At 47.1% G+C, this 72,089-nt stretch overlaps 1 protein-coding gene across 1 annotated transcript; it reads left to right on the top strand.

The window, feature by feature from the left end:
- The first annotated feature begins 17,613 nt into the window (after positions 1 to 17,613).
- LOC119932295 (follicle-stimulating hormone receptor-like) lies at positions 17,614 to 55,286 on the top strand. The gene is made up of 10 exons (XM_038751401.1): positions 17,614 to 17,765; positions 27,159 to 27,230; positions 30,228 to 30,302; positions 37,069 to 37,143; positions 38,787 to 38,858; positions 43,309 to 43,386; positions 47,002 to 47,070; positions 49,519 to 49,593; positions 52,980 to 53,165; positions 54,089 to 55,286. The coding sequence occupies exons 1-10, from the start codon at positions 17,614 to 17,616 to the stop codon at positions 55,284 to 55,286; spliced, it is 2,052 nt and encodes a 683-aa protein (XP_038607329.1).
- Positions 55,287 to 72,089: the final 16,803 nt, after the last annotated feature.

Genomic DNA, 72,089 nt, shown 5'->3' with positions numbered 1-72,089 from the left:
AATATGCTTGATGATTGATGATGATGATCTAGAAGCAACGTGGCTCAGTGGAAAGAGCCCGGGCTTTGGAGTCAGAGGGCGTGGGTTCAAATCCCGGCTCTGCCCCTTGTCAGCTGTGTGACTTTAGGCAAGTTACTTCACTTCTCTGGGCCTCAGGTCCCTCATCTGTCAAATGGGGATTAAGACTGCGAGCCCCCCGTGGGACAATGTGATCACCTTGTAACCTCCCCAGTGCTTTGCACATAGTAAGTGCTTAATAAATGCCATTATTATTATTATTATTATTATTATCTAGAGTCTCGCTTAACGTGATCACCTTGTAACCTCCCCAGCGCTTAGAACAGTGTTTTGCACATAGTAAGTGCTTAATAAATGCCATTATTATTATCATTATTATTATTATAGAGTCTCGCTTAACGTGATCACCTTGTAACCTCCCCAGCGCCTAGAACAGTGTTTTGCACATAGTAAGTGCTTAATAAATGCCATTATTATTATCATTATTATTATTATAGAGTCTCGCTTAACGTGATCACCTTGTAACCTCCCCAGCGCTTAGAACAGTGCTTTGCACATAGTAAGTGCTTAATAAATGCCATTATTATTATCATTATTATTATAGAGTCTCGCTTAACGTGATCACCTTGTAACCTCCCCAGCGCTGAGAACAGCGTTTTGCACATAGTAAGTGCTTAATAAATGCCATTATTATTATCATTATTATTATTATAAAGTCTCGCTTAACGTGATCACCTTGTAACCTCCCCAGAGCTTAGAACAGTGCTTTGCACATAGTAAGTGCTTAATAAATGCCATTATTATTATCATTATCATTGTTATTATTATCTAGAGTCTCGCTTAACGGGAAAAGCTTACGTTTTGATGGATTCCGACCACATCTCAAAATCCCAGCCCTTAGAGTGGGTATAATTTCCTTTACGGTAGCAGTTTCCCTAAGAAAAATGAGAATGATATACCATGGTGAGGATTAAGTAGTATTTCGGGCATTTTTTCAGCTGGGCGGTGACTAGATCCGTCTCCCCGAACTGAGACACTTTGGAACTGCCTCGCAGGTTAATGAGAAAATCCATTCAAAGCTGGATATTTTGCCAACCGTTAACTTTCAAACGCCAATTTGAAACTCCAATAGAAAAGAACGCTCCGTGATGAGATTGAATATAGCGCAATAGTGGCCCATTACTGCTTCTGGCCCAAAGCGGAAATTCCTAACAAATCCATCTATCCTCGAAACACACTCTTGCTGTCTTTGCTAATGGTCATCACAACTGGCTCCCCTTCCAGACTCCAACCTCAGATTTTTCTGGTTGGTGTTTTGTCATGGTATTTGTTAAGCACTTACAATAATAATAATAATAATAATAATAATAATAATAATAATAATGGCATTAAGTGCTTACTATGTGCAAAGCACTGTTCTAAGCGCTGGGAAGATTACAAGGTGATCAGGTTGTCCCGTGGGGGGCTCAGTCTTCATCCCCTGCTGAGAGCTCACCTCCTCCAGGAGGCCTTCCCAGACTGAGCCTCTTCCTTCCTCTCCCCCTCGTCCCCCTCTCCATCCCCCCATCTTACCTCCTTCCCTTCCCCACAGCACCTGTATATATGTATGTACATATTTATTACTCTATTTATTTATTTTCCTTGTACATAGCTATTCTATTTATTTTATTTTGTTAGTATGTTTGGTTTTGTTCTCTGTCTCCCCCTTTTAGACTGTGAGCCCAATGTTGGGTAGGGACTGTCTCTAGATGTTGCCAATTTGTACTTCCCAAGCGCTTAGTACGGTGCTCTGCACATAGTAAGCGCTCAATAAATACGATTGACGATGATGATGATCCCCACTTTACAGATGAGGGAACTGAGGCACAGAGAAGTGAAGTGACTTGCCCAAAGTCACACAGCTGACAAGTGGCGGAGCCGGGAGTTGAACCCAGGGCCTCTGACTCCAAAACCCGGGCTCTTTCCCCCGAGCCACGCTGCTTCTCAATAGCATCGGTATGAATAAATGATTCATTCATTCAGTCAGTCAGTCGTATTTATTGAGCGCTTACTGTGTGCCGAGCACTGTACTAAGCGCTTGGGAAGTATAAGTTGGCTAATCAGGTTGGACCCAATCCATGTCCCACATGGGGCTCACAGTCACACACCGGGCACGATCCCGTCCACTCTTGGGCAAACAACGGGCACAGTCACACAGGGCTAACGTCTGGACGAACACCAGGCCCGATCTTTAGCTTTACCGGATAAGCAGCGGGCACGAAGATGCAACAGTAGAGCCTGGGATCTATCATTTATTTATTACTCTATTTATTTATTTTCTTTGTACATATTTATTCTATTCATTTTACTTTGTTAATACGTTTGGTTTTGTTGTCTGTCTCCCCCTTCTAGACTGTGAGCCCACTGTTGGGTAGGGACTGTCTCTATAGGTTGCCAACTTGTACTTCCCAAGCGCTTAGTACAGTGCTCTGCACACAGTAAGCACTCAATAAATACGATTGATTGATTGATTGATTGCCAACTTGCCTTCCCAAGCGCTTAGTACAGTGCTCTGCACATAGTAAGCACTCAATAAATACGACTGATGATGATGATGATGAACTTGGACTTCCCAAGTGCTTAGTCCAGTGCTCTGCACACAGTAAGCGCTCAATAAATATGATTGAATGAATGAATGAATGAATAATAATGTTGGCATTTGTTAAGCACTTACTATGTGCAAAGCACTGTTCTAAGCGCTGGGGGGATACATAATAATAATAATAATAATAATAATGGCATTTATTAAGCGCTTACTATGTGCAAAGCACTGTTCTAAGCGCTGGTGAGGTTACAAGGTGATCAGGTTGTCCCCCGTGGGGCTCACAGTCAATCCCCATTTTCCAGATGAGGTAACTGAGGCACAGAGAAGTGAAGTGACTTGCCCAAAGTCACACAGCTGACAATTGGCGGAGCCGGAATTTGAACCCATGACCTGTGACTCCAAAGCCCAGGCTCTTTCCTACTGAGCCACACTGCTTCTTGACTGAGCCACGCTGCTTCTTGATCAGGTTGTCCCACATGGGGCTCACAGTCTTCATCCCCATTTTACAGATGAGGGAACTGAGGCTCAGAGAAGTGAAGTGACTGGCCAGCAGACATGTGGTGGAGCAGGGATTCGAACCCATGACCTCTGACTCCAAAGCCCGTGCTCTTTCCACTGAGCCACGCTGCTCGGTGGAATGAATGGGATCTCTCCACGGACGGGCCCTTTCCCAAGCCCACAAGGGGAAGGTAACCGGCTCGTGTCCCGGAACACTTTGTGGCCCATTCCGAACACGGACTGAGCCCGCTCTGGCCTGGAATTGCTTCCAGGGCCGGGAGCCAGGGACCAGGCCAACCAGGATCACTTCTAAAACTCTGGAATTCCCCAGGAGGCTTCATGAAAAACCAACCAACCGAGCGTTGTCCAACTAGGCTTGCAAAAGCTCGTTGTGGGCAAAAAATTGGTCTGTTTATTGTTCTATTGTACTCTCCCAAGCGCTTAGTACAGTGCTTTCCATGCAGTAAGCGCTCAACAAATAATAATAATAATAATGATGGTATTTATTAAGCGCTTACTACGTGCCAAGCACTGTTCTAAGCACTGGGGTGGTTACAAGGTGATCAGTTTGTCCCACGTGGGGCTCACATTAATCCCCATTTTACAGATGAATGAATGAATGAATGAGATGAGGGGACTGAGGCCCAGAGAAGGGAAGTGGCTTGCCCAAAGTCACACAGCTGACAATCGGTGGAGCCGGGATTTGAACCCATGACCTCTGACTCCAAAGCCCGGTCTCTTTCCACAGAGCCACGCTGCTTCTCGTAAATAAATAATAATAATAATAATAATAATAATAATAATGGCATTTATTAAGCGCTTACTATGTGCCAAGCACTGTTCTAAGCGCTGGGGAGGTTACAGGGCGATCAGGTTGCAATAATAAATAATAATGATGGCATTTATTAAGCGCTTACTATGTGCCAAGCACTGTTCTAAGCGCTGGGGAGGTTACAGGGTGATCAGGTTGCAATAATAAATAATAATGATGGCGTTTATTCAGCGCTTACTATGTGCCAAGCACTGTTCTAAGCGCTGGGGAGGCTACAGGGCGATCAGGTTGCAATAATAAATAATAATGATGGCATTTATTAAGCGCTTACTATGTGCCAAGCACTGTTCTAAGCGCTGGGGAGGTTACAGGGTGATCAGGTTGCAATAATAAATAATAATGATGGCGTTTATTCAGCGCTTACTATGTGCCAAGCACTGTTCTAAGCACTGGGGAGGTTACAGGGCGATCAGGTTGCAATAATAAATAATAATGATGGCATTTATTAAGCGCTTACTATATGCAAAGCACTGTTCTAAGCGCTGGGGAGGTTACAGGGCGATCAGGTTGCAATAATAAATAATAATGGTGGCATTTATTAAGCGCTTATTACGTGCCAAGCACTGTTCTAAGCGCTGGGGAGGTTACAGGGCAATCAGGTTGCAGTAATAAATAATAATGATGGCGTTTATTAAGCGCTTACTACGTGCCAAGCACTGTTCTAAGCACTGGGGAGGTTACAGGGTGATCAGGTTGCAGTAATAAATAATAATGATGGCATTTATTAAGCGCTTACTATGTGCAAAGCACTGTTCTAAGCGCTGGGGAGGTTACAGGGCGATCAGGTTGCAATAATAAATAATAATGATGGCGTTTATTAAGCGCTTACTATGTGCCAAGCACTGTTCTAAACGCTGGGGAGGTTACAAGGCGATCATCATCATCAATCGTATTTATTGAGCGCTTACTGTGTGCAGAGCACTGTACTAAGCGCTTGGGAAGTACAAGCTGGCAACACATAGAGACAGTCCCTACCCAACAGTGGGCTCAATCAGGTTGCAATAATAAATAATAATGATGGCATTTATTAAGCGCTTACTATGTGCAAAGCACTGTTCTAAGCACTGGGGAGGTTACAGGGCGATCAGGTTTCCATAATAAATAATAATGAATGGCATTTATTAAGCGCTTACTAAATACGACCGACCCCTCCACCCTTTTAGACTCCCCCCGCTTTTATCATCATCATTATTAATCATATTCATTGAGCGCTTACTATGTGCAGAGCACTGTACTAAGCGCTTGGGAAGTACAAATTGGCAACATATAGAGACAGTCCCTACCCAACAGTGGGATCACAGTCTAAAAGGGGGAGACGGAGAACAAAATCAAACATACTAACAAAATAAAATAAATAGAATAGATATGTACAAATAAAATAAATAAATAAATAGAGTAATAAATCTGTACAAACATATATCCATATATCCAGGTGCTGTGGGGAAGGGAAGGAGGTAAGATGGGGGGGGGATGGAGAGGGGGACGAGGGGGAGAGGAAGGACTCTCCTCGGGTAGGGACTGTCTCTATATGTTGCCAATTTGTACTTCCCAAGCGCTTAGTACAGTGCTCTGCACAGAGTAAGCGCTCAATAAATATGATTGATGATGATGTTGTTGAATTATTGAATGAAAACGGGTCCTGCCGTGGAATGAGAGGCCAGCTGGAATGGCAGGGTGGCTTCTAATCATGCATGTCAAAGTGCCGGAAGGTCTTGGCTATGTATTATCAAAGATAAACTGGGCACCACTGCCACATACTAACACCCCACTAAAACACACACACACACACACACACACACACACACACACACACAAACACACACACACACCAAAGACACCCCCAGATACCAGTAGGCCCCCAAAATCGGTCCTGTGGCCAACTGAGAGGCTAGAAAGAGAGGCAAAAGGCCTCTTGCCACGTTTGTTGAAGCGCCGTAAGGTCTTGGCTTAAGTTTTATAATAATAATAATAATAATGTTGGCATTTGTTAAGCGCTTACTATGTGCCAAGCACTGTTCTAAGCGCTTGGGGGGGATACAAAGTGATCAGGTTGTCCCACGTGGGGCTCACAGTCTTAACCCCCATTTTCCAGATGAGGGAACTGAGGCTCAGAGAAGTGAAGTGACTTGCCAGCAGACATGTGGTGGAGCAGGGATTCGAACCCATGACCTCTGACTCCAAAGCCCGTGCTCTTTCCACTGAGCCACGCTGCTTTTCGTTTTATCAGTTTTATCAACCCCAAAAACACACAAACACGCGCCAACAACCAGCCCCAGACGTCGGTTGCCTCACAAAACCGATCCCTAGGCGCACAGGGGTTGTCGGCTGGCTTTGGAGGGTTGGCGGTGTTTAGTACATGGCAACCCTGAGAAGCAGCGTGGCTCAGGGGAAAGAGCCCGGGCTTTGGAGTCCGAGGTCGTGGGTTCGAATTCCGACTCCACCACATGTCTGCTGTGTGATCTTGGGCAAGTCACGTCACTTCTCTGGGCCTCAGTTGCCTCATCTGCCAAATGGGGGTGAAGACTGTGAGCCCCACGTGGGGCAACCTGATCACCCTGTATCATCATCATCAATCGTATTTATTGAGCGCTTACTGTGTGCAGAGCACTGAACTAAGCGCTTGGGAAGACCAAGTTGGCAACATATAGAGACAGTCCCTACCCAACATCATCATCATCAATCGTATTTATTGAGCGCTTACTGTGTGCAGAGCACTGTACTAAGTGCTTGGGAAGTACAAGTTGGCAACATCTAGAGACAGTCCCTACCCAACAGTGGGCTCACAGTCTAAAAGGGGGAGACAGAGAACAAAACCAAACACACTAACAAAATAAAATAAATAGAATAGATATGTACAAGTAAAATAAATAAATAAATAAATCGAGTAATAAATATGTACAAACGTATATACACAGTCTAAAAGGGGGAGACAGAGAACAAAACCAAACATACTAACAAAATAAAATAAATAGAATAGATATGGACAAGTAAAATAAATAAATAGAGTAATAAATATATATTATTTATTATTATTATTAAATAAATAGAGTAATAAATATATATTACTTATTATTATTATAAATAAATAAATAGATAGAGAAGCAGCGTGGCTCAGTGGAAAGAGCCCGGGTTTTGGAGTCAGAGGTCACAGGTTCAAATCCCGGCTCTGCCAACTGTCAGCTGTGTGACTTTGGGCAAGTCACTTCACTTCTCTGGGCCTCAGTTACCTCATCTGTAAAATGGGGATGAAGACTGTGAGCCCCCGAGGGACAACCTGATCGCCTTGTAACTTCCCCAGCGCTTAGAACTGTGTTTTGCACATAGTAAGCACTTAATAAAGGCCATCAAAAAAAAATATGTACAAACATATATACACAGTCTAAAAGGGGGAGACAGAGAACAAAACCAAACATACTAACAAGATAAAATAAATAGAATAGATATGGACAAGTAAAATAAATAAATAGAGTAATAAATATGTAGAAACATATACACAGTCTAAAAGGGGGAGACAGAGAACAAAACCAAACATACTAACAAAATAAAATAAATAGAATAGATATGGACAAGTAAAATAAATAAATAAATAGAGTAATAAATATGTACAAACATATATGCACAGTCTAAAAGGGGGAGACAGAGAACAAAACCAAACATACCAACAAAATAAAATAAATAGAATAGATATGGGCAAGTAAAATAAATAAATAAATAAATAGAGTAATAAATATGCACAAACATATATACACAGTCTAAAAGGGGGAGACAGAGAACAAAACCAAACATACTAACAAAATAAAATAAATAGAATAGATATGTGCAAGTAAAATAAATAAATAAATAGAGTAATAAATATGTACAAACATATATGCACAGTCTAAATGGGGGAGACAGAGAACAAAACCAAACATACCAACAAAATAAAATAAATAGAATAGATATGGGCAAGTAAAATAAATAAATAAATAAATAAATAGAGTAATAAATATGCACAAACACATATACACAGTCTAAAAGGGGGAGACAGAGAGCAAAACCAAACATACCAACAAAATAAAATAAATAGAATAGATATGGACAAGGGGGAGACAGAGAACAAAACCAAGCATACCAACAAAATAAAATAAATAGAATAGATATGGACAAGTTAAATAAATAAATAAATAAATATGTACAAACATATATACACAGTCTAAAAGGGGGAGACAGAGAACAAAACCAAACATACCAACAAAATGAAATAAATAGAATAGATATGGACAAGTAAAATAAATAAATAAATAAATAGAGTAATAAATATGTACAAACATATATACACAGTGTAAAAGGGGGAGACAGAGAACAAAACCAAACATACCAACAAAATGAAATAAATAGAATAGATATGGACAAGTAAAATAAATAAATAAATAAATATGTACAAACATATATGCACAGTCTAAAAGGGGGAGACAGAGAACAAAACCAAACATACCAACAAAATAAAATAAATAGAATAGATATGGACAAGTAAAATAAATAAATAAATAGAGTAATAAATATGTACAAATATATATATATATATACAGGTGCTGTGGGGAAGGGATCATCCTCAGCACTTAGAACAGTGCTTTGCACATAGTAAGCGCTTAACAAATGCCAAAAATAAAATAAAATAAAATAAAACCCCTGCCCGTTTTGGTCTCCGACACAACTTGGCCCGAGAGGAATTTGCTGATGATTGTCGACGACGGGATGAATTATGGATGATGTTGGTAAACAAAACACCGCCTTGATGAATGACGAGCCGGCTCCGCTATGACATGACTGCTAAGTCATTCAAAGCGCTGATTAAACCCATTACAGGAAAATAATCACCATCCATTACTTTTAATGTCGCCCACTGACAACCTAGTTAAGGCAACCGACGGTGTCAGCAGAGTGATTTGTCGGCCCGCCTGTCCGGTGACAATAAATCACCCCGATAAATCAATGAACAGTGGCAATAAAACAATATATTTTCATTTTTCTTGACATTCAATTACAGACAGTGTGTATACCGACTTATTCTTAAACACTAACGGGGCTGCGGCAAGGTATCATCTGTCTCCCCCTTTTAGACTGTGAGCCCACTGTTGGGTAGGGACTGTCTCTCTATGTTGCCAATTTGGACTTCCCAAGCGCTTAGTACAGTGCTCTGCACACAGTAAGTGCTCAATAAATACGATTGATGATGATAATGATGTTGGGTAGGGACTGTCTCTATATGTTGCCAATTTGGACTTCCCAAGCGCTTAGTCCAGTGCTCTGCACACAGTAAGTGCTCAATGAATACGATCGATGTCATCATCAATCATCATCAATAGTAAGCGCTCAATAAATATGATTGATGTCATCATCAATCGTATTTATTGAGCGCTTACTGTGTGCAGAGCACTGGACTAAGCGCTTGGGAAGTCCAAGTTGGCAACATAGAGAGACAGTCCCTACCCAACGGCGGGCTCACAGTCTAAAAGGGGGAGACAGACAACAAAACCAAACATACTAACAAAATAAAATAAATAGAATAGATATGGACAAGTAAAATAAATAAATAGAGGTATCATTTTTGCCGGAGACCTAAACTGTGCTGTTTTGGCCCCTCAATCTGGAGAGGGATGGTGGGAGAAAGGTGGGAGGAAGGAGGAGGAAGAGAGAGGGGAGGAGAAAGGAAAAAATCAGTGTATTTTAGCAGCAAGAGGCCGGGCTTTGGTGTCAGAGGACGTGGGTTCCAATCCCGGCTCCGCCACTTGCCTGCTGTGTGACCTCGGGCAAGCCGCTTAGCTTCTCTGGGCCTCAGTGACCTCAGCTGTAAAATAGGGATAAAGATTTTGAGTCCCATGAGGGACAACCTGATTACCTTGTATCTATCCAGGGGGACAACCTGATTACCTTTTCATTCATTCAATCGTATTTATTGAGCCCTTACTGTGTGCAGAGCACTAGACTAAGCGCTTGGGAAGTACAAGTCGGCAACATTACCTTGTATCTACCCCAGTGCTTAGAACAGTGCTTGGTACATAGTGAGCTTTTAACAGATACCACCACTATCATTATTATTATTCATTCATTCAATCATATTTATTGAGCGCTTACTGTGTGCAGAGCACTGGACTAAGCGCTTGGGAAGTACAAGTCGGCAACATTACCTTGTCTCTACCCCGGCGCTTAGAACAGTTCTTGGTACATAGTTAGCTTTTAACAGATACCACCATTATTATTATTATTATTATTATTCATTCATTCAATCGTATTTATTGAGCGCTTACTGTGTGCAGAGCACTGGACTAAGCGCTTGGGAAGTACAAATCAGCAACATTACCTTGTATATACCCCGGTGCTTAGAACAGTGTACTAAGCGCTTGGGAAGTACAAGTCGGCAACATTACCTTGTCTCTACCCTGGCTCTTAGAACAGTGCTTGGCACATAGTGAGCTTTTAACAGATACCACCATTATCATTATTATTATTCATTCATTCAATCGTATTTATTCAGCGCTTACTGTGTGCAGAGCACTGTACTAAGTGCTTAGGAAGTACAAATTGGCAACACTGCATTGTATCTACCCCGGCGCTTAGAACAGTGCTTGGTACATAGTGAGCTTTTAACAGATACCACCATTATTATTATTATTATTCATTCATTCAATCGTATTTATTGAGTGCTTACTGTGTGCAGAGCACTGTACTAAGCGCTTGGGAAATACAAATCGGCAACATTACCTTGTATCTACCCTGGCGCTTAGAACAGTGCTGGATACATAGTGAGCTTTTAACAGATACCACCGTTATTATTATTATTATTCATTCATTCAATCATATTTATTGAGCGCTTACTGTGTGCAGAGCACTGTACTAAGCGCTTGGGAAGTACAAGTCGGCAACATTACCTTATATCTACCCCGGTGCTTAGAACAGTGCTTGGTACATAGTGGTAAGCGGTAAGTGGTAAGTGGTAAGGATTGAATCCCCATTTGACAGATGAGGAAAATAAATCAAGGCTCAGACAAGCGAAATGACTTGTCCAAGGTCACCCAGCGCGCTGGGGCTCACAGTCTAAAACATGAGAGCAGAGAGGTTGGGATCTTATCCTCATTTTTTAGATGAGGAAACTGAGGCCCAGAGAGGTCTACAGTCTGGCCCAAGGTCACACAGGAAGAAGGCTGGGCCTCACAGTCGAGAACGAGGACAGGTCGGGATTTTATCCCCATATACATATGTTGTATATATGTATATACGTTTGTACATATTTATTACTCTATTTATTTTACTTGTACATATCTATTCTATTTATTTTATTTTGTTGGTATTTTGTTGGTTTTGTTCTCTGTCTCCCCCTTTTAGACTGCGAGCCCACCGTTGGGTAGGGACTGTCTCTACATGTTGCCAATTTGTACTTCCCAAGCGCTTAGTACAGTGCACATAGTAAGCACTCAATAAATACGATTGATGATGATGATGATGATTTTCCAGATGAGGAAACTGAGGACCAGAGAGGTCTAGTGACTTTCCCATGGTCACACAGCAGGCCAGGAGCCGAGCTAGGACTGGAACTCGGGCCGGGGATGACTTCCCCGCAAGAGGAAGTCTGAAATCTTCGGGCCTCCTTAAAGTCTGAGTCCGGGGCTCATCGCTCATTCCTGTATATATGTTTTTACGTATTTATTACTCTATTTATTTATTTTACTTGTACATATTCTATTTATTTTATTTTATTTTGTTAATATGTTCTGTTCTCTGTCTCCCCCTTCTAGACTGGGAGCCCGCTCTTGGGTAGGGACCGTCTCTATCATCATCATCATCAATCGTATTTATTGAGCACTTACTATGTGCAGAGCACTGTACTAAGCGCTTGGGAAGTACAAATTGGCAACATCTAGAGACAGTCCCTACCCAACAGTGGGCTCACAGTCTAAAAGGGGGAGACGGAGAACAAAACCAAACATACTCACAAAATAAAATAGAATAGATATGTAGAAATAAATTAAATAAATAAATAAATAGAGTAAAAAAAATGTACAAACATATATACATATATACAGTATATATATGTCTATATGTAGCCAACTTGGACTTCCCAAGCGCTTCGTCCGGTGCTCCGCACACAGTAGGCGCTCAATAACTACGATTGATTGATTGATTGATTGGACTTCCCCAGCGCTTAGTCCAGTGCTCCGCACACAGTAAGCGCTCAATAAATACGATTGATTGATTGATTGATTCATTGGACTTCATTCTCCCCCTCGTCCCCCTCTCCATCCCCCCGTCTTACCTCCTTCCCTTCCCCACAGCACCTGTATATATGTATATATGGTTGTACATATTTATTACTCTATTTATTTATTTATTTATTTATTTTACTTGTACATTTCTATCCTACTTATTTTATTTTGTTGGTATGTTTGGTTCTGTTCTCTGTCTCCCCCTTTTAGACTGTGAGCCCACTGTTGGGTAGGAACTGTCTCTATGTGATGCCAATTTGTACTTCCCAAGCGCTTAGTACAGTGCTCTGCACATAGTAAGCGCTCAATAAATACGATTGAATGATTGATTGATTGATTGATTGATTGATTAGACTTCCCCAGCGCTTAGTCCAGTGCTCCGCACACAGTAAGCGCTCAATAAATACGATTGATGGAATGAATGAACGAATGAATTCATGATGGGACGCTCCGGCACTGTGCTTAGCACTGGGCTAAATGCTGGAGTGCGATTCCACCGCCTCAGGCGGGAGTCCCGTGTCTGTGTGCGTGTGCCCGCGCACACGTGTGTGTCGGCCCACGCGAGTGGGCCACAGGGATGTGGGCACACGTGTCCGCCCGTGATTCAGCCTTGACCAAGGAGGAGGCCCAGGGTCATCCTTGAAGAAAACCACTAGTGTTCCCGCCTCTCCTGGATTCACAGAATTGGCTCTCCAAGGCTAGTTTATGTTTCAGAGTCACAGCCCCGAGGGAGAATAATAATAATAATAATAATAATAATAATAATAATAATAATAATAATGGTATTTGTTAAGCGCTTACTATATGCAAAGCACTGTTTTAAGCACTGGGGGGATACAAGGTGATCAGATTGTCCCATGTGGGGCTCACAGTCTTAATCCCCATTTTACAGATGAGGTAGCTGAGGCACAGAGAAGTGAAGTGACTTGCCCCAAGTCACACAGCTGACAATTGCTGGGGCCGGGATTTGAACCCGTGACCTCTGACTCCAAAGCCCGGGCTCTTTCCATTGAGCCATGCTGCTTCTCTAATAATAATAATAAATAATGGCATTTGATAAGCTCTTACTATGTGCAAAGCACTGTTCTAAGCGCCGGGGAGGTTGCAGGGCGATCAGGTTGAAGCAGCGTGGCTCAGTGGAAAGAGCCCGGGCTTTGGAGTCCGAGGTCATGGGTTCGAATCCCGGCTCTACCACCTCATTGTCATCATCAATCGTACTTATTGAGCGCTTACTATGTGCAGAGCACTGGACTAAGCGCTTGGGAAGTACAAATTGGCAACATATAGAGGCAGTCCCTACCCAACAGTGGGCTCACAGTCTAAAAGTCTAAAAGACCACATGGCTGCTGTGTGACCTTGGGCAAGTCACTTGACTTCTCCGAGCCTCAGTGACCTCATCTGTAAAATGGGGATTAAGACTGTGAGCCCCCCTGTGGGACAACCTGATCACCATGTATCCCCCCAGCGCTTAGAACAGTGCTTTGCACTTAGTAAGCGCTTAACAAATGCCAACATTATTATTATTATTATTATTATTATTATTGTTCCACATGGGGCTCACAGTCCCCATTTTACAGATGGGGTAACTGAGGCCCAGAGCAATCACACAGCTGACAATTGGCAGCGCCGGGATTTGAATGCATGACCTCTGACTCCCAAGCCTTTCTTTCTTTATTTATTTTACTTATACATATCTCTTCTATTTATTTTATTTTGTTAGTATGTTTGGTTTTGTTCTCCATCTCCCCCTTTTAGACTGTGAGCCCACTGTTGGGTAGGGACTGTCTCTCTATGTTGCCAATTTGTACTTCCCAAGCGCTTAGTACAGTGCTCTGCACATAGTAAGCGCTCAATAAATACGATTGATGATGAAGCCTGGGCTCTTTCCATTGAGCCACGCTGCTTCTCTACGTCGCCTATAGAGCCTGCCGGCAATCCAAGCTTAGAACAGTGCTTGGCACATAGTAAGCGCTTAACAAATACCATCATTATCATAATTATTATTTGCTGAGCGCCTACTGGGTGCGGGACACTGTACTGAGCGCTTTGAAGCAGCACCACTGAAGCCGCGTGGCTTAGCGGATTGAGCTCGGGTCTGGGAATCGGAACGACCTGGATTTTAATCCCCGCTCCCGTCACTTGTCTGCTATGTGTGACCTTGGGTAAGTCACTTGACTTCTCTGGGCCTCAGTTCTCTCATCTGGAAAAAGGGCGTTTAGAGAGGAAGCCCCATGTCGGACAGGTAACGTATTCCACCCGGATAACTTGTATTTGCCTCAGTGCTTAGAATAATAATAATTATAATTATAATAATGGTATTTATTAAGCGCTGACTATGTGCTGGGGAGGTTACAAGGTGATCAGGTTGTCCCACGGGGGGCTCACAGTTTTAATCCCCATTTTACAGATGAGGTCACTGAGGCATAGAGATGCCTGGCACATAGCAAGCGCTTAACTAGTACCATAATTATTATTATTATTATTACACTATAGAAATGCTTTTAATCCCCATTTTACAGATGAGGTAACTAAGGCACAGAGATGCCTGGCACATAGCAAGCGCTTAACTAGTACCATAATTATTATTATTACTATTACACTATAGAAATGCTTTTAATGCCCATTTTACAGATAACTGAGGCACAGAGATGCCTGGCACAAAGCAAGCGTTTAACTAGTACCATAATTATTATTATTATTATCACACTATAGAAATGCTTTTAATCCCCATTTTACAGATGAGATAACTGAGGCACAGAGATGCCTGGCACATAGCAAGCGCTTAACTAGTACCATAATTATTATTATTATTATTACACTATAGAAATGCTTTTAATCCCCATTTTACAGACGAGATAACTGAGGCACAGAGATGTCTGGAACATAGCAAGCGCTTAACTAGTACCCTAATTACTATTATTGTTATTACACTATAGAAATGCATCAGAGTTGGTTGACTCATAATTCATTATTATATATTTTATTATAACACAATAATAATAATTGAATATTATTAATTTATTGAGCTCTCACTGTGTTCAAAGCACTGTACTAGGTTCTTGGAAGGGTTCAAAAATAACATCAGACGCATTCCCTGCCCACAAGGAGCCAACAGTCTAGATGAGGAGACAGACACGAATAGAAATAAATTGATTAGAGATATGGACATAAGTGCCATGGGACAGAATAGAGGGGACAAATAATAATAATAATAATAATAATAATAATAATAATAATAATAATAATAATGGCATTTATTAAGCGCTTACTATGTGCAAAGCACTGTTCACAGGCAAGGGCGACACAGAAGAGAGTGGGAGAGGAGAAAATGAGGAGCTAATCAGGGCACTGAGACCAGGCCGGGAGTCCCCAGACTGGGCCTCGAATAATAATAATAATAATAATAATAATAATAATAATAATAATGGCATTTATTTACTATGTGCAAAGCACTGTTCTAAGCGCCAGGGAGGTTACAAGGTGATCAGGCTGTCCCACGGGGGGCTCACAGTCTTAATCCCCACTTTGTAGTTGAGGGAACTGAGGCCCAGAGAAGTGAAGTGACTTGCCCAAAGTCACACAGCTGACAATTGGCAGAGCCGGGATTTGAACCCATGACCTCCGACTCCAAAGCCCGAGCTCTTTCCACTGAGCCACGCTGCTTCTCAATAGCATCGATATGAATAAATAATTATAATTATAATAATGATGGCATTTATTAAGCGCTTAACTATGTGCAAAGCACTGTTCTAAGCACTGGGGAGGTTACAAGGTGATCAGGTTGTCCCACGGGGGGGCTCACAGTCTTAATCCCCACTTTGCAGATGAGGGAACTGAGGCCCAGAGAAGTGAAGTGACTTGCCCAAAGTCACACAGCTGACAATTGGCGGAGCAGGGACTTGAACCCATGATCTCTGACTCCAAAGCCCGGCCTCTTTCCACTGAGCCACGCTGCTTCTCAATAGCATCGTTACGAATAAATAATAATAATTATAATAATAATAATGGTATTTATTAAGCACTTAACTATGTGCAAAGCACTGTTCTAAGCGCTGGGGAGGTTACAAGGTAATCAGGTTGTCCCACGGAGGGCTCACAGTCTTAATCCCCACTTTGCAGATGAGTTAACTGAGGCCCAGAGAAGTGAAGTGACTTGCCCAAAGTCACCCAGCTGACAGTTGGCGGAGCCGGGATTCGAACCCATGACCTCTGACTCCAAAGCCCGGGCTCTTTCCACTGAGCCGCGCCGCTTCTCATAATGGCACTTAAGTGCTTACTATGTGCAAAGCACCGTTCTAAGCGCTGGGGAGGATACAAAGCGATCAGGTGGTCCCATGTGGACATGTGGACATGTGGTGGAGCCGGGATTCGAACCCATGACCTCTGACTCCAAAGCCCGGGCTCTTTCCACTGAGCCGCGCCGCTTCTCATAATGGCATTTGTTAAGCGCTTACTATGTGCAAAGCACCGTTCTAAGCGCTGGGGAGGATACAAAGTGATCAGGTTGTCCCACGTGGACATGTGGTGGAGCCGGGATTCGAACCCATGACCTCTGACTCCAAAGCCCGGGCTCTTTCCACTGAGCCACGCTGCTTCAATAATGATCATTTAGGTCCTTCTGACACCCAGGCCCGGGCTCTGAGCACTAAACCATCATCATCATCATCATCAATTGTATTTATTGAGCGCTTACTGTGTGCAGAGCACTATACTAAGCGCTTGGGAAGTACAAATTGGCAACATATAGAGACAGTCCCTACCCAACAGTGGGCTCACAGTCTAAAAGCCTAAAAGTACCATCATCATCATCATCAATCCTATTTATTGAGCGCTTACTATGTGCAGAGCACTGTACTAAGCGCTTGGGAAGTACAAATTGGCAACATATAGAGACAGTCCCTACCCAACAGTGGGCTCACAGTCTAAAAGTCTAAAAGTCCCATCATCATCATCATCAATCGTATTTATTGAGCGCTTACTGTGTGCAGAGCACTGTACTAAGCGCTTGGGAAGTACAAATTGGCAACATATAGGGACAGTCCCTACCCAACAGTGGGCTCACAGATAATGATGATAATTTAATTTGATGATAATTTAGGTCCTTCTGACACCCAGGCCTGGGCTCTGAGCACTAAACCAAGCCGCTTCTCCGCCGCGGTCGGTCGGGGGCCCGGAGGGAAGCGGATCTGGGGGTCTCCCCCATCCCATACTGGTGGGAGCCACCCGGGGGGGTGTTGTTGTGGCGGCAACGATGAGCCTTGTGCTGGGGAGGGGCCGTCTCGGGGAATCGCGCCAACTATGCCAGGCATTCCCGCGTCTCCCTAGGCCGCGGCCTCGGATTCCCGGGGTCCCCCGCCTTTCCCGCCGGGGCACGTGACCCTCCGGGACGGGTCGGCTCTTAAGGCCGTCGAGGATTGTGCCCAGAGGGACAAGGCCCGGATATGGCTCTGCTTCTGCTCTCCTGCCTGGCCGTCCTGGGAACTGGGGCCTGCTACCACCACCGGCTCTGCCGCCGCTCCGGTGGCGTCTTCCTGTGCCAGGGCAGCCCGGTGACCCAGGTGCCCGCCGACATCCCCGGAGACGCCAACCAGCTGTGAGTCCGCAACGGGACGGGAAGCCGGGGGTCCCTTGGCCTTCGGGGGGGAAGGGGACGGCGGGGAGGGAGGCTTCCGAAGACCACCCGTTCACGTTGGTGGGTACGGACCGTCTCCGTGGAAGCAGCGGGGCTCAGTGGAGAAGAGCTCGGGTTCTGGAGTCGGAGGTCATGGGTTCAAATCCCGGCTCTGCCACTCGTCAGCTGGGTGACTTTGGGCCAGTCACTTCACTTCTCCCGCTTCTAGACCGTGAGCCCGCTGTTGGGTAGGGACCGTCTCTATATGTTGCCAACTTGGACTTCCCTCCAGCGCTCTGCACACAGTAAGCGCTCAATAAATACGATTCATTGATTTATTGATTCTCTGGGCCTCGGTGACCTCATCTGTAAAACAGGGGGATGAAGACTGTGAACCCTCTGTGGGACAACCTGATCACCTGGTAACCTCCCCAGCACTTAGAACAGTGCTTTGCATAGAGTAAGCGCATAACAAATACCATTATTATTATTATATGTTGCCGACTTGTACTTCCCAAGCGCTCAGTACAGTGCTCTGCACACAGTAAGCGCTCAATAAATACGATTCATTGATTGATTGATTCTCTGGGCCTCGGTGACCTCATCTGTAGAACGGGCGGATGAAGACTGTGAACCTTCTGTGGGACAACCCGATCACCTGGTAACCTCCCCAGCGCTTAGAACAGTGCTTTGCATAGAGTAAGTGCATAACAAATACCATTATTATTATTATATGTTGCCAACTTGTACTTCCCAAGCGCTTAGTACAGTGCTCTGCACACAGTAAGTGCTCAATAAATACGATTGATTGATTGATTCTCTGGGCCTCAGTGACCTCATCTGTAAAACGGGGGGATGAAGACTGTGAACCCTCTGTGGGACAACCTGATCACCTGGTAACCTCCCCAGCGCTTAGAACGTGCTTTGCACAGAGTAAGCGCATAACAAATACCATTATTATTATTATATGTTGCCAACTTGTACTTCCCAAGCGCTTAGTACAGTGCTCTGCACACAGTAAGCGCTCAATAAATACGATTGATTGATTGATTGAGTCTCTGGGGCTCAGTGACCTCATCTGTAAAACGGGGGGATGAAGACTGTGAACCCTCTGTGGGACAACCTGATCACCTGGTAACCTCCCCAGCGCTTAGAACAGTGCTTTGCATAGAGTAAGCGCATAACAAATACCATTATCATTATTATATGTTGCCGACTTATACTTCTCAAGCGCTCAGTACAGTGCTCTGCACACAGTAAGCGCTCAATAAATACGATTGAATGAATGAATGAATGAATGAATGAGAAGCAACGTGGCCTCGCAGACAAAGCTCAGGCCTGGGATTCAGAAGGACCTGAGTGCTTGGCACATAGTAAGCGCCTACCCAGTACCACAATTATTATTATCCTAATCCTGTCGACCTGCTGTGTGGCCTTGGGTAAGTCACTTCACTTTTCTACCTTCACACCCTCATCTGTAAAACGCTTATCTGTTCCACACGCAGTAAGCGCTTAATAAATACGATTGAACAAACAAAAATGGAGATTGAGACAGGGAGCCCTACGCGGGATAGGGACCGTGTCCAACCCGATCAGCTTAACGATTAGTACGATGCCTGGAACATACTGAGCGCTTAAGAAATACCATTTAAAAAAAAATAAAGCGCCCAGCGGGTTGGGTGGGGCGTCACTGGGGGATGGGGACCCTCTCAAGGCCCAAGCGAAGAAAAACAAAGCAACTCTACCTCGACACCAAACTAAAGTCCATGTTTTCAACGTTGCCAAAGCATTAATTTCACTTTTTTTTAATGGCGTTTATTAAGCGCTTACTATGTGCACAGCACTGTTCTTCTACATCATGGGACCACAAACACTTAAAGGCATCCAAGGGTGGACCCGGCCTGCCATAACAAGAATCGAACAATTAAAAAGTCAGTCAGCCCGTCGATCGTATTTATTGAGCGCTTACTGGGCGCGCAGCACCGTGCTAAGAGCTGGGGAGAGGACAACACAATAGTGTATCATAAAATAATAATAATAATGGCATTTGTTAAGTGCTTACTATGTGCAAAGCACTGTTCTAAGCACTGGGGAGGTTACAAGGTGATCAGGTGGTCCCACGGGGGGCTCGCAGTCTTCAGCCCCATTTTCCAGATGAGGGAACTGAGGCCCAGAGAAGCAAAGCGACTTGTCCAAAGTCACACAGCTGACCTGTATATATGTTTGTACATATTTATTAATCTATTTATTTATTTATTTTACTTGTCCATATCTATTCTATTTATTTTATTTTGTTAGTGTGTTTGGTTTTGTTCTCTGTCTCCCCCTTTTAGACTGTGAGCCCACTGTTGGGTAGGGACTGTCTCTATAGGTTGCCAACTTGGACTTCCCAAGCGCTTAGTCCATTGCTCTGCACACAGTAAGCGCTTAATAAATACGATTGAAGGAATGAATGAATGAATAAATGCCATTATTATTATTATTAAGTGCTTAGGAATACCGTAAAAAAACCCTCGAATGTCCGGAAAAAGGCCGAGAAAAGTGTGTGGGGGTGGATGTACATATGCTCAGGCCTCCCTCTTCCCTTCTCTTCCTTCCCCCTGGCACCTCTTCAGCGCTTAGAACAGTGCTTTGCACATCGTAAGCGCTTAATAGATACGATTGAATGAATGAATAAATGCCATTATTATTATTATTATTATTAAGTGCTTAGGAATACCGTAAAAAAAAACCTCGAATGTCCGGAAAAAGGCCGAGAAAAGTGTGTGGGGGTGGATGTATATATGCTCAGGCCTCCCTCTTCCCTTCTCTTCCTTCCCCCTGGCACCTCTCCAGCGCTTAGAACAGTTCTTTGCACATAGTAAGCGCTTAATAAATACGATTGAATGAATGAATGAATGAATAAACGCCATTATTATTATTATTATTATTAAGTGCTTAGGAATACCGTAAAAAAAACCTCGAATGTCCAGAAAAAGGCCGAGAAAAGTGGGGGTGGGTGGATGTATATATGCTCAGCCCTCCCTCTTCCCTTCTCTTCCTTCCCCCGGCACCTCTCCAGAGCTTAGAACAGTTCTTTGCACATAGTAAGCACTTAATAAATACGATTGAACGAATGAATGAATGAATGAATAAATGCCATTATTATTATTATTATTAAGTGCTTAGGAATACCGTAAAAAAAAAACCTCGAATGTCCGGAAAAAGGCCGAGAAAAGTGTGTGGGGGTGGATGTATATATGCTCAGGCCTCCCTCTTCCCTTCTCTTCCTTCCCCCTGGCACCTCTCCAGCGCTTAGAACAGTTCTTTGCACATAGTAAGCGCTTAATAAATACGATTGAATGAATGAATGAATAAATAAATGCCATTATTATTATTGTTATTATTAAGTGCTTAGGAATACCGTAAAAAAACCTCGAATGTCCGGAAAAAGGCCAAGAAAAATGTGTGTGGGTGGATGTACATATGCTCAGGCCTCCCTCTTCCCTTCTCTCCCTTCCCCCTGGCACCTCTCCAGCGCTTAGAACAGTGCTTTGCACATAGTAAGCGCTTAATAGATACAATTGAATGAATGAATGAATGAATAAATGCCATTATTATTATTATTATTATTAAGTGCTTAGGAATACCGTAAAAAACCCTCGAATGTCCGGAAAAAGGCCGAGAAAAGTGTGTGTGGGTGGATGTACATATGCTCAGGCCTTCCTCTTCCCTTCTCTCCCTTCCCCCTGGCACCTCTCCAGCACTTGGAACAGTGCTTTGCACATAGTAAGCGCTTAATAAATACGATTGAATGAATGAATAAATGCCATTATTATTATTATTAAGTGCTTAGGAATACCATAAAAAAACCCTCGAATGTCCGGAAAAAGGCCGAGAAAAGTATGTGGGGGTGGATGTACATATGCTCAGGCCTCCCTCTTCCCTTCTCTTCCTTCCCCCTGGCACCTCTCCAGCTCTTAGAACAGTGCTTTGCACATAGTAAGCGCTTAATAAATACGATTGAATGAATGAATGAATGAATAAATGCCATTATTATTATTATTATTATTATTAAGTGCTTAGGAATACCGTAAAAAACCCTCGAATGTCCGGAAAAAGACCGAGAAAAGTGTGTGTGGGTGGATGTACATATGCTCAGGCCTCCCTCTTCCCTTCTCTTCCCTCCCCCTGGCACCTCTCCAGCGCTTAGAACAGTGCTTTGCACATAGTAAGCGCTCAATAAGTACGATTGAATGAATGAATAAATGCCATTATTATTATTAAGTGCTTAGGAATACCGTAAAAAAAACCTCGAATGTCCGGAAAAAGGCCGAGAAAAGTGTGTGGGGGTGGATGTATATATGCTCAGGCCTCCCTCTTCCCTTCTCTCCCTTCCCCCTGGCACCTCTCCAGCGCTTAGAACAGTTCTTTGCACATAGTAAGCGCTTAATAAATACGATTGAATGAATGAATGAATAAATAAATGCCATTATTATTATTATTATTAAGTGCTTAGGAATACCGTAAAAAAAAAACCTCGAATGTCAGGAAAAAGGCCGAGAAAAGTGGGGGTGGGTGGATGTATATATGCTCAGGCCTCCCTCTTCCCTTCTCTTCCTTCCCCCGGTACCTCTCCAGAGCTTAGAACAGTTCTTTGCACATAGTAAGCGCTTAAGAAATACGATTGAATGAATGAATGAATGAATAAATGCCATTATTATTATTATTATTATTAAGTGCTTAGGAATACCGTAAAAAAACCTCGAATGTCCGGAAAAAGGCCGAGAAAAGCGTGTGTGAGTGGATGTACATATGCTCAGGCCTCCCTCTTCCCTTCTCTTCCTTCCCCCTGGCACCTCTCCAGCGCTTAGAACAGTGCTTTGCACATAGTAAGCGCTTAATAGATGCGATTGAATGAATGAATGAATAAATAAATGCCATTATTATTATTGTTATTATTAAGTGCTTAGGAATACCGTAAAAAACCCTCGAATGTCTGGAAAAAGGCCGAGAAAAGTGTGAGTGGGTGGATGTACATATGCTCAGGCCTCCCTCTTCCCTTCTCTCCCTTCCCCCTGGCACCTCTCCAGAGCTTAGAACAGTTCTTTGCACATAGTAAGCGCTTAATAAATACGACTGAATGAATGAATGAATGAATAAACACCATTATTATTATTATTATTATTAAGTGCTTAGGAATACCGTAAAAAAACCTCGAATGTCCAGAAAAAGGCCGAGAAAAGTGTGTGGGGGTGGATGTACATATGCTCAGGCCTCCCTCTTCCCTTCTCTTCCTTCCCCCTGGCACCTCTCCAGCGCTTAGAACAGTGCTTTGCACATAGTAAGCGCTTAATAGATACGATTGAATGAATGAATGAATGAATAAATGCCATTATTATTATTAAGTGCTTAGGAATACCGTAAAAAAACCTCGAATGTCCAGAAAAAGGCCGAGAATAGTAGGGGTGGGTGGATGTATATATGCTCAGGCCTCCCTCTTCCCTTCTCTTCCTTCCCCCTGGCACCTCTCCAACGCTTAGAACAGTGCTTTGCACATAGTAAGCGCTTAATAAATACCATTATTATTATTATTATTATTATCACTCCATCCCCGCCAAGCCGGCGGTGAAGGCAGCACAGAGCCTGTAACATCTCAAGGTCACCGGGGATATTTCGTGGGAGGATTGACGCTCCGGCCGATTCCCACGGCTCCCTCACACCACCGCCCAACCCCTTCCCCGCCGGGCCTCCCCGCCGCCCCCACAGGGGCAGTGACTTATCCAAGGTCACACAGCAGACCGAGGGCAGAGCCGGAATTAGAACCCGGCATAAGGCCCTGTTAGTACCCCAGAAGCAACTGTGCACCCTGAGGGTTTTAGACTGTGAGCCCACTGTTGGGTAGGGACTGTCTCTATATGTTGCCAATTTGTACTTCCCAAGCGCTTAGTACAGTGCTCTGCACACAGTAAGCGCTCAATAAATACGATTGATGATGATGATCACGTACCAGAAAGGGCCCGATGAAAGGTTAGACGTAAGCCCCCCGAGGGCAGGGAATGGGTACCTTAAGTGTGAAGCGTTTAGCACAGTGCGCTGCACAAAGTAAGCGCTCAATAAATACGATCGGATGAATGAATCACTCAGCGGTGTTCACTGAGCTCTAACCATGTGCAGAGCACTGAGAAGCAGCGTGGCTCAGTGGAAAGAGCCCGGGCTTTGGAGTCAGGGGTCATGGGTTCGAATCCCAGCCCCGCCTCTTGTCAGCTGTGTGGCTTTGGGCAAGTCGCTTCATTCATTCATTCAATCATATTTATTGAGCGCTTACTGTATGCAGAGCACTGTACTAAGCGCTTGGGAAGTCCAAGTTGGCAACATATAGAGGCGGTCCCTACCCAACAACAGGCTCACAGTCTAGTGAGAAGCAGCGTGGCTCAGTGGAAAGAGCGCGGGCTTGGGAGTCAGAGGTCATGGGTTCGAATCCCACCTCCCCCACATGTCTGCTGTGTGACCTTGGGCAAGTCACTTCACTTCTCTGGGCCTCAGTTCCCTCATCTGGAAAATGGGGATGAAGACTGTGAGCCCCATGTGGGACAATCTCATCTCCTTGTATTCCCCCCAGCGCTTAGAACAGTGCTTTGCACATAGTAAGCGCTTAACAAATACCAACATTATTATTATTAGTAGGCTTCACTTCTCCGGGCCTCAGTTACGACATCTGTGAAATGGGGATGAAGACGGTGAGCCCCCTGTGGGACAACCTGATCACTTTGCCCCAATGTTTAGAACAGTGCTTTGCACATAGTAAGCGCTTAACATCTATTCTATTTATTTTATTACATATCTATTCTATTTATTTTATTACATATCTATTCTATTTATTTTATTACATATCTATTCTATTTATTTTATTTTGTTAGTATGTTTGGTTTTGTTCTCTGTCTCCCTCTTTAAGACTGTGAGCCCGCTGTTGGGTAGGGACCGCTTCTATATGGTGCCAACTTGTACTTCCCAAGCGCTCAGTCCAGTGCTCTGCACAAGGTAAGCGCTCAGTAAATACGATTGATTGATTGATTGATTAATAAATGCCATTATTATTATTATTATTAAACACTTGGGAAAGCACTTTAAAGTAAGTAGACAGGATTCCTGCCCTCGTGGAGTTGACAATCTCGCTCTCTCCCCAGTGCTTAGCACAGGGTGTCACACACGGTGGACATTCAGTCAGTCCCACTGAGGGTCAGATTGAAGTACGGTGCCCAACTCGGTCAGCCCTTCCACAGGCTGGCTCAGTTTCCCCTCTGGACCGCAAGCTCCCCGTGGGCAGGGAATCTGTCTAGCAACTCTGCTGTATTGGCCTCTCTCAAGCGCTTAGCACAGTGCTCTGCACACAGTAAGCGCTCAATAAAGCAGCCTGGCTCAGTGGAAAGAGCCCGGGCTTTGGAGTCGGAGGTCACGGGTTCTAATCCCGGCTCCGCCACTTGTCAGCTGGGTGACTTTGGGCAGGTCACTTCACTTCTCCATGCCTCAGTTCCCTCATCTGGAAAATGGGGCTGAAGACTGGGAGCCCCTCGTGGGACAACCTGATCACCTTGTAACCTCCCCAGCGCTTAGAACAGTGCTTTGCACAGAGTAAGCGCTTAATAAATGCCATCATCATCATCATCATCATCATCATCATCATGAGGGAACTGAGGCAGGGAATTTGTCTAGCAACTCTGTTGTATTGGCCTCTCTCAAGCGCTTAGCACAGTGCTCGGCACACAGTAAGCGCTCGATAAAGCAGCCTGGCTCAGTGGAAAGAGCCCGGGCTTTGGAGTCGGAGGTCACGGGTTCTAATCCTGGCTCCGCCACATGTCAGCGGTGTGACTTTGGGCAAGTCACTTCACTTCTCCGGGCCTCTGTTCCCTCATCTGTAAAATGGGGATGAATACTGTGAGCCCTACATGGGACAACCTGATCACCTTATATCCCCCCAGCACTTAGAACAGTGCTACGCACATAGTAAGTGCTTAACGAACACCATAAAAAAATAAAAATAAAATAAACACCACTGACAGATTGACCGTTTGATTTCCTGGGTTTTTTTTAATGGTGCTTGTAATAATAATGGCATTTATTGTGTGCTTAACGAATACCATAAAAAAAATAAAATAAACACTACTGACTGACCGTTTGATTTCCTGGGTTTTTTTTAATGCTGCTTGTAATAATAATGGCATTTATTAAGCACTTACTATGTGCAAAGCACTGTTCTAGGCACTGGGGAGGTTACAAGGTGATCAGATTGTCCCACAGGGGGCTCGCAGTCTTAATCCCCATTTTACAGATGAGGTAACTGAGGCCCGGAGAAGTGAAGTGACTTGCCCAGAGTCACCCAGCTGACAAGTGGCGGAGCCGGGATTTGAACCCATGACCTCCGACTCCAAAGCCCGGGCTCTTTCCACTGAGCCACGCTGCTTCCCTATGAAGCGCTTACCATGTGCCAGGCACTGTACTAAGCGCTGGGGTAGATTCAAGCTAGCCCGCGACCGGCTGCGATGGTGGAATAGACTGTGAGCCTGTTGTTGGGTAGGGACCGTCTCTATATGCACATAGTAAGCGCTTAATAAATGCCATTATTATTATTATCTTTTAGACTGTGAACCCACTGTTGGGTAGGGACTGTCTCTATATGTTGCCAACTTGTACTTCCCAAGTGCTTAGTACAGTGCTCTGCACACAGTAAGTGCTCAATAAATACGATTGATTGATTAAGCGCTTACTATGTGCCAAGCACTGTTCTAAGCGCTGGGGAGGTTACAAGGTGATCAGGTGGTCCCACGAGGGGCTCACAGTCTTCATCCCCATTTTCCAGATGAGGGAACTGAGGCCCAGGGACGTGACTTAATAATAATGACGATGGCATTTATGAAGGGCTTACGCTGTGCCAAGCACTGTCCTAAGCGCTGGGGAGGTTACAAGGCAATCAGGTGGTCCCACGGGGGGCTCACAGTCCTCATCCCCATTTTCCAGATGAGGGAACTGAGGCCCAGAGACGTGACTTAAGAGAAGTGAAGTGACTTGCCTGACAATCGCCGGGATTTGAACCCGTGACCTCTGAAGCCAAAGCCCGGGTTCTTTCCACTGAGCCACGCTGCTTCTTCTTTCCCAGGGGATGCCGGCCCTGAATCAATCAATCAATCGTATTTATTGAGCGATTACTGTGTGCAGAGCACTGTACTGAGCGCTTGGGAAGTCCAAGTTGGCAACATATAGAGACGGTCCCTACCCAACAGTGGGCTCACGGTCTAAAAGAATGAACTAGACGCCGGTGGGGTGGGGGGAAGGGGGTTGGGAGGGGATAACTCTGCCCAATTTTCCATCCCCCTGCCTCTGTTTCCTCTGTGATTTCAGGAGATTTGTGCTCACCAAGCTGAGGGTTATTCAGAGAGGCGCCTTCTCGGGACTGAACTCCCTGGTGAAAATGTAGGTATTCATCCCCACCCCGCGGGGCATTTGGTTTGGGACCGCTTAGTGCTTAGTCCATCATCATCATCGTCATCAATCGTATTTATTGAGCGCTTACTATGTGCAGAGCACTGTACTAAGCGCTTGGGAAGTACAAGCTGGCAACACATAGAGACAGTCCCTACCCAACAGCGGGCTCACAGTCTAAAAGGAGGAGACAGAGAACAAAACCAAACGTACTAACAAAATCATCATCATCATCATCAATCGTATTTATTGAGCGCTTACTATGTGCAGAGCACTGTACTAAGCACTTGGGAAGTACGGATTGGCAACATATGGAGACGGTCCCTACCCAACAGTGGGCTCACAGTCTAAAAGGGGGAGACAGAGAACAAAACCAAACCTACTAACAAAATAAAATCAATAGAATAGATATGGACAAGTAAAATAAATAAATAAATAGAGTAATAAATATGTACAAACATATATACATATATACAGTGCTCGGCACACAGTAAGCGCTCAATAAGTACGATTGAATGAATGAGTGACCGACCCCTGGTCAAGACACAGCAGTGACCTGGTCACTTTGGGGGTCTGTTGACCGCCAACACGAGGTGGTCCATGTATTCGTCCATGCTATTTATTTTTAGAGGCATTTGTTTAAATATAAATATATATATATATATATATATATATATGTGCATATGTTGCCAACTTGTACTTCCCAAGCGCTTAGTCCAGTGCTCTGCACACAGTAAGCGCTCAATAAATACGATTGAATGAATGAGTGACTGACCCCTGGTCAAGACACAGCAGTGACCTGGTCACTTTGGGGGTCTGTTGACCGCCAACGCGAGGTGGTCCATGTATTCATCCATGCTATTTATTTTTAAAGGCATTTGTTTAAACATATATATATGTTGCCAACTTGTACTTCCCAAGCGCTTAGTCCAGTGCTCGGCACACAGCAAGCGCTCAATAAATAGGATTGAATGAATGAATGAATGAATAAACGCTTATTTGGGCCAGGCAATGATTTATTTTAATGATCTTTGTTAAGTGCTTACTACGAGCCAGGCCCCCTTCTAGACTGTGAGCCCACTGTTGGGTAGGTACCGTCTCTATATGTTGCCAACTTGTACTTGCCAAGCGCTTAGTACAGTGCTCTGCACACAGTAAGCGCTCAATAAATACGATTGAATGAATGAATGAATAAATACGATTGATTGATTGATTGATAACAGATTCTAGACTGTGAGCCCACTGTTGGGTAGCGACCATCTCTATATGTTGCCAACTTGTACTTCCCAAGCGCTTAGTACAGTGCTTTGCACACAGTAAGCGCTCAATAAATACAATTGAATGAATGAATGAATACAATTGATTGATTGACTGATTGATTGATATCAGATTCTAGACTGTGAGCCCACTGTCGGGTAGGGACCATCTCTAGATGTTGCCAACTTGTACTTCCCAAGCGCTTAGTACAGTGCTTGGCACACAGTAAGCGCTCAATAAATACGATTGAATGACTAACAATCATAATAATGACAGTGATAAGGATAATAGTCACGGTAATAATAATGAAAATGGTAATTACGGCATCTGCTAATCGCTTACTATGTGCCAGGCACTGGTCTAAGCGCTGGGGTGGAGACGAGCAAATCGGGTTGGGCACAATCCCTGTCCCCCATGGGGCTCACGGTCTTCGTCCCCATTTTACAGATGAGGAAAATGAGGCACGGAGGAAGTGAAGTGATTTGCCCAAGGCACACAGCAGACAAGTGGCGGAGCCGGGATTAGAGCCTGGGCCCTTCTGAACCCCAGGCCCGTGCTCTGTACTGAGCACCTCTGGGGGCAGTTGTGGGCAGGGAAGGTGTCTCCTCTCTCCCCCTTTTAGACTGTGAGCCCACTGTTGGGTAGGGACTGTCTCTATATATTGCCAACTTGTACTTCCCAAGCGCTTAGTACAGTGCTCTGCACACAGTAAGCGCTCAATAAATACGATTGATTGATTGATTGATTATATTGTTATTTTGTACTCTCCCAAGTGCTCAGACGGGCCCTGCATGCAGTAAGCGCTCAATAAATACCACTGACTGTACTGGGCGCCCCGTTACAGTGCACCGTACTGGGCTCCCCCTGGGTACAGTGTTCTGTACTGAGCACCTCCTGGGCACTGTGCGCTGTGCTGAGCACCCCTGGGTGAAGTGCACCGTACTGCAGCGTGGCTCAGTGGAAAGAGCCTGGACTTTGGAGTCAGAGGTCATGGGTTCAAATCCCGGCTCTGCCAATTGTCAGCTGTGTGACTTTGGGCGAATCGCTTGACTTCTCTGGGCCTCTGTTACCTCATCTGTAAAAAATGGGGATTAAGACTGTGAGCCCCTGTGGGACAACCTGATCACCTTGTAACTTCCCCAGCATTTAGAACAGTGCTTTGTATATAGTAAGCGCTTAATAAATGCCATTATTATTATTATTATTATTATTACTGGGCATCTGAGGAAGGACTAGAGACGCTTAAGACGCAGTCCCTGCCCACAGGGAGCTGCCACTGGTGGAGATCTGCCCTTCCCGCCGCCTGAGTTCTTGGGGTGGCTCCCCTTCTCCCCTTCCCCAGCCTCTTGGCTCTTTTCTCCTGTCTCCTCAGGTTGTGGATTCCAATCCCGCCTCCGCCAGGCGTCTGCTGTGTGACCTTGGGCAAGTCACTTGGCTCTTCTGGCTCTTTTAATAATAATAATAATTATGGCATTTATTAAGCGCTTACTATGTGCCAAGCACTGTTCTAAGCACTGGGGAGGTTACAAGGTGATCAGGTTGTCCCACGGGGGGCTCGCAGTCATCATCCCCATTTTCCAGATGAGGTCACTGAGGCCCAGAGAAGTGACTTGCCCAAAGCCGCCCAGCTGACAAGTGGCGGAGCCGGGATTTGAACCCGTGACCTGTGACTCCAAAGCCCGGGCCCTTTCCACTAAGCCCCGCTGCTTCTCTTTTCTCCCGTCTCCTCAGAGAGATCTCTCAGAACGACGCCCTGGAGACCATCGAAGCCAACGTCTTCTCCAACCTGCCCAGGCTGATGGAGATGTGAGTGACCGGACGGGACCCCCCTGCCCCCCACCCCGAGAAAGTGGGCCGGGGGTCTTAACACCTTCTCCCAGGCCCGGAAGGTGTAGACACGTCGCCCCAATCCTCCAGGCATCGGGAGGGGGCTGTATACACCTCCCCCGGTCCTCCCAATGTGGGGAGGTGTAGACACATCTCCCCTTTTCCCTTTTTGTGGAGATACCTAATAATCAATCAATCAATCAATCAATCAATCGTATTTATTGAGCGCTTACTGTGTGCAGAGCACTGGACTAAGCGCTTGGGAAGTCCAAGTTGGCAACATCTAGAGACAGTCCCTACCCAACAGTGGGCTCACAGTCTTGAAGGGGGAGACAGAGAACAAAACCAAACATATTAACAAAATAAAATAAATAGAATAGATATGTACAAGTAAAATAAATAAATAGAGTAATAAATATGTACAAACATATATACATATATACAGGTGAATAATAATGGAATTTATTAAGCGCTTACTATGTGCAAAGCACTGTTCTAAGCGCTGGGGAGGTTACAAGATGTTCAGGTTGTCCCACGGGGGGCTCACAGTCTTCATCCCCATTTTCCAGACGAGAGAACTGAGGCACAGAGAAGTGAAGTGACTTGCCCAAAGTCACCCAGCTGACAATTGGCGGAGCCGGGATTTGAACCCATGACCTCTGACTCCAAAGCCCGGGCTCTTTCCACTGAGCCACTCTGGCGTTGTAGTGATGGTAATAGTGATGGCATCTGTACTAAGATGCACACAGTAAGCGCTCAATAAATACGATTGAATGAATAACAATCATAATAACAGCGATAAGAATAATAGTCACGGTAATAATAATGAGAATGATCATTGCGGCATCTGTTAATCGCTCACTATGTGCCAGGAATTACAAGTTGGCAACATATAGAGACGGTCCCTACCCAACAGCGGGCTCGTAGTCTAGAATCTGTTATCAATCAATCAATCAATCAAATGTATTTATTCATTCATTCATTCAATCGTATTTATTGAGCGCTTACCGTGTGCCGAGCACTGTACTAAGCGCTTGGGAAGTACAAGCTGGCAGCATATAGAGACGGTCCTTACCCAATAGTGGGTTCACAGTCTAGAAGGGGGAGACAGAGAACAAAACCAAACATACTAACAAAAGAAAATAAATAGAATAGATAGGTACAAGTAAAATAAATAAATAAACGCTTACTATGTGTAGAGCACTCTGTTCTAAGCGCCGGGGAGGATACAAGGGGATCAGGTTGTCCCACTTGGGCCTCACGGTCTTCATCCCCGTTTTACCGATGAGGGAACTGAGGCCCAGAGAAGTGAAGGGACTCGCCCAGAGTCACACAGCTGACAAGTGCAGCGTGGCGCAGTGGAAAGAGCCCGGGCTCTGGAGTCAGAGGTCGCGGGTTCAAATCTCGTCTCCGCCAGTTGTCAGCTGTGTGACTTTGGGCGAGTCACTTCACTTCTCTGGGCCTCAGTGACCTCATCTGGAAAATGGGGGTGAAGACTGTGAGCCCTCCGTGGGACCACCTGATCACCTTGTAACCTCCCCGGCGCTTAGAACAGTGCTTTGCACATAGTAAGCGCTTAATAAATGCTATCATTATTATTATTATTATTATAAGTAGCGGAGGCTGGATTTAAACCCACGACCTCCCCCTCTCCATCCCCCATCTTACCTCCTTCCCTGCCCCACAGCACCTATATATGTGTATATATGTTTGTACATATTTATTACTCTATTTATTTTACTTGTACAAATCTATTCTATTTATTTTCTTTTGTTAGTATGTTTGGTTTTGTTCTCTGTCTCCCCCTTTCAGACTGTGAGCCCACTGTTGGTTAGGGACCGTCTCTCTATGTTGCCAACTTGGACTTCCCAAGCGCTTAGTACGGGGCTCTGCACACAGTAAGCGCTCAATACATACGATTGATTGATTGATTGATTGATTGACCTCTGACTCCCAAGCCCGGGCTCTTTCCACTGAGCCACGCTGCTTCTCTAGAACGCTGCTTGGCACATAGTAAGGCGCTTAACAAATACCATTATTAATAAATGCCATTATCATGGCTATTATTATCACGCCTTCCATACTCTAGATACATTTCCCCCATTCTCCCGACATGGGGGTGGGAAAGTGCGATCGAGATGTTGAGCCCCACGTGGGACAGGGATTGTGTCCAACCCAATTTGCTTGTATCCACCCCAGCGCTTAGTATATGGCCTGGCACATAGTAAGCGCTTAACAAATACCACATTTATTATTACCAGATATGTTCTCCCGGATCTCCCAGCCTGGAAGATGCGGGGAAGATACGGTCCCCTGGTTCTCCCCACATAGGGGGGCGTCTAGACAAGTTCTCTCAGTTCTCCCAGCATGAGAGATACTTTCCCTTGGCTCTCCTGGCCTGGAGGAGGACTGTAAGCTCGCTGTGGGCAGGGAATGTCACTATTTATTCATTCATTCAATCATATTAAGCGCTTACTCTGTGCAGATCACTGTACTAAGTGCTTGGGAAAGTACAAGACAGCAATAAACAGTGACTTTCCCTGCCCACAATGAGCTCACAGTCGAGAGGGAAGAAAAAAAAATAGCAGTACATGTTATCAATCAATCAATCAGTCGTATTTATTGAGCGCTTACTGTGTGCAGAGCACTGTACTAAGCGCTTGGGAAGTACAAGTTGGCAACATATAGAGACAGTCCCTACCCAACAGTGGGCCCACAGTCTAAAAGGGGGAGACAGAGAACAAAATCATACTAACAAAATTAAATAAATAGAATAGATATGTACAAGTAAAATAAATAAAAATATAGAGTAATAAATATGTACAAACATATATACATATATACAGGTGCTTTGGGGAAGGGAAGGAGGTAAGCACTTACTATGTGCCAAGAACGGTTCTATTCCGCGTCGAGCGCTGTTTATTGTTGTATTGTACTTTCCCAAGGTGCTTAGTACAGTACTCTGCGCACAGTAAGTGCTCAGTAAATACGACAATGAATTATTGAATGAAAAGAGGTGTAGACATGTTCTCTCAGTTCTTCCAGTATGGGAGGTGTAATAATAATAGTAATAATAACAGCATTTAATAATGATGGCATTTGTTAAGCGCTTACGATGCGCCAAGCACTGTTCTAAGGTAACCAGGTTGTCCCACGTGGGGCTCACAATCTTAATCCCCATTTTACAGACGAGTTAACTGAGGCTCAGAGAGGTTAAGTAGCTTGCCCAAGATCACACAGCAGACAAGTGGCGGAGCCGGGATTAGAACCCACGTCCTCTGACTCCCAAAATGGTGCTCTTTCCACTAAGCCACGCTGCTTCTCATGCATTTAATACATGTAATACATTTAATACTGTACTTAGTACAGTGCTGAGCGCTTAGTACAGTGCTCTGCACACAGTAAGCGCTCAATAAATACGATTGATGAATTAATAGTAATAATAATGGCATTTGTTAAGCGCTTACTATGTGCAGAGCACTGTTCTAAGCGCTGAGGGGAGATACAGGGTGATCAAGTTGTCCCACGTGGGGCTCACAGTCTTAATCCCCATTTTACAGATGACATAACTGAGGCTCAGAGAAGTTAAGTGACTTGCCCAAGGTCACACAGCAGACATGTGGCGGCGCCGGGACTTGAACTCATGACCTCTGACTCCAAAGCCCGTGCTCTTTCCACTGAGCCACGCTGCATTTGTTAAGCGTTTGCTATATGCTAGGCACTGTACTAAGCGCTGGGGTGGATACGAGCAAATCAGGTAGGACACAGTCCCTGTCCCACATGGGGCTCACAGTCACAATCCCCATCTGACAGAAGCAGCGTGGCTCCGTGGAAAAGAGCCCGGGCTTTGGAGTCAGAGATCATGGGTTCAAATCCAGGCTCTGCCAATTGTCAGCTGTGGGACCTTGGGCAAGTCACTTCACTTCTCTGGGCCTCAGTTCCCTCATCCGTAAAATGGGGATTAAGACCGTGAGCCCCCCGTGGGACAACCTGATCACCTTGTAACCTCCCCAGCGCTTAGAACAGTGCTTTGCACATAGTAAGCGCTCAATAAATGCCATCATCATCATCATCATGAGGGAACTGAGGCCCAGAGAAGTGAAGTGACTTGCCCCAAGTCACACAGCAGACAAGCGGTGGAGCTGGGATTAAAACCTATGACTTTCTGACTCCCAGCCCCGGCTTCAATCAATCAATCAATCAATCAATCGTATTTATTGAGCACTTACTGTGTGCAGAGCACTGTACTAAGCGCTTGGGAAGCACAAGTTGGCAACATATAGAGACGGTCCCTACCCAACAGCGGGCTCACAATCCATCACACCATGCTGCTTCTCCCATTTCTCCCAGTTCTCCCAGTACGGGAGGTGTGTTGGCCTCTCCTTCCCCTTCCACCCCCTCCAGCCCCCACTGGGGAAAGAGCCCGGGCTTTGGAGTCAGAGGTCGTGGGTTCGAATCCCAGCTCCACCACTTGTCAGCTGCGTGACTTTGGTCAAGTCACTTCACTTCTCTGGGCCTCAGTTCCCTCATCGGGAAAATGGGGATGAAGACTGTGAGCCCCCCGTGGGACAATCTGATCACCTTGTATCCCCCCAACGCTTAGAACAGTGCTTTGCACATAGTAAGCGCTTAACAAATACCATTTTTTAAAAAATGGGGGCAACTGGTCCTTCCATCCCAGATCCATCCCCTTTTAGACTGTGAGCCCCCTGTTGGGTAGGGACTGTCTCTATATGTTGCCAATTTGTACTTCCCAAGCGCTTAGTACAGTGCTCTGCACATAGTAAGCGCTCAATAAATACGATTGATGATGATGATGATGATCCACAGCTGGGGAAAGGGGCTCAGGGCTTCTCCTCTGGAGTCCCATCAGGGACCCTCCCCTTCCCTCCTCTTCCCCTTCCTCCCACCCTCGGATTGTCCCCCCTAACAGGTTGCCCCCTGGGTGGGTCGGTGGCCAATCGTATTATTCAATCGTATTTATTGAGCGCTTACTGTGTGCAGAGCACTGTACTAAACGCTTGGGAAGTACACGTTTTAGACTGTGAACCCACTGTTGGGTAGGGACTGTCTCTACATGTTGCCAATTTGTACTTCCCAAGCGCTTAGTACAGTGCTCTGCACATAGTAAGCGCTCAATAGATACGATTGATGATGATGAAGTTGGCAACCTAGAGAGACGGTCCCTACCCAACGGGAACAAGAAATAATAATAATAACGGTGGTATTTGTTAAGCACTTACAATTATGCTTGTACGTATTCATTCATTCATTCGTATTTATTGAGCGCTTACTGTGTGCAGAGCACTGTACTAAGCGCTTGGGAGAGTACAATATAACAAACGGACACAACCCGGCCCACAACGAGCTCACGGTCTAGAGGGAGAGACAGACGTTAATATAAATTAGACTGTGAGCCCACTGTTGGGTAGGGACTGTCTCCAGATGTTGCCAATCTGTACTTCCCAAGTGCTTAGTACAGTGCTCTGCACATAGTAAGCGCTCAATAAATACGATTGATGATGATGATAAATACATAAATAAATTACAGATCTATACAGGTGCATACCTCTGTGCTGTGGGGATGGGAGGGAGGGTGAATTCATCCATTCATTCACTCATTCATTCATTCAATCGTATTTACTGAGCGCCCACCGTGTGCAGAGCACTGTACTAAGCGCTTCGGAGAGTACAATATAACAAACGGACACAACCCGGCCCACAACGAGCTCACGGTCTTGAGGGGGAGACAGACGTTAATATAAATTAGACTGTGAGCCCACTGTTGGGTAGGGACTGTCTCTATATGTTGCCAATTTGTACTTCCCAAGCACTTAGTACAGTGCTCTGCACATAGTAAGCGCTCAATAAATACGATTGATGATGATGATAAATACATAAATAAATTACAGATCTATACAGGTACATACCTCTGTGCTGTGGGGATGGGAGGGAGGGTGAATTCATCCATTCATTCACTCATTCATTCATTCAATCGTATTTACTGAGCGCCCACCGTGTGCAGAGCACTGTACTAAGCGCTTGGGAGAGTACAATATAATAACAAACGGACACAACCCTGCCCACAACAAGCTCACGGTCTAGAGGGGGAGACAGACGTTAATATAAATACATAAAAAATTACAGATCTATACAGATACGGACCTATTAGGGAAGCAGCGTGGCTCAGTGGAAAGAGCTCGGGCTCTGGAGTCGGAGGTCATGGGTTCAAATTTTATTTGTACATATTTATTCTATTTGTTAAGCGCTTACAAATATGTCTGTACGTATTTATTACTCTATTTTACTTGTACGTATTTATTCTATTTATTTTATTTTGTGTCAAGCACCATTCTAATCACTGGGGTGACTACAAGTGAATCAGGTTGTCCCACGTGGGGCTCACGGTCTTAATCCCCATTTTCCAGAGGAGGGAACTGAGGCCCAGGGAAGCGAAGTGACTTGCCCCAGGTCACACAGCAGACGCGTGGCGGGATTCGAATCCACATCCTCTGACTCCGAAGCCCCAGGTCTTCCCGCCAGGCCACGTTGCTTCTCTAAGAAATCACACCTCCTCCAACCTCCCCAACTCTTGACAGCGAGCCCGCTTTTGGGTAGGGACCGTCTCTAGATGCTGCCGACTTGGACTTCCCAAGCGCTCAGTACAGTGCACACAGTAAGCGCTCAATAAATAGGATTGAATGAATGAACGAATGAACTCTGGGCCATTTTCCCTCCCTTGCAGAAGAATAGAGAAAGCCAACAAACTCGTCCGCATCGACCCGAAGGCCTTCCAGACTCTCCCGAGCCTCCGCTACCTGTGAGTGACATTTCCAGACCCTTTGGGGGTTGGGAGGAAGGGGGTGGAGGGGCAGAGGAGGGCTGAGTGCAAGGTCCTGAACTAATAATAATAATAATAATAATGATAATAATAATAATAATACCCGGGGTCAGGGGTCAGGCATTTGTACAGATTCTAGTCACTTCACTTCTCTGCGCCTGTTACCTCATCTGTAAAATGGGGATTAAAACTTGGAGGGATTAATCCCTTCAAGGCCCTACTGAGAGCTCACCTCCTCCAGGAGGCCTTCCCAGACTGAGCCCCTTCCTTCCTCTCCCCCTCGTCCCCCTCTCCATCCCCCCCATCTTACCTCCTTCCCTTCCCCACAGCACCTGCATATATGTATATATGTTTGTACAGATTTATTACTCTATTAATTTATTTATTTATTTTACTTGTCCATATCTATTCTATTTATTTCCTTTTGTTAGTATGTTTGGTTTTGTTCTCTGTCTCCCCCGTTTAGACTGTGAGCCCACTGCTGGGTAGGGACTGTCTCTACATGTTGCCAACTTGGACTTCCCAAGCGCTTCGTACAGTGCTCTGCACACAGTAAGCGCTCAATAAATACGATTGATGATGATGATGATGATGATATTTACTACTCTATTTATTTATTTATTTATTTTACTTGTCCATATCTATTCTATTTATTTTATTTTGTTAGGATGTTTGGTTTTGTTCTCTGTCTCCCCCTTTTAGACTGTGAGCCCACTGCTGGGTAGGGACTGTCTCTATATGTTGCCAACTTGTACTTCCCAAGCGCTTAGTACAGTGCTCTGCACACAGTAAGCGCTCAATAAATATGATTGATGATGATGATGATGATATTTATTACTCTATTTATTTATTTATTTTACTTGTACATATCTATTTATTTTATTTTGTTACTATGTTTGGTTTTGTTCTCTGTCTCCCCCTTTTAGACTGTGAGCCCGCTGTTGGGTAGGGACTGTCTCTCGATGTTGCCAACTTGGACTTCCCAAGCGCTTTGTACAGTGCTGTGCACACAGTAAGCGCTCAATAAGTACGATTGATGATGATGATGATGATATTAATTACTCTATTTATTTATTTATTTATTTTACTTGTACATATCTATTCTATTTATTTTATTTTGTTACTACGTTTGGTTTTGTTCTCTGTCTCCCCCTTTCAGACTGTGAGCCCACTGTTGGGTAGGGACTGTCTCTATATGCTCATCTCTCTCTCGTATCATCTCGTATCGTATCATCTCTCTCGTATCATCAATAAATACGATTGATGATGAGGACGATGATGATATTGATTACTCTATTTATTTATTTATTTTGCTTGTCCATATCTATTCTACTTATTTAACTTTGTTAATATGTTTTGTTTTGTTGTCTGTCTCCCCCTTCGAGACTGTGAGCCCACTGTTGGGTAGGGACCGTCTCTATATGTTGCCAACTTGGACTTCCCAAGCGCTTCGTACAATGCTCTGCACACAGTAAGCGCTCAATAAATACGATTGATGATGATGATGATGATTTGTTGATTGGGCCCCCAGTTTGGGGATGAGGCACGCCAGCACTGAACATGGTTCTCTCTTTCTCTCTCTCCTTCCCCTGGCAATCCCGTCACCCCCTCTCCATCTCCAGGTTAATAACCAACACGGGGCTCCGACTTCTGCCTACTTTTCACAGGATCCGTTCCCCCCAGCCCGTGCTGCTGTAAGGTTTGCCTCAGAGCTCTTCCCACCTCCCCTTGCCCCCGCGGGGTCTCCGGGCGCCCACCCGGGACTCAGCCCCTCTAGACCGTCAGCCCATCGTGGGCGAGAGAGGTGTCCGTTATCATTATTATCATTATTATTCTCTGGGCCTCAGTTACCTCATCTGTAAAATGGGGATGAAGACTGTGAGCCCCACGTGGGACAACCTGATCACGTTGTAACCTCCCCGGCTCTTAGAACAGTGCTTTGCCCATAGTAAGCGCTTAACAAATGCCATGATTTTTATTATTATTATTCTCTGGGCCTCAGCTCATCTGTAAAATGGGGATGAAGACTATGAGCCCCACGTGGGACAACCTGATCACCTTGTAACCTCCCCAGCACTTAGAACAGTGCTTTGCCCATAGTCAGCGCTTAACAAATGCCATTTTTATTATTATTATTATTCTCTGGGCCTCAGTTAGCTCGTCTGTAAATCAGTCAATCGTGTTTATTGAGCGCTTACTGTGTGCAGAGCACTGGACTAAGCGCGTGGAAAGTACAAGTTGGCAACAACTGTAAAATCTGTAAAATGGGGATGCACAAGTTGGGAAGTACAAGTTGGCAACAACTGTAAAATCTGTAAAATGGGGATGAAGACTGTGAGCCCCCCGTGGGACAATCTGATCACCTTGTAACCTCCCCAGTGCTTAGAACAGTGCTTTGCACATAGTAAGCACTTAATAAATGCTATTATTATTATTATTATTATTATTATTATATTGTCAGATTGTCCTCTCCCAAGTGCTTAGTATAGCGCCCTGCACATGGTAAGTGCTCAATAATAGGCCATCCCAGACTGAGCTCCCTCCTTCCTCCTGTAAAATGGGGATGAAGACTGTGAGCCCCATGTGGGACAATCTGATCACCTTGTAACCTCCCCAGAGCTTAGAACAGTGCTTTGCACATAGTAAGTGCTTAATAAATGCCATTATTATTATTATTATTATATTGTCGAATTGTCCTCTCCCAAGTGCTCAGTATAGCGCCCTGCACATGGTAAGCGCTCAATAATAGGCCATCCCAGACTGAGCTCCCTCCTTCCTCTCCCCATCCCCCCTGCCTTACCTCCTTCCCCTCCCCACAGCACCTGTATATATATATATATATATATATGTTTGTAAATATGTATATATTTGTATATACATATATACGTTTGTACGTATTTATTACTCTATTTATTTATTTATTTTACTTGTACATATCTATTCTATTTATTTTATTTTGTTAGTATGTTTTGTTCTGTTCTCTGTCTCCCCCTTCTAGACTGTGAGCCCGCTGTTGGGTAGGGACCGTCTCTAGATGTTGCCAAATTGGCCTATCCCAAGCGCTTAGTACAGTGCTCTGCACACAGTAAGCGCTCAATAAATACAATTGATTGATTGATTGTACGTATTTATTTTATTTGTACATATTTTTTCTATATATTTTATTTTGTTAATATGTTTTGTTTTGTTGTCTGTCTCCCCCTTCTAGACTGTGAGCCCGCTGTTGGGTAGGGACCGTCTCAAGATGTTGCCAACTTGTGCTTCCCAAGCACTTAGTACAGTGCTCTGCATGCAGTAAGCGCTCAATAAATACGATTGACTGACTGACTGAATGAATAAAAATAATAATAATAATAATGGCATTTATTAATGGCTTACTATGTGCAAAGCACAGTTTTAAGCACTGGGGAGGTTACAAGGTGATCAGGTTGTCCCATTTTAATCCCCATTTTCCAGATGAGGTACTGAGGCCCAGAGAAGTGAAGTGACTTGCCCAAAGTCACCCAGCTGACAAGTGACGGAGCCAGGACTTGAACCCACGACCTCTGACTCCAAAGCCCGGGCTCTTACTGCCCAGCCAGGATTGAGCCTGCCAGCTTCGCCCCTGTGGGCCCTACGTTGGATAGACTAGCTAGGGCCTCCTCTTCCTCCTCCTCTTCCTCTTCCTGCAGGGAAGGAGCTGGAATCTCACCTGGGTTGAGCTCCCTTCGCGGATGTGGACCCCGGCAACGCTGACCTCTGGCTCGGTGGAAAGAGCCCGGGCTTTGGAGTCAGAGGTCATGGGTTCAAATCCCGGCTCCGCCAATCGTCAGCTGTGTGACTCTGGGCAAGTCACTTCACTTCTCTGGGCCTCGGTGACCTCATCTGGAAAATGGGGATTAAGATTGTGAGCCCCACATGGGGCAACCTGATAACCTTGTATCCTCCCCAGCGCTTAGAACAGTGCTTTGCACATAGTAAGCACTTAACAAATACCAAAATTATTATTATTATTCTCGGGCCGTTAGTGCCAAGCTCCGGGTTCGGGAGGACCTGTGCGGCTCCAGACAGGGGCTGAAGAGACACCAAAATAGCCGCCTTCTGGCCTGTTGGTTCTTTGAAGCCTGCCCTCTCTCCCCCCAAAAATCTCGGCCCCCTTTAATAATAATAATGGCATTTATTAAGCGCTTACTCTGTGCAAAGCACTGTTCTAAGCGCTGGAGAGGTTACAAGATGATCAGGTTGTCCCACAGGGGGGCTCACAGTTTTCATTCCCATTTTCCAGATGAGGTAACTGAGGCCCAGAGAAGTTAAGTGACTTGCCCAAAGTCACACAGCTAATTGGCTGAGCCGGGATTTGAACTCATGACCTCTGACTCCAAAGCCCGGGCTCTTTCCCACTGAGCCACGCTGCTTCTTGGGAAACGGGGAATATCCTGGCTGACCCTGGACCCCTACAGGGAGCAAGTTCATGGGTTCAAATCCCGGCTCTGCCACTTGTCAGCTGTGTGACTTTGGGCAAGTCGCTTCACTTCTCTGGGCCTCGGTTCCCTCGTCTGTCAAATGGGGGTGAAGATCGTGAGCCCCACATGGGACAATCTGATCACTTTGTAGCCTCCCCAGCGCTTAGAACAGTGCTTTACACATAGTAAGCACTTAACAAATACCAAAATTATTATTATTATTACTCATTCATTCAATCGTATTTATTGAGCGCTTACTGTGTGCAGAGCACAGTACTAAGCGCTTGGGAAATACAAGTTTGCAACAAATAGAGACGGTCCCTACCCAACAGCGGGCTCACGGTCTCTGGGCCTCAGTTACCTCATCTGTAAAAAGGGGATGAAGACTGTGAGCCCCACGTGGGACAACCCGATCGCCTTGTAACCTCCCCAGTGCTTAGAACAGTGCTTTGCACATAGTAAGCGCTTAATAAATGCCATCATTATTATTATTATTAAGTTCCAAATTGTACCATCACCTCGCCCCCTCCTACCTCACCTCCCTTCTCCCCTTCTCCAGCCCAGCCCGCACCCTCCGCTCCTCCGCCGCTAATCTCCTCACCGTTAGGCCTCGTTCTCACCCGTCCCGCCATCGACCCCCGGCCCACGTCCTCCCCCGGGCCTGAAATGCCCCCAATCCCTCTGCCCCTCCGCCAAGCTAGCTCTCTTCCTCCCTTCAAGGCCCTACTGAGAGCTCACCTCCTCCAGGAGGCCTTCCCACACTCAGCCCCTTCCTTCCTCTCCCCCTCGTCCTCCTCTCCATCCCCCCCATCTTACCTCCTTCCCTTCCCCACAGCACCTGTATATATGGATATATGTTTGTACAGATTTATTACTCTATTTATTTATTTTACTTGGACATATCTATTCTATTTATTTTATTTTGTTAGTATGTTTGGTTTTGTTCTCTGTCTCCCCCTTTTAGACTGTGAGCCCACTGTTGGGTAGGGACTGTCTCTATATGTTGCCAACTTGGACTTCCCAAGCACTTAGTACAGTGCTTTGCACACAGTAAGCGCTCAATAAATACGATTGATTGATTGATTGATTAGAACAGTGATCTGCACACAGTAAGCACTCAATATATGTATATATGTTTGTACATATTTATTACTCTATTTATTTATTTATTTATTTTACTTGTACATATCTATTCTATTGATTTTATTTTGTTAGTATGTTTGGTTTTGTTCTCTGTCTCCCCCTTTTAGACTGTGAGCCCACTGTTGGGTAGGGACTGTCTCTAGATGTTGCCAATTTGTACTTCCCAAGCGCTTAGTACAGTGCTCTGCACATAGTAAGCGCTCAATAAATACGATTGATGATGATGATGATTTTATTTTGTTAGTATGTTTGGTTTTGTCTCCCCCTTTTAGACTGTGAGCCCACTGTTGGGTAGGGACTGTCTCTAGATGTTGCCAACTTGTACTTCCCAAGCGCTTAGTCCAGTGCTCTGCACACAGTAAGCGCTCAATAAATACGATTGATGATGATGATGATGATGATGACGATGATACTAGGCCTATTCCAGCAATCCACAGGGCTGGGGCCTCAAACCATTCTCCATCCCCTCGATTTCCGGACACTGGGCCAGTTTCCCACCCCCGAAGTGCCGTCCCCTCCTCGCCCCCCGCCACCCTCCTCTCTGCTCTGCCTCTCCCAGGGACATCCAAGACAACCTCCACATCCGGACTGTCGGCAGGAACGCGTTCGCCGGGCTGAGTTCTGAGCACGTTACCCTGTAAGTGACTGGGGTCTTTTCCCTTGCAGGTGGGCCCGGGGATCCTCAAGTCACTTAGCTTCTCTGGGCCTCAGTTCCCTCATCTGTAAAACGGGGATCAATCAATCAATCAATCAATCAATCAATCGTATTTATTGAGCGCTTACTATGTGCAGAGCACTGTACTAAGCGCTTGGGAAGTACAAATTGGCAACACATAGAGACAGTCCCTACCCAACAGTGGGCTCACAGTCTAAAAGGGGGAGACAGAGAACAGAACCAAACATACCAACAAAATAAAATAGGATAGAAATGTACAAGTAAAATAAATAAATAAATAAATAAATAGAGTAATAAATATGTACAACCATATATACATATATACAGGTGCTATGGGGAAGGGAAGGAGGTAAGATGGGGGGATGGAGAGGGGGACGAGGGGGAGTGGAGGGAAGGGGCTCAGTCTGGGAAGGCCTCCTAAGGATGAAGACTGTGAGCCCCCCACCGTGGGACAACCTGATCACCTTGTAACCTCCCCAGCGCTTAGAACAGTGCCTTGCACATAGTAAGCGCTTATCATCATCAATCGTATTTATTGAGCACTTACTGTGTGCAGAGCACTGTACTAAGCGCTTGGGAAGTACAAATTGGCAACATATAGAGACAGTCCCTACCCAACAGTGGGCTCACAGTCTAAAAGACAGTAAATGCCATTATTATTATTATTATTATTATTATCCTCTTCTGCTGTGGGGAGGGTCTGCCCCCCGGGGTCTCCCCCACCCCCCCAACCCTCAGAGCTGTAGCATCCAGCACGGTGGGGTCTGGGGTTTCGAGGGGACGGGCTCCACTCTGCAAATGCCAACCTTCTCACTGTACCTCCATCTAGCCGATCTCGCCCACGTCCTGCCTCCATCCTAGAACGCCCTCCCTCCTCAAATCCGACAGACAGCGACTCTCCCCCACTTCAAAGTCTTATTCGTTCTATTCAATCATATTTACTGAGCGCTTACTGTGTGCAGAGCACTGTACTAAGCGCTTGGAAAGTACAATTCAGCAACAAAGAGAGACAATCCCTGCCCACAATGGGCTTCCAGTCACATCTCCTCCAAGAGGCCTTTCCTGACTAAGCCCTCCTTCCCTCTTCTCCCTCTCCCTTCTGCATCGTCCTGACTTGCTCCCTTCATTCATTCCCCCCTCCCAGTCCCACAGCACTTAATTATTATGGTATTTACTAAGCACTTACTGTGTACCAAGCACTGTTCTAAGCGCTGGGGTAATAATGATAATAATAATAATAATAATAGCATTTGTTAAGCGCTTACTATGTGCAAAGCACTGTTCTAAGCGCTGGGGAGGTTACAAGGCGATCAGGTTGTCCCACGGGGGGCTCACAGTCCTAATCCCCATTTTACAGATGAGGGAACTAAGGCACAGAGAACTTCAGTGACTTGCCCAAAGTCACACAGCTGACAATCGGCGGAGCCAGGATTTGAACCCACGACCTCTGACTCCAAAGCCCGGGCTCTTTCCACTAAGCCACGCTGCTTCTCACGTCGGACCACATCTGTCATTTACTTATCATTATTAATGTCAGTCTCCCCCACTAGACTTTAAGCTCACTGTGGGCAGGGAATGTGTCTGTTTATTATTATATTATATTGTATTGTATATTATATTATATTATATTATATTATATTATATATTACATTATATTATATTATATTTTATATTGTATTGTATTATATTATATATTATATTGTATTGTATTGTATTGTATTATTATGTTATATTATATTATATTATATTATATTATATTATATTATATTATATTATATTATATTATTATATTATATTATAATCTCCCAAGTGCTTAGAACAGTGTTCTCTAAGCGGTAAGCACTCAATAAATACGACTGAATGAAGTGGCTGTTTGGTTGCTGAATCTGCAGCCGGCCAGGCCTGTTTTTCGGTTATTTTTATTCATTCATTCAATCATATTTATTGAGTGCTTACTGTGTGCAGAGCACTGTACTAAGCGCTTATTGTATTTGTTAAGTGCTCACTGTGAGCAGGCACTATACTAAACACTGGGGTAGACACAAGTTAAGCAGGTTGGACACAGTCTATGTCCCGCATGGGGCTTCCAATCTTAACCCCCATTTTGAGGTAATCGAAGCACCAGAAGTAACCGCCCAAGGTCACCTGTCGGACCAGTGAAAGAGGCAGGATTAGAACTCAGGTCCTTCTGACTCCCGGGGCCGATGCTCTAGCCACTCAGCACACTGCTTCTGCTGCTTCAGAGAAGCAGCGTGGCTCCGTGGAAAGAGCCTGGGCTTTGGAGTCAGAGGTCACGGGTTCAAATCCCTGTTCCGCCACTTGTCAGCTGTGTGACTTTGGGCAAGTCATTTCACTTCTCTGGGCCTCAGTTACCCCATCTGTAAAATGGGGATTAAGACTGTGAGCCCCCCGTGGGACAACCTGATCACCTTGTATCTCCGCAGTGCTTAGAACAGTGCCCCCCCGCTTTTAGACTGTGAGCCCACTGTTGGGTAGGTACTGTCTCTATATGTTGCCAACTTGTACTTCCCAAGCGCTTAGTACAGTGCTCTGCACACAGTAAGCGCTCAATAAATATGATTGATGATGATGATGAGGATGCTTCTCTATCTGCTGGAGGGTACATGTGGCTAACAGAGAAGCAGCGTGGCTCAGTGGAGCGAGCCCGGGCTCAGGAGTCAGAGGTCATGGGTTCTAATCCCGGCTCCGCCACTTGTCAGCTGTGTGACTTTGGGCAAGTCACTTAACCTCTCTGGGCCTCAGTTCCCTCATCTGGAAAATGGGGATTAAGACTGTGAGCCCCACGTGGGACAAACTTGATTACTTTGTATCCCCCCCCACCCCAGCGCTTAGGACAGTGCTTGGCACATAGCAAGCACTTAACAAATACTATTGTCATTATTATTATTAATTATTATTATTCAAACAGGATGGGGGGAGGGAATTGACCGCCCTGAGGTGAGGCAGATGGGGAAGGGAGGATCAGCGAGACCCTCTGACTACGCCATGTCTCAGTGCTGGGAAGACCATAGCAACCAGGGCCAGAAGCCTGTAGATTTGGCCACCAAATAGGCCCCTGGGGTGGGTAGCCATGGAGCTGAATGGCCGCCACCCCTATTCAGGCCTGCTCCACTGCCCGTCCTCATCGCCTGTTCTCTTCTGCCTGTTGGAGACCGCGCCTCTACTCCCCCTGGGCCTTTTCGTTGTTTTTATTAATGATTGAGGTACTTACTGAGCGCTCCTAGGTGTTCCACCACTGTGCTACACGCTGGAGAGCCAGGTCAGACCCAGGCCCTGTCCCACCCGGGGCTCACAATCGAAGAGAGAGGGAGAGCGGGGATCCTCCTCCCCGTTTTACAGGTGAGGAAACCGAGGCCCAGGGAGGTGAAGTGGCCGGCCCCAGGACATTCAGCAAGCCGGTGACCGGGCTGGAACTCGAACCCAGCTCTCCTGACCCCACCTGCACACGTTTGGCACCAGGCCACGCTACTCTTCCGTGCCCCTTTAGCTAGCCGCCTTCCAACTCAGAGAAGGGGCTCCCCGGGGCAGCTCTAAAACCTTTTCCTCCTCCTGCAGGTGGCTGAGGAGAAATGGAATCCGAGAAATCCAGAACTACGCTTTCAACGGAACCCAACTGGATGAACTGTGACTATCCCTCCTCCTCTTCCTCCTCCTCCTCCTCCTCCTCCCCTCTTCATCCTCCTCCCGCTTCTTCCACCTCCTCCTCCTCTTCTCATCCTTCTCCTCCTCTTCCCCCTTCTTCCACCTCTTCTCCTCCTCCTCTTCTCATCCTCCTCCTCATCCTTCTCCTCCCCTCTTCCTCCTCCTCCTCCTCCTCCTCCCCCTTCTTCCACATCTCTTCCTCCTCCTCACCCTCCTCTTCTCCCTTCTTCCACCTCTTTCTCCCCCTCATCCTTTTCCTCCCTTCTTCCTCCTCCTCTCATCCTCCTCCTCCTCTTCCCCCTTCTTCCACATCTCTTCCTCCTCCTCACGCTCCTCCGCTACTCCCTTCTTCCACCTCTTTCTCCTCCTCATCCTTTTCCTCCCTTCTTCCTCCTCCTCCTCTCATCCTCCTCCTCCTCCTCATCCCCCTTCTTCCACATCTCTTTCTCCTCCTCACCCTCCTCCTCTTCTCCCATCTTCCACCTCTTTCTCCCCTTCTTCCTTTTCCTCCCTTCTTTCTCCTCCTCCTCCTTTCCTCCTCCTCCTCCTCCTCCCCCTTCTTCCACATCTCTTCCTCCTCCTCACCCTCCTCTTCTCCTTTCTTCCACCTCTTTCTCCCCTTCTTACTTTTCTCCCTTCTTCCTCCTCCTCCTCCTCCTCCTCCTTCCACCTCTCTTCCTCCTCCTCACCCTCCTCCTCTTCTCCCACCTCTTTCTCCCCTTCTTCCTTTTCCTTCCTTCTTCCTCCTCCTCCTCCTCTTCCCCCTTCTTCCACATCTCTTTGTCCTCCTCACCCTCCTCCTCTTCTCCCATCTTCCACCTTTCTCCCCCTCATCCTTTTCCTCCCTTCTTCCTCCTCCTCCACCTCTCTTCCTCCTCCTCCTCTTCTTCCTCCTCCTCTCTCTCCTCCCTCCTCCTCCTCTAGCCCCTCCCCTTCCTCTCCCACCTTCCCCTTCTTCCTCCTCCTCCTCTTCCTCCACTTCTACTCCTCCTCCCCTCCCTCCTTCTCCTCCTCCCCTCCTCTCCTTCCTCCTCCCCCTTCCCTCCTCCCCCTCCCCCTTCTTCCTGCTCTTTCTCCTCTTCCTCCTCCTCTCCTCTTCCTCTCCCTTCTTCCCATTCCTCCTCCCTCCCCATCAGCATCCTGCCAGCACCTGCTAAGCGCTAAGCCCTTGGGCATTGGGTCATCAGATCGAACACAGTCCCACCCTATGTGGGGCTCTGGGTCTGGTCTGAAGGGGAGGGAGGGCGGGAGAATGATCCCCATTTTACAGAAGAGGAAACTGAGGCCCAGAAAGGTTCAACGACTCACCCGAAGTCACATAGTATTCAGTGGCAGAACTAATAATAACAGTAAAAACTGTGGCACCTGGGAAAGGATTCCTGGGTACCAAGCACTGTCTTCTAGACTGTGAGCCCGCTGTCGGGTAGGGACCGTCTCTATATGTTGCCAACTTGTTACTTCCTAAGTGCTTAGTACAGTGCTCTGCACACAGTAAGCGCTCAATAAATACGATTGAATGAATGAAAGCACTGTGCTAAGCCCTGGGGGGTCAAGCTGAGACTAAAACCAAGTTCCCTCATCTCAGCTCTGGACTCTTTCCACCAGGACCCTCGGCCTCCCGGGCCCTGCTGGCTTCTGGCCTTCCCTTCATCGGGGAGGAGGGAGGAGACCCTTAATTCTATTTATTCTGACGAATTGTCACCTGTCCACATGTTTTGTTTTGTCGTCCGTCTCCCCCTTCTAGACTGTGAGCCCATTGTTGGGTAAGGATCATCTCCATATGTTGCCAACTTGTACTTCCCAAGCGCTCTGCACTCAGTAAACGCTCAATAAATACGATTGAATGAATGAATGAATAACTGCTGGAGAAGCAGTGTGGCCTGGGGGGTCTGGGTTCTAATCTCGGCTATTGGCGACCCTGGACAAATCACTTCACTCCTCCGGGCCTCAGTTCCCTCATCTGCGAAATGGAGCTAAGAGTGTGAGCCACGTGGGGGACAGGGACTGCGTCCGACCTGATCAACTGGTATCTACCCCAGCGTTTAGTACACTGCCTGGCACATAGTAAGTGTTTAACAACTAGAGAAGCAGCGTGGCTCAGTGGAAAGAGCCCGGGCTTTGGATTCAGTGGTCATGGGTTCAAATTCCAACTCCGCCAACTGTCAGCTGTGTGATTTTGGACAAGTCACTTCACTTCTCTAGGCCTCAGTGACCTCATCTGTAAAAGGGGGATGAAGACTGTGAGCCCCCCGTGGGACAACCTGATCACCTTGTATCCCCCCAGGGCTTAGAATAGTGCTTTGCGCATAGCAAGTGCTTAATAAATGCCATCATTTATTATTAAGTACCACTATTCTTATTATCTTTATAACTGCGTTCTCATGCTGTGCTGTCCCCCGAATCCTTCTCCCCCTCTCTGTGCCCCCCAAGGAATCTCAGCGACAACCAATTCCTGGAAGAACTGCCAGACGAGGTCTTCAGGGGGGCCATTGGCCCCGTTGTCCTGTAAGTGCTCCCCCAATCCCATCCCCCTCCGCCGTCCTCACTCATTCAATCATATTTATTGAGCGCTTACTATGTGCAGAGCACTGTACTAAGCGCTTGGGAAGTTGGCAGCATATAGAGACGGTCCCCACCCAACAACGGGCTCACAGTCTAGAAGGGGGAGACAGACAACAAAACAAAGCATGTGGACAGGTGTCAAGTCGTCAGAACAAATAGAAATAAAGCTAGATGCGCATCATTAACAAAATAAATAGAATAGTAAATATGTACATATATACAAGTAATAATAATAATAATGATGGCATCTGTTAAGCGCTTACTATGTGCAAAGCACTGTTCTAAGCGCTGGGGAGGTTACAAGGTGATCAGTTTGTCCCACGGGGGGCCCACAGTTTCAATCCCCATTTTACAGATGAGGGAACTGAGGCACAGAGAAGTTAAGTGATTTGCTCAAAGTCACACAGCTGACAATTGGCAGAGTCGGGATTTGAACCCATACAAGGTATGATTTCAGTCCTGCTGGCAGTGATTCCCTCCTGGCCCGGCACTGCTGGATAATAATAATAATAATAATAATAGTAATAATAATAATAAATCAAAATCAAAATCAATCGTATTTATTGAGCGCTTACTGTATGCAGAGCACTGTACTAAGCGCTTGGGAAGTACAAGTTGGCAACATATAGAGACAGTCCCTACCCAGCAGTGGGCTCACAGTCTAAAAGATAATAATAATAATAATTATTATTATTATTATTATTACTACTAATAATAATAATAATTATTATTATTATTATGGCATTTGTTAAGTGCTTACCACATGCCAGGCACTGGACTAAGCGCTGGGATAGATACAAAGAAATCGGGTTGAACACAGTCCCCGTCCCAAGTGGGGCTCAGTCTCAATCCCCATTCTACAGATGAGGAAACTGAGGCCTCAACAGCCACTTGCCCCGGTCAGAGCCAGGGACCGTGCCCTTCACCCCAATAGTCGGTCAGTCAATCAGTATTTATTGAGCACTTACTGTATGCAGAGCACTGTACTAAGCGCTTGGGAGAGGACAAGACCCCTTCCCCACCCACAATGAGCTTATTTACAGTCTAGAGGAGGAGACGGACATTAATAGAAATCAATAAACTAATAATAATTGTGGCATTTGTTAAGCGCTTACTATGTGCCAAGCACTGTACTAAGCACCAGGGTGGACACAAGTCGGACACAGTCCCTGCCTCACGTGGGGCTCACGGTCTCAATCCCCCTTTGACAGATGAGGTAACTGAGGCACAGAGAAGTACTTTGCTCTGATGACTTGCCACCTGTCCACGTGTTTTGTTTTGTTGTCCGTCTCCCCCTTCTAGACCGTGAGCCCGTTGTTGGGTAGGGATCGTCCCTATATGTTGCCAACTTGTACTTCCCAAGCGCTTAGTACAGTGCTCTGCACGCAGTAAGCGCTCAATAAATACGATTGAATGAATGAATGAATGCAGTGACTTACCCAAGGCCACCCCTCCGTCTCAACCCTCTGCCCCGTCCACTTCTTGTGGCCAGGGGAGTGAAGACCCTTGAGTGGAGGTGGGCGCATCCGGGTGGTCTGGGCAGCGTGGCTCAGTGGAAAGAGCCCGGGCTTTGGAGTCAGAGGTCACGGGTTCCAATCCCGCTCCACCAATTGTCAGCTGTGCGACTTTGGGCCTCAGTTCCCTCATCTGGAAAATGGGGATTAAATCTGTGAGCCCCCCGTGGGACAACCTGATCACCTTGTATCCTCCCCAGCGCTTAGAACAGTGCTTTGCACGTAGTAAGCACTTAATACCATCGTCATCATCATCATCATCATCTGGAAAATGGGGATTAAGACTGTGAGCCCCCCGTGGGACAACCTGATCACCTTGTATCCTCCCCAGCGCTTAGAACAGTACTTTGCACATAGTAAGCGCTTAACAAATCATCATCATCATCATCATCATCTGGAAAATGGGGATTAAGACTGTGAGCCCCCCGTGGGACAACCTGATCACCTTGTATCCTCCCCAGAGCTTAGAACAGTGCTTTGCACATAGTAAGCGCTTAACAAATACCATCATCATCATCATCTGGAAAATGGGGATTAAGACTGTGAGCCCCCCGTGGGGCAACTTGATCACCTTGTATCCCACAGCGCTTAGAACAGTGCTTTGCACATAGTAAGCACACAATACCGTCATCATCATCATCATCTGGAAAATGGGGATTAAGACTGTGAGCCCCGCGTGGGACAACCTGATCACCTTGTATCCTCCCCAGCGCTTAGAACAGTGCTTTGCACATAGTAAGCACTTAATACCATCATCATCATCATCTGGAAAATGTGGATGAAGACTGTGAGCCCCCCGTGGGACAACCTGATCACCTTGTATCCCCCCAGCGCTTAGAACAGTGCTTTGCACATAGTAAACGCTTAACAAATACCATCATCATCATCTAGAAAACGGGGATTAAGACTGTGAGCCCCCCGTGGGACAACCTGATCACCTTGTATCCTCCCCAGCGCTTAGAACAGTGCTTTGCACATAGTAAGCACTTAATACCACCATCATCATCATCATCTGGAAAATGGGGATTAAGACTGTGAGCCCCCCGTGGGACAACCTGATCACCTTGTATCCCCTCAGGGTTTAGAACAGTGCTTTGCACATAGTAAGCGCTTAACAAATACCATCATCATCATCTGGAAAACGGGGATTAAGACTGTGAGCCCCCCGTGGGACAACCTGATCACCTTGTGTCCTCCCCAGCGCTTAGAACAGTGCTTTGCACATAGTAGGTGCTTAACAAATACCATTATTATTATTATTATTATTATTATTATTATTATTGGCAGGGCCCAGACCCTCTGATGGTGGGAGAGCCGTCCTGGCTGGCAAGGGGGTCCTCAGGGGCTCTGCTAATATTGGCTGGTCCAACCCCACCGCCCCACTGGGTCCCTGGGAGGACCCCGTGACCTCCCCATTTTTGGGTCGCCCCCTCCCCACTTTATAACCCTACCCTCCGTCCCACTTATTCAGTTGTATTTATTGAGGGCTTACTGGGAGCAAAGCACTGTACTACAAACTCAGGGGAGCACAGCATGAGAAGCAGCGCGGCTCAGCGGAAAGATCCCGGGCTTTGGAGTCAGAGGTCACGGGTTCCAATCCCGACCCCGCCAATTGTCAGCTGGGTGACTTTGGGCGAGTCACTTCTCCGGGCCTCATCTGGAAAATGGGGATTAAGACTGTGAGCCCCACGTGGGACAACCGGATCCCCTTGTATCCCTCCGGCGCTTAGAACAGTGCTTTGCACGTAGTAGGCGCTTAACAAATACCATCAGCATTATTATTATTATTATTGTTATCTCCCTCCGCCCCCGCAGGGATGTTTCCGGCACGAATGTCCGGGCCCTCCCACGCGGCGGGCTGGAGGCCGTGAAGAAACTCCGGGCCAGGTCGGCCTACCAGCTGAAGACCCTTCCCGGGCTGGACCGGCTGACCGCCTTACTGGACGCTGACCTCACCTACCCCAGTCACTGCTGCGCCTTCATCCAAGGGCACCGCCACCCGTGAGTCCCCGACCCCTGGGACCCCAGCTCCGGCCTCCGCGCCCATTCCTAGAACAACTGACTCGCCCAAGGTCACGCACCAGATGAGTGGCGGAGCCTGGATTAGAACCCAGATTCTTTTTTTATAGCATCTCTTAAGCGCTTACTACGTGCAAAGCCCTGTTCTAAGCGCTGGAGAGGTTACAGTGTGATCAGGTTATCCCACGTGGGGCTCACAGTCTTCATCCCCATTTTACAGATGAGATCCTTCTGAGAAGCAGCGCGGCTCAGTGGAAAGAGCCCGGGCTTTGGAGTCAGAGGTCACGGGTTCAAATCCCGGCTCCGTCAACTGTCGGCTGTGTGACTTTGGGCAAGTCACTCCACTTCTCTGCGCCTCAGTTCCCACATCTTAAAATGGGGATGAAGACCGTGAGGCCCCCCGTGGGACAACCTGATTGCCTTGTAACCTCCCCGGCGCTTAGAACAGTGCTTTGCACATAGTAAGCGCTTAATAAATGCTATTATTATTATTATTATTCTGACTCTCAGGCTGGGCCCAAGCCACTACACCCTGCTCCTTCTCTAAGACAGGTGACGTCTTCTAGACTGTGAGCCCATTGTAGGGTAGGGACCGTCTCTATGTGTTGCCAACTTGTACTTCCCAAGTGCTTAGTCCAGTGCTCTGCACACAGTAAGCGCTCAATAAATACGATTGAATGAACGACGTGACTTGCCCGAGGTCACACGGCAGACGAGGGGAGGAGCCGGGATTAGAACCCGGATCCTTCCGACTCCAAAGGCCCATGTTCAATCCAGCAGACCACGCTGCTTCCCCCCACGCCCGCCTCCCCATCCCCCAGTCCCACAGCCAGTTCAGGGCAGTGTCCCCATCAGGCGCCCAGTAGATAGCGACGACTGATGGGACGCTTTTTGTCCGATTCCAGCTTGGAGCTGCATCCGCTGTGCAACGCGTCCCTGCTGAGGCCGGAGGCGGGCGAGGGGAGAGGGTGGACGGGGCCTCCGGGCGGGGAGGCCGGGGACCCGGACCCAGAAGTGGGGGGCGAGTGGGACTACGGGCTGTGCGGCGGCCGGGGAGCGGGCGCCGTGACCTGCGCCCCCGAGCCGGACGCCTTCAACCCGTGCGAGGACATCGTGGGCCCCGCCGTCCTGCGCGTCCTGCTCTGGGCCGTGGGCCTCCTGGCCGTGGGCGGCAACGGCGTGGTCCTGTCGGTGCTGCTGAGCAGCCGGGCCAAGCTGACCGTGCCGCGCTTCCTCATGTGCCACCTGGCCTTCGCCGACCTGTGCACGGGCCTCTACCTGCTGCTCATCGCCGGGGCGGACGCCCGCACCCGGGGCCGCTACCACGACCACGCCATCGCCTGGCAGGGCGGGCCGGGCTGCCGGGCGGCCGGCTTCCTCACGGTCTTCGCCAGCGAGCTGTCCGTCTACACGCTGACCGCCCTCACCCTGGAGCGCTGGCACACCATCGCCCACGCCCTGAGGCGGGAGCGGCGGCCGCGCCTGCGCCACGCGGCCGCCGCCATGGCCGCCGGCTGGCTCCTGGCCGGGGCGGCCGCCGCCCTGCCCCTCTTGGGCGTCAGCGGCTACACCAAAGTCAGCATCTGCCTGCCCATGGACGTGGCCTCCCTGCCCGCCCGGGCCTACGTCCTCGTCCTCCTGGGCCTCAACGTGGCCGCCTTCGTCGTCGTCTGCGTCTGCTACGGCCGCATCTTCGCGGCCGTGAGGCGCCGCTCGTCGTCGTCGTCGTCGTCACCGTCCCCCGCCTCGGCCGGCGACGCCCAGGTGGCCAAGAAGATGGCCGTCCTCATCTTCACCGACTTCCTGTGCCTGGCGCCCATCTCCTTCTTCGCCCTGTCGGCCGCCCTGCACGCCCCCCTCATCACCCTGTCCCACTCCAAGCTGCTCCTGGTGGTCTTCTACCCCATCAACTCCTGCGCCAACCCCTTCCTCTACGCCATCTTCACCGAGGCCTTCCGCCGCGACTGCTTCCTGCTGCTGGCCCGCTGGGGCTGCTGCCGGGGCCGGGCCCGCCTGTACCGGGCGGACACCTCCTCCTCCGCCCCGCGGCCCCCCGGATCCGCGGCGGCCCCCGACGGGAGACCCCGTCTCCTCCTCCCCTGACGCCGCCTCTCTCCCCGCCGGCGTCGCGGGGGCGCCGGGCCGAGCCGCCGTCCCCGTTTCGCGGAAGTGGAAACTGAGGCGCGGGGACGTCCCTGGGCCTCGGAGGCCTCTCGCCCGCCCAGCCGGGGTGGGCACCCAGGCTTCGCGGATCCTGGTCTTCCCACTAGGCCTCGCTGCTTTTCCTGCAGACTAGTCAGGGAATGGGCTTGGGAGATGCGGGAAGGATGAACGACGGGGGCTGGGGGGGTGAGGGTTGGGGGCACTGACTGAGGAAAAGAGACAGCTGGAGGCCAACGGGGAGACATCTCCGTGCCAGCGCTTAGCGCAGTGCTTTGCATCATCATCATCATCATCAATCGTATTTATTGAGCGCTTACTATGTGCAGAGCGCTTGGGAAGTACAAATTGGCAACATATAGAGACAGTCCCTACCCAACAGTGGGCTCACAGTCTCCTCGTAAGCGCTTAATAAATGCCATCATTAAGGCAGAGTGGGCACCGAGGAGCAGGGAGACGTGTGATTCTACTGTCTTCCCCCAAGCATTTAGCCCAGTAAGCGCTCAATAATAATAATGTTGGTATTTGTTAAGCGCTTACTATGTGCCAAGCACTGTTCTAAGCGCTGGGGCAGATACAAGGTAATCAGGTGGTCCCACGGGGGGCTCACAATCTTCATCCCCATTTTACAGGTGAGGCAACTGCGGCCCGGAGTCAATAATAAAAATGTTGGTATTTGTTAAGCGCTTACTATGTGCAAAGCACTGTGCTAAGCGCTGGGGCAGTTACAAGGTAATCAGGTTGTCTCACGGGGGGCTCACGGTCTTCATCCCCATTTTACAGGTGAGGGAACTGCGGCCCAGAGTCAATAATAATCATGTTGGTATTTGTTAAGCGCTTACTATGTGCAAAGCACTGTGCTAAGCGCTGGGGCAGATACAAGGTAATCAGGTTGTCCCACGTGGGGCTCATAGTCTTCATCCCCATTTTACAGGTGAGGGAACTGAGGCCCAGAGAAGTGAAGCGACTCGCCCAAAGTCACACAGCTGACAAGCGGCGGAGCCAGGATTTGAACCCACGACCTCTGACTCCAAAACCCGGGCTCTTTCCACTGAGCCACGCTTCCTCTCTAATGGCTTAATAATGGCATTTATTAAGCACTTACTATATGCAAAGCACTGTTCTAAGCGCTGGGGCGGTTCCAAGGTGATCAGGTTGTCCCACGGGGAGCTCACAGCCTTCATCCCCATTTTACAGATAAGGGAACTGAGGCCCGGAGAAGCTAGGTGACTGGCCCAAAGTCACCCAGCTGACAATTGGCGGAGCCGGGATTTGAACCCGCGACCTCTGGCTCCAAAGCCCGGGCTCTTTCCACTGAGCCATGCTGCTTCTATTGAATGGACGAATGAATGGACCCGGGTGACATTTCAGGAGGGCGATAGGGCAGCAGAGAAGAGCAGGGGCTGAAATGGAGGAAGAGGAGAAGGTGGTCATGGGTTCTAATTCCACTGAGTGATTTCAATTCTCTGAGCCTCAGTGACCTCATCTGGAAAATGGGGATTAAGACTAAGCCCCCCGAGGGGCAACCTGATCACCTTGTATTCCCTCCCAGCGCTTAGAACAGGGCTTGTCACATAGTAAGCGCTTAACTAATACCATCATTATTATTATGATTGTTAAGGAGGAGAAGGAGAAGAAGGTCATGGGTTCTAATTCCACTGAGTGACTTCAATTCTCTGAGCCTCAGTGACCTCATCTGGAAAATGGGGATTAAGACTGTGAGCCCCCCGTGGGGCAACCTGATCACCTCGTATCCCCCCCCAGTGCTTAGAACAGGGCTTGTCACATAGTAAGCGCTTAACAAATACCATCATTATTATTATAATTGTTAAGGAGGAGGAGGAGAAGAAGGTCATGGGTTCTAATTCCACTGAGTGACTTCAATTCTCTGAGCCTCAGTGACCTCATCTGGAAAATGGGGATTAAGACTATGAGCCCCCATGGGACAACCTGATCACCTTGTATTCCCCCCCACCCCCCGCAGCGCTTAGAACAGGGCTTGTCACATAGTAAGCGCTTAACAAATACCATCATTATTATTATAATTGTTAAGGAGGAGGAGAAGAAGGTGGTCATGGGTTCTAATTCCACTGAGTGACTTCAATTCTCTGAGCCTCAGTGACCTCATCTGGAAAATGGGGATGAAGACTGTGAGCCCCCCGTGGGACAACCTGATCACCTCGTATCCCCCCCAGCGCTTAGAACAGGGCTTGTCACACAGTAAGCGCTTAACAAATACCATCATTATTATTATAATTGTTAAGGAGGAGGAAGAGAAGAAGGAGGCGGAGGAATCAATCAATCAATCGTATTTATTGAGCGCTTACTGTGTGCAGAGCACTGTTCTAAGCACTGGGGAAAGATACACGTTGGAAAAGACACACAGTCCCTGGCCCTCGGAGGCTGCAGTGTGGTCTAGTGGGGAGTCAGGAGAGCCGCTGCCCTGCCAGGAGACCTTGGTCAAGTCATTTCACCTCTCTTGGCCTCAGCCACCTCCTCTGTTAAATGAATAAAACACCTGTTCTCTCTCCCTCTTAGATGTGAGCCCCCTTTTTCATGGTATTTATTAAACGCTTACTACGTGCAAAGCACTGTTCTAAGCGCTGGAGAGGTTACAAGGTGATCAGGTGTCCCACGGGGGGCTCACAGTCTTCACCCCCATTTTCCAGATGAGGTCACTGAGGCCCGGAGAAGTGAAGTGACTTGCCCAAAGTCACCCAGCTGACAGTTGCCGGAGACGGGATTTGAACCCATGACCTCTGACTCCAAAGCCCACCGAGCCACGCTGTTTCTGCCCCTTGTCAGACACCCGTGTCGCACCTGATTAGCTTGTATCTAACCCAGCGCTTAGTACAGTGTTGGAACCAAAGACGTACTGCACAAATACTACAGTGACGATGACGACGATGCCAGTGGTGATGATTACACTGTTCATGTTTCCAGCCTAGTCTCTTTCCAAGTAGGAGGAGGAGGAGCAGCTGCAGCAGTATCTATTGGGTGCCCACTGGGTGCCAGGGACTGTACTAAGCTCCCGTGAAGTACCAAAGAAAGAAGCGACATGTTCCCGACCACAAGAAGCTTCCATTCTAATGGGGGAAGAAAGACCCACGGTGTGAGCCTAAATAAATAACTCTGCAAGAGATGAACGCATTTTCATAAATCAATCCATCTGATTTATCAAGCGCTTACTAAATGCCAGGCGCTGTACTGAGCGCAGGGGGGGACCACAAGTAAATCGGGTTGGACCCAGTCCCTGTCCCACGTGGGGACTTTAAGTCTTAATTCCCATTTTACAGATAAGGGAACTGAGGCCCAGAGAAGTGAAGTGACTCACCCAAGGTCACACAGCAGACAAGGGACAGAGCCAGGATTAGAATCAATCAATCAATCAATCGTATTTATTGAGCGCTTACTGTGTGCAGAGCACTGGACTAAGCGCTTGGGAAGTACAAGTTGGCAACATATAAAGACAGTCCCTACCCAACAGTGGGCTCACAGTCTAAAAAACTGGGCTCACAAAGAGCCCAGGCTTTGGAGTCAAAGGTCATGGGTTCAAATCCCGGCTCCGCCAATTGTCAGCTGTGTGACTTTGGGCAAGTCACTTCACTTCTCTGGGCCTCAGTTACCTCATCTTAAAATGGGAATTAAGACTGTGAGCCCCCTGTGGGACAACCTGATTACCTTGTAACCTCCCCAGCGCTTAGAACAGTGCTTTGCACATAGTAAGCGCTTAATAAATGCCATCATTATTATTATTACTAAACCATGCTGCTTCTATATGGCCTTCATAACCTCTAGCCTGTAAATTTGTTGTGAGCGGGGAACACAACTCTGTTACTTTGTACTCACCCGAGCGCTTAGTGCAGTGCTCTGCACACAGTAAGCGTTTGATAAATACCACTTTTATTATTATTACTATCAATCAATCAATCGTATTTATTGAGCGCTTACTGTGTGCAGAGCACTGTACTAAGTGCTTGGGAAGTCCAAGTTGGCAACATAAGTACAAGTTGGCAACATACTATTATTAGACGGGAAGAAATAAATAGAAGCAGGGGTGGGTGGCGTGGCTCAATGGAAAGAGCCCGGGCTTTGGAGTCAGTGGTTGTGGGTTCAAATCCCGGCTCTGCCAATTGTCAGCTGTGTGACCTTGGGTAGGGACTGTCTCTATATGTTGCCAATTTGTACTTCCCAAGTGCTTAGTACAGTGCTCTGCACATAGTAAGCGCTCAATAAATACGATTGATGATGATGATGAAGTCACTTAACTTCTCTGGGCCTCAGTTCCCTCATCTGTAAAATGGGGGTTGACTGTGAGCCCCCCGTGGGACAACCTGATCACCTTGTAACCCCCCAGCGCTTAGAACAGTGCACATAGTAAGCGCTTAATAAATGCCATTATTATTATTATTATTATCTTGGGGTGCTGGGAGTGTGACAGAGGAGGAGGGATTTCAGTGAGACTTGAAGATAGGGAGAACCCGAGCTGGGGTCTGCCCAACGGAGGGAGGGAGGGGGTCCCAAGCCACAGTGGGGGAACTGAGGCTGGATAGGAGAGCGACAAAGTCTGGTTCGGGAGGACCATCTCTGTCGGGGGGCGGAGAAGAGGAGGGTGGATTTGGGTTAGGGGCAAGAGGAGCCGCCCCATGTTTCTATTAATAGACTGTGAGCCTGTTGTTGGATAGGGACCATCTCTATATGTTGCCAATTTGTACGTCCCAAGCGCTTAGTACAGTGCTCTGCACACAGTAAGCGCTCAATAAATAATAATAATAATAATAATAATAATAATAATAATAATGGCATTTATTCAGCACTTACTATGCGCAGAGCACTGTTCTAAGTGCTGGGGAATTTACAAGATGATCAGGTTGTCCCACGTGGGGCTCACAGTCTTCATCCCCATTTTCCAGATGAGGGAACTGAGGCCCAGAGAAGTGAAGCGACTTGCCCCGAGTCACACAGTTGACAAGTGGTGGAGCCGGGATTTGAACCCGTGACCTCTGACTCCAAAGCCGGTGCTTTTTCCACCGAGCCCCGCTGCTTCTCCATGATTGAATAAATGAATAGTGGAGGGCGAGGAAGCCTATGGTGAGGAAGGAGTCCTTTTCTTGGCACGGTGGGATGTGGGGAGCCGGCGGCATTCCCGGATAGGATCGGGACACGGCCAAGGGCATGGACATTCCAGGGAGATAAGGGCTGGGGGGTTATCTAGTCCTCAACCTCCCAGGTGCCCGGGCTTTCACTGCTTCGGGTCAAGTTGCCGTGGGCCCGGGGCTACTGGCCAGGCCTGGGGGTGGGCCAGGGGTAGTGTCTACACCCTTCTGGGTGACTTCAACCCTTCTTCTAGACTGTGAGCCCACTGTTGGGTAGGGACCGTCTCTATATGTTACCAACTTGTACTTCCCAAGCGCTTAGTCCAGTGCTCTGCACCCAGTAAGCGCTCAATAAATACGATGGATTGATTGATGGATTGACTTGTACTTCCCAACCGCTTAGTCCAGTGCTCTGCACACCGTAAGTGCTCAACAAATACGATTGAATGAATGAATGACTTCGGGCAAGTCACTTAACCTCCCTGCGCCTCAGTTGCCTCATCTGCAAAACGGGGATTAAGAGCCCGAGCCCCACGCGGAGGGCAGCGGGACTCAATGGAAAGAGCCTAGGCTTGGGAGTCAGAGGTCGTGGGTTCGAGTCCCGGCTCCGCCACTTGTCGGCTGGGTGACTTTGGGCGGGTCGCTTCACTGCTCTGAGCCTCAGTGACCTCAGCTGTAAAATGGGGATGAAGACTGTGAGCCCCATGTGGGACAGCCTGATCACCTTGCATCCCCCCAGTGCATAGAACAGCGCTTTGCACATAGCAAGCGCTTAATAAATGCCATCGTTATTATCATCATCATCAATCGTATTTATTGAGCGCTTACTATGTGCAGAGCACTGTACTAAGCGCTTGGGAAGTACAAATTGGCAACACATAGAGACAGTCCCTACCCAACAGTGGGCTCACAGTCTAAAAGAGTGGGCTCACAGTCTAAAAGTTATTAATAATAATAAATAATAATAATAAAAGTTATTATTATTATTATTATTTGCTGGACCTCATCTGTAAAATGGGGATGAAGACTGGGAGCCCCACATGGGACAGGGACTGCGTCCAACCTGATTAGCTGATTAGAACAGTGCATCGCACATAGTAAGCGCTTAACAAATGCCATCATTATTATTATTATTATTATTATTATATGTGGGACAGGGACTGTGTTCAACCTTATTAACTTGTAGCTACCCCAGCGCTTCGAACAGTGCTTGGCACATAGTAAGTGCTTAGAAAGTACCATTCTTATTACTATTAATAATAGCATTAATTTTGCTGGAAGCAGGAGCCCCTGCCAGCCTCTCCAGGGGCGGGGAAATGGATGGATCCTGGGGTGAAGAGGCAAGAGATCAGAGGGTGACAGAGAGGATAATAATAATAATGATGGCATTTATTAAGCGCTTACTATGTGCAAAGCATTTCATTCATTCATTCAATCGTATTTATTGAGCGCTTACTGTGTGCAGAGCACTGTACTAAGGGCTTGGGAAGTACAAGTTGGCAAAGCACCGTTCGAAGCGCTGGGAGGTTACAAGGTGATCAGGTTGTCCCACGGCGGGGCTCACAGTCTTCATCCCCATTTTACAGATGAGGTCACTGAGGCCCAGAGAAGTGAAGTGACTTGCCCAAAGTCACCCAGCTGACAATTGGCCGGAGCCGGGATTTGAACCCACGACCTCCGACTCCAAAGCCCGGGCTCTTTCCACTGAGCCACGCTGCTTCTCATTGAGGATTGAGGGGCCAGGCCCCCGGCCTTTGCTGGGCGATTTATTCTATTTATTTTATTTTGTTAATATGTTTTGTTTTGTTGTCTGTCTCCCCTTTCTAGACTGTGAGCCCGCTGTTGGGTAGGGACTGTCTCTATACTTTGCCAACTTGGACTTCCTAAGCGCTTAGTACAGTGCTCTGCAATCAATCAATCATATTTATTGAGCACTTACTGTGTGCAGAGCACTGTACTGAGCGCTTGGGAAGTCCAAGTTGGCGACATATAGAGACGGTCCCTACCCAACAGCGGGCTCACAGTCTAGAAGGGGGAGACAGACAACAAAACATATTAACAAAATAAAATAAATAGAATAAATCGCCCAGCCAAGACCGGGGGCCTGGCCACTCAACCCTCAACGAGAAGCAGCGTGGCTCAGTAGAACTGCACACAGTAAGCGCTCAATAAATACGATTTAATGAATGAATGAATGGACCTCTGACAAGCCTCTGAACTTCTCTGGGCCTCAGTTTCCTCCTCTGTACAATGGGGATCCAAACCCCGCTCTCCCTCCATCTCAGGCTGGGAGCTGGGGTGGGAGTGGGGTTAAAGGCATCACCCTAAAGGGTACGCAGCCCTTAGTCAGGTCTGAAAATTATTATTATTATTCTTATTATTATTATTATTATCATTATTATTATTATTAATTAATGGGGCAGAAGGTTTCCGCAGGGCGTGGAGGGGCTTGGCGAGACAGGATGCCCGTAGCTAGTGGGTCGGAAACACCTCATCAGCCCCGGTTGGAAACACGGAGCTCACGCTTTTAATCCACGTTTTACAGATAAGATAACTAGGCCCAGAGAAGTGAAGCAACTAACCCAAGGTCCCACAGCAAACACGTGGCAGAGCCGAGATTAGAACCCAGGTCCTTCTGACTCTCAAGCCTCAACTAAGCCACGCTGCTTCCCCTCCGTCAGTCAATCGATCGACAGTATTTGTTGCGCGCTTACTCTGTGCGGAGCACTGTACTAAGCATTTGGAAGAGTAAGAATAATAATAATAATGGTAGAATTTCTTTAGGGCTTACTGTGTGCTAAGCACCGGGGTGGATACAAGGAAATGGGGTCGGACACAGTCCCTGTCCCTCGTGGGGCTCGCAGTCTCAATCCCCATTTTCCAGATGAGGTAACTGAGGCACAGAGAAGTGAAGTGGCTTGCCCGAGTTCACACCGCAGACAAACAGCGGAGCTGGGATTAGAATAATAATAATAATAATGGTATTTGTTAAGTGCTTACTATGTGCAAAGCACTAAGTGCTGGGGAGGTTACAAGGTGATCAGGTTGTCCCACGGGGAGCTCACGGTTTAATCCCCATTTCCCAGATGAGGGAACTGAGGCACAGAGAAGTGAAGTGGCTTGCCCGAGGTCACACCGCAGACAAATAGCGGAGCCGGGATTAGAATAATAATAATAATAATGGTATTTGTTAAGTGCTTACTATGTGCAAAGCACTGTTCTAAGCGCTGGGGAGGTTACAAGGTGTTCAGGTTCTCCCACAGGGGGCTCACAGTTTTAATCCCCATTTTCCAGATGGGGAACTGAGGCCCAGAGAAGTTAAGTGACTTGCCCAAAGTCACACAGCTGACAGTACCCACAACCTTCTAACTCCCAGGCCTGTAGTAATAATAATAATTTTGGTATTTGTTAAGCGGTTACTATGTGCAAAGCACCGTTCTAAGCGCTGGGGAGGATACAAGGTGATCAAGTTGTCCCATGTGGGGCTCACAATCTTAATCCCCATTTCACAGATGAGGTAACTGAGGCACAGAGAAGTTAAGTACTTCCCAAGCGCTTAGTACAGTGCTCTGAACACAGTAAGCGCTCAATAAATACGATTGAATGAATGAAGTGACTTGCCCAAAGTCACACTGCTGACAGCTGGGGGAGTCGGGATTTGAACCCATGACCCAAGCCCGGGCTCTTTCCACTGAGTCACGCTGCTTCTCTTACTACAGTATTAGAGACATGGTAAACACATACCCTGCCCACAGCAAGCTTCCAGTCTAGAGGGGGAGGCAGAACAGTGCTTTGCACATAGTAAGCGCTTAATAAATGCCATCATCACTATTATTATTATTATTAATAGACATCAATAAATTATGGATGTGGTCCATTACGACCACATAATTCCCCCCCTGTGGAAGGGGGTCAGTGTGGCACATAGTAAGCGCTTAATAAATACCATCATTATTATTCACCCCCACAGCCGGGGACCCCGGGCCATCAGCCCCATCACCCCACAGCCAGGGACAGAGGCCCCCATGGCTAGGAACTTGGGGGGCTCCATCCCCAGCCCCCTCACACTTGAATGAGTGCTCAGTACAGTGCTCTGCACACAGTAAGCGCTCAATAAATACGACTGAGTGAATGAATGGGGCAGCTTGTTCCCCCCCGTCAGAGGAGCCATCAGCATTTTGGGGTCCACCTCTGCTCTTTCAGTCTCTTAGGCCTAAGGCCAAAGCCAACCACAGAGCATTCATTTATTCATTCAGTCGTATTTATTGAGCGCTTACTGTGTGCACAGCACTGTACTAAGCGCTTTGGAAGTACAAGTTGGCAACATATAGAGACAGTCCCGACCCAACAGTGGGCTCACAGTCTGGAGCAACGCTTAACACACTCCAGAGACATCGGGCAGAGGGGCTGGAGGATGGGGCCTGAGGTTTGGCGGGGACAGAGATAATAATTGGCATTTATTAAGCGCTTACTATGTGCAAAGCAATCAATTGTATTTATTGAGCGCTTACTATGTGCAGAGCGCTGTACTAAGCGCTTGGGAAGTACAAGTCAGCAACATATAGAGACGGTCCCTACCCAACAGTGGGCTCGCAGTCTAGAAGGACTAGCACTGTTCTAAGCGCTGGGGAGGTCACAAGGCGATCTGGTTGTCCCACGGGGGGCTCCCAGTCTTCATCCCCATTTTCCAGATGAGGTCACTGAGGCCCGGAGAAGTGAAGTGACTCGCCCAAAGTCACCCAGCTGACGAGTGGCGGAGCCGGGATTTGAACCCACGACCCCAGACTCCAATGCCCGGGCTCGATGGGGGATCGTCTAGGGGGGACAGAGGTGGGGGATCCCAGGGGGGCCAAGGGAAGTCTCCTTGGATGGGCGACGGCGGACACCACAAACGCATCCGTTTTCCCACTGGTGGGATGGCGTCCGCACCTCGCGGACCTCCGGCCAGAGCTGCGGACTCTTTCCCTCCAACATCATCATCAATCGTATTTATTGAGCGCTTACTATGTGCAGAGCACTGTACTAAGCACTTGGGAAGTACAAATTGGCAACATATAGAGACAGTCCCTACCCAACACTGGGCTCACAGTCTAAAAGGGGGAGACAGAGAACAAAACCAAACATACTAACAAAATAAAATAAATAGAATAGATATGTACAAATAAAATAAATAAATAAATAATAGGGTAATATTTATCTTATTTATCCAGTGTGGTTTACATCATCATCCAACATCGCGGCCTCCGCCCTGACCCCCCGCCTCCGGAACCCTCCTTACCCCTTCCGGACCCCCAAAAAAGAAGAAAAGGAGGCCTAGGCAAAGCACCAAATTCACACAGGCCTGGTCAATCAATCAATCAATCAATCGTATTTATTGAGCGCCCCAATATTATTGTTCACCCCATAGCGTGGCCTGGTGGCTAGGGCATTAGCCTGGGAATCAGAAGGACCTGGGTTCAAATCCCGGCTCCGCCACCTGTCTGCTGTGTGACCCTGGGTGAATCACTTCACTTCTCTGGGGAAGCAGCGTGGCTCAATGGAAAGAGCACGGACTTTGGAGTCAGAGGTCTTGGGTTCAAATCCCGGCTCCGCCACTTAGCTGTGTGACTTTGGGCAAGTCACTTCTCTGGGCCTCAGTTACCTCATCTGTAAAATGGGGATGAAGACTGTGAGCCCCCTTGGGACTACTTGATCACCTTGTAACCTCCCCAGTGCTTAGAACAGTGCCTTGCACATAGTAAGCGCTTAATAAATGTCATTGTTATTATTATTATTATTATTATTATTATTATTATTATTATTATTATTATTATTCTCTGGGCCTCAGTTCCCTCATCTATCAAATGGGGATGAAGCCTGGGAGCCCCTCGTGGGACAGGGACTGTCCAATCCAATTTGCTTGTATCCACCCCAGCACTTAGTACAGCACCTGACACATAGTAGGCGCTTAACAGATAACAGAGTTGTTATTATTAACAAGTACCGTTACAAATTAAAAAGCGCTTTCCAAATCCCGCCATTGGTATTCCAATCGGCCTGGGAGAGCCATCAGGCTGTCTGATCCACCATTGGGAATATATTCATCATCAATCGTATTTATTGAGTGCTTACCGTGTGCAGAGCACTGTACTAAGCGCTTGGGAAGTACAAGTTGGCAACATATAGAGACAGTCCCTACCCAACAGTGGGCTCACAGTCTAAAATATTCATACATTCATACATTCAGTCGTATTTATTGAGCGCTTACCGTGTGCAGAGCACTGTACTAAGAGCTTGGGAGAGTATAATAGAAACAATTGTCAGCTGTGTGACTTTGGGCAAGTCACTTCACTTCTCTGCGCCTCAGTGACCTCATCTGTAAAATGGGGATGAAGACTGTGAGCCCCCCATGGGACAACCTGACCACCTTGGAGCCTTCCCAGTGCTTAGAAGAGTGCTTTGCACATAGTAAGCACTTAATAAATGCCATCATTATTATTATTATTATTAACTGCACTTGTGTATATTTGTACATATTCATTCTTTTATTAATGACGTATATATATCTATAATTCTTATTTATCTATTTTAATGCTATTGATGCCTGTCTACTTGTTTTCTTTTGTTGTCTGTCTCCCCCTTCTAGACTGTGAGCCCATTGTCGGGTAGGGACTGTCTCGACCTGTTGCTGAATTGCACTTTCCAAGCGCTTAGTCCAGTGCTCTGCACGCAGTAAGCGCTCAATAAATACGACAATGAATGAACAATAAACAGACACCTTCCCTGCCCACAATGAGCTTACCATCTAAAGGAGGAGACAGGCATTAATAGAAATAAATAAACGACAGACTTGGACGTAAGTAGAGAAGCAGTGTGGCTCAGTGGAAAGAGCCCGGGCTTTGGAGTCAGAGGTCGTGGGTTCAAATCCCCGCTCCGCCACTTGTCAGCTGGGTGACTTCGGGTAAGTCACTTCACTTCTCTGGGCCTCAGTTACTTCATCTGTAAAATGGGGGTGAAGACTGTGAGCCCCCAGTGGGACCAACTGATCACCTTGTAACCTCCCCAGTGCTTAGAACAGTGCTGTGCACAGAGTAAGTGCTTAATAAATGCCATTATTATTATTATTATTATTATTATTAAGTAGTATGGGGCTGGGAGTCTTTTAGACTGTGAGCCCACTGTTGGGTAGGGGCTGTCTCTATGTGTTGCCAATTTGTACTACCCAAGCACTCAGTACAGTGCTCTGCACATAGTAAGCGCTCAATAAATACGATTGATGATGATGGGAGGAGCGATGAATAAAGTCAGGGTGACACAGAAGGGATGGGAGGAGAGGAAAGGGGGATTTAGTCAGGGTTGGGTTAGGGGAGAAGGCCGAGGCTCATCTTTGGCGCGTTCAGCCGCCTGCATTCTCTGACCATCGGCCAATATCGGCCCGTTCTCAATCAATCAATCAATCGTATTTATTGAGCGCTTACTATGTGCAGAGCACTGTACTAAGCACTGCACTGTTCTCGGCCACGGGAGCGTGAAGGGAGGGAATCCGGGATTGAGAGCCAGGCGTTTTGAATCCCAGGCCCATGCTCGGCCCCTGAACCCCAAAGCCAGTACCTCGGGGAGGGGGCGTCTCCCCACTCCCAGCCCAAATCACTCAATAATAATAATAATAATAATGGCATTTATTAAGTGCTTACTATGTGCAAAGCACTGGGGAGGATCCAAGGTGATCAGGTTTGGTTTTGTTCTCTGTCTCCCCCTTCTAGACTGTGAGCCCACTGTCGGGTAGGGACCGTCTCTATATGTTGCCAACTTGGACTTTCCAAGCGCTTAGTACAGTGCTCTGCACACAGTAAGTGCTCAATAAATACGACTGATTGATTGATTGATCAGGTTGTCCCATGAGGGACTCACAGTCTTAATCCTCATTTTCCAGATGAGGTCACTGAGGCCCAGGGAAGGGAAGTGACTTGCCCAAAGTCACACAGCTGACGATTGGCGGAGCCGGGATTTGAACCCATGACCTCTGACTCCAAAGCCCGAGCTCTCTCCACTGAGCCACGTCAATTTCTCTGGGCCTCAGTGACCTCATCTGTGAAATAGGGATGAAGACTGTGAGCCCCCCGTGGGACAATCTGATTACCTTGTATCTCCCCCAGTGCTTAGAACAGGGGGTGGCACATAGTAAGTGCTTAACAAATGCTATCATTTTTCAATAATAATAATAATAATAATGGCATTTATTAAGCGCTTACTATGTGCAAAGCACTGTACTAAGCGCTGGGGAGATTACAAGGAGATCAGGTTGTCCCACGGGGGGCTCACAGTCTTCATCCCCATTTTACAGATGAGGGAACTGAGGCCCAGAGAAGTGAAGTGATTTGCCCAAAGTCACACAGCTGACAATTGGCAGAGCCAGGATTCGAACCCCAGACCCCCGACTCCAAAGCCCGGGCTCTTTCCACTAAGCCACGCTGCTTCTTAAGCGCTTAGTACAGTGCTCAGCACACAGTAAGTGCTCAAAAAATACGATTGAATGAATGACTCGTTTTCCACCAAGCCACGCTGCTTCTCATGGTACTAATCATGGTACTCAAAAAATACCACGGACTGATTTGCTTCCCCACAGAAGCAGCGTGGCTCAGTGGAAAGAGCCCGGGCTTGGGAGTCAGAGGTCGTGGGTTCTAATCCCGGCTCCGCCCCTTGTCAGCTGGGTGACTTTGGACAAGTCACTTCACTTCTCTGGGCCTCAGTGACCTCGACTGGAAAATGGGGATGAAGACTGTGAGCCCCACGTGGGACAACCTGATGACCTTGTATTTACCCCAGTGCTTAGAACAGTGCTTGGCATAGAGTAAGCGCTTAACAAATGCCATTATTATTTATTATTTATTACAACGGGGTCATCATGCCCAGTGCCACTTGAGAGCCAGGCTGGGATGCCTCTCTTGGCCTTCCCACCAGGCTCCACTGCTTCCCAAGAGAGAAGTCGGATGACTGCGGCTTCCCGGAGGAGAAGCAGCGTGGCTCAGTGGAAAGAGCCCGGGCTTTGGAGTCAGAAGTCATGGGTTCAAATCCCGGCTCCGCCACTTGTCAGCTGTGTGACTTCGGGCAAGTCGCTTCACTTCTCTGGGCCTCAGTTCCCTCATCCGTAAAATGGGGATGAAGACTGTGAGCCCTACGTGGGACAACCTGATCGCCTTGCATCATCATCATCATCATCAATGGTATTTATTGAGCACTTACTGTGTGCAGAGCATTGGACTAAGCGCTTGGGAAGGACAAGACTTTTAGACTGTGAGCCCACTGTTGGGTAGGGACTGTCTCTATGTGTTGCCAATTTGTACTTCCCAAGCGCTTAGTACAGTGCTCTGCACATAGTAAGCGCTCAATAAATACCATTGATGATGATGATGATGACAAGTTGGCAACATATAGAGACAGTCCCTACCCAACAGCGGGCTCACAGTCTAAAAGGGGGAGACAGAGAACAAAACCAAACGTACTAATGAAATAAAATAAATAGAATAGATATGTACAAGTAACCTCCCCAGCGCTTAGAACAGTGCTTTGCACCTAGTAAGCGCTTAATAAATGCCTTTATTATTATAACTGAACTTTCCTTCCTCACCCACTATCATTCAATCAATCAATCAATCAATCGTATTTATTGAGCGCTTACTATGTGCAGAGCACTGTACTAAGCGCTTGGGAAGTACAAATTGGCAACACATAGAGACAGTCAATCAATCAATCAATCGTATTTATTGAGCGCTTACTATGTGCAGAGCACTGTACTAAGCGCTTGGGAAGTACAAATTGGCAACACATAGAGACAGTCCCTACCCAACAGTGGGCTCGCAGTCTAAAAGGGGGAGACAGAGAACAAAACCAAACATACCAACAAAATAAATAGGATAGAAATGTACAAGTAAAATAAATAAATAAATAAATAAATGAATAGAGTAATAAATATGTACATTCCCGCCGGGAGAGGAAACCAGGCCTTCTCAGGGCCCGAGCCTCGTCGGCCGATTCCTCCAAAATATTTGGGTTTCCACCCCCACCCCCTCCATCTCCCCCGGCCGGCCAAGGTCTCCGCTGGACCGCCCGGCCCGGGTTCGAAGGAGAGATAAATGGGATCTCTGGCCTTCATCTCCCCCCGCCCGAAACTATTTGTGCTCGGAGAAAAGATGATTTCTGGTTTACGGCCCAGTCAGCCGCCCTGCCAGATGGGGAAATAAAACAGGGAAAAGATGCAAAACAAATGTGACCCGCTCAGCTCTCTGGAAGTTTTTTCCAGCATTCTTGCCGTGTTCATCCGGAATCCTAACTGTCCCTGGAAACGCAAAGTAGTGAAACTCTCTAAGGGCAGGGAATTCACTCATTCTTTCAGTCGAGCCTATTTACTGAGCACTTACTGCGTGCAGAGCACCGTGCTAAGCGCTTAGAAGAGCGCAATACAATAGGTGGACACATTCCCTCATCATCATCAATCGTATTTATGGAGCGCTTACTATGTGCAGAGCACTGTACTAAGCGGCCACGCCTGGTTTACAGACTGGTCAGGGAGAGACAGACGTTAATAGAAATAAATAAATTGCAGAAATGGACCTAAGTGGTGTGGGGCTGGGAGGAGAATAAAGCAAGCATGTTACTCTATTTATTTATTTATTTTACTTGTACATATCTATTCTATTTATTTTATTTTGTTAGTATGTTTGGTTTTATTCTCTGTCTCCCCCTTTTAGACTGTGAGCCCACTGTTGGGTAGGGGCTGTCTCTATATGTTGCCAACTTGGACTTCCCAAGCGCTTAGTACAGGGCTCTGCACACAGTAAGCGCTCAATAAATACGATTGATGATGATGAGGGAGATGCAGAAGGGAGTGGGAGAAGAGGAAAGGGGGATTTAGTCAGGGAAGACCTCCTGGAGGCAAGTCTCAGCACTTTTCTGTGCCTCAGTTACCTCATCTGTAAAATAATAATAATAATAATGGCATTTATTAAGCACTTACTATGTGCAAAGCACTGTTCTAAGCGCTGGGGGGATACAGTAATAATGATGGCATTTATTAAGCACTTACTATGTGCAAAGCACTGTTCTAAGCGCTGATGCAAGGTGATCAGGTTGTCCCACGGGGGGCTCACAGTCTTCATCCCCATTTTACAGATGAGGGAACAGAGGCCCAGAGAAGTGAAGTGACTTGCCCAGAGTCACCCAGCTGACAAGTGGCGGGGTGGGATTTGAACCCACGACCTCTGACTCCAAAGCCCAGGCTCTTTCCACTGAGCCACGCTGCTTCTCTAAATAATAATGGCATTTATTAAGCACTTACTCTGTGCAAAGCGCTGTTCTAAGCGCTGGGAGGGTTACAAGGTGAACAGGGTGTCCCATGTGGGGCTCACAGTCTTAATCCCCATTTCACAGATGAGGGAACTGAGGCCCAGAGAAGTGAAGTGACCTGCCCAAAATCACACAGCTGACAATTGGTCGGATTTGAACCCACGACCTCTGACTCCAAAGCCCGGGCTCTTTCCACTGAGCCGCGCTGCTTCTCTAAATGGGGATCGAGACTGTGAGCCCCATGTGGGACAGGGATGGGGGTCCAACCCCGTTTGCTTGTATCCACCCCAGCGCTTAGTACAGTGCCTGGCACATAGTAAGCGCTTAA

This window comes from Tachyglossus aculeatus, chromosome 9 (genome assembly GCF_015852505.1).
Source record: "Tachyglossus aculeatus isolate mTacAcu1 chromosome 9, mTacAcu1.pri, whole genome shotgun sequence".
Classification (NCBI taxonomy): Eukaryota; Metazoa; Chordata; class Mammalia; order Monotremata; family Tachyglossidae; genus Tachyglossus; species Tachyglossus aculeatus.
This window is presented reverse-complemented; position numbering and strand designations above follow the sequence as displayed.

What these genes read in the sequence shown, in the direction of transcription:
- LOC119932295 (XM_038751401.1), top strand. Translation starts at nt 17,614, where the DNA reads ATGGCTCTGCTTCTGCTCTCCTGCCTGGCCGTCCTGGGAACTGGGGCC. An exon ending in CTCCCGAGCCTCCGCTACCT is followed by an intron (nt 37,144 to 38,786) that starts GTGAGTGACATT and finishes CTCCATCTCCAG; the next exon opens with GTTAATAACCAACACGGGGC. An exon ending in GCCATTGGCCCCGTTGTCCT is followed by an intron (nt 49,594 to 52,979) that starts GTAAGTGCTCCC and finishes CCGCCCCCGCAG; the next exon opens with GGATGTTTCCGGCACGAATG.